The 69,569-nt window shown below is 35.1% G+C and overlaps 6 protein-coding genes across 6 annotated transcripts; 3 read left to right on the forward strand and 3 right to left on the reverse strand.

Annotated features, from left to right (window-relative positions):
- The first annotated feature begins 23,916 nt into the window (after window positions 1–23,916).
- Window positions 23,917–29,687, forward strand: LOC120262048 (cell division control protein 48 homolog C). The gene is made up of 9 exons (XM_039270099.1): window positions 23,917–24,871; window positions 25,368–25,981; window positions 27,014–27,166; window positions 27,796–27,912; window positions 28,048–28,152; window positions 28,923–28,988; window positions 29,127–29,191; window positions 29,272–29,473; window positions 29,603–29,687. The coding sequence occupies exons 1-9, from the start codon at window positions 23,968–23,970 to the stop codon at window positions 29,648–29,650; spliced, it is 2,274 nt and encodes a 757-aa protein (XP_039126033.1). The 5' UTR covers window positions 23,917–23,967; the 3' UTR covers window positions 29,651–29,687.
- A 2,654-nt stretch (window positions 29,688–32,341) lies between these two features.
- LOC120259870 (dormancy-associated protein homolog 3-like) lies at window positions 32,342–34,249 on the forward strand. The gene is made up of 3 exons (XM_039267322.1): window positions 32,342–32,525; window positions 32,616–32,747; window positions 33,768–34,249. Exons 1-3 carry the CDS (start codon window positions 32,411–32,413, stop codon window positions 33,875–33,877), a joined length of 357 nt encoding a protein of 118 aa, XP_039123256.1. The 5' UTR covers window positions 32,342–32,410; the 3' UTR covers window positions 33,878–34,249.
- A 2,555-nt stretch (window positions 34,250–36,804) lies between these two features.
- Window positions 36,805–41,674, reverse strand: LOC120260367 (U1 small nuclear ribonucleoprotein A-like). Its single transcript, XM_039267829.1, has 5 exons — window positions 41,483–41,674; window positions 39,011–39,183; window positions 38,386–38,479; window positions 37,411–37,502; window positions 36,805–37,276 (listed from the first exon to the last, which is right to left on the reverse strand). Exons 1-5 carry the CDS (start codon window positions 41,622–41,624, stop codon window positions 36,992–36,994), a joined length of 786 nt encoding a protein of 261 aa, XP_039123763.1. The 5' UTR covers window positions 41,625–41,674; the 3' UTR covers window positions 36,805–36,991.
- A 4,977-nt stretch (window positions 41,675–46,651) lies between these two features.
- LOC120260681 (late embryogenesis abundant protein Lea5-like) lies at window positions 46,652–47,431 on the forward strand. The gene is made up of 2 exons (XM_039268220.1): window positions 46,652–46,898; window positions 47,001–47,431. The coding sequence occupies exons 1-2, from the start codon at window positions 46,852–46,854 to the stop codon at window positions 47,236–47,238; spliced, it is 285 nt and encodes a 94-aa protein (XP_039124154.1). The 5' UTR covers window positions 46,652–46,851; the 3' UTR covers window positions 47,239–47,431.
- Window positions 47,432–53,103: 5,672 nt separating this feature from the next.
- Window positions 53,104–53,662, reverse strand: LOC120261772. The gene has a single exon (XM_039269756.1). It carries the CDS (start codon window positions 53,651–53,653, stop codon window positions 53,138–53,140), a length of 516 nt encoding a protein of 171 aa, XP_039125690.1. The 5' UTR covers window positions 53,654–53,662; the 3' UTR covers window positions 53,104–53,137.
- A 1,721-nt stretch (window positions 53,663–55,383) lies between these two features.
- On the reverse strand, window positions 55,384–58,049 carry LOC120261560 (exocyst complex component SEC15B). Its single transcript, XM_039269494.1, has one exon. It carries the CDS (start codon window positions 57,941–57,943, stop codon window positions 55,574–55,576), a length of 2,370 nt encoding a protein of 789 aa, XP_039125428.1. The 5' UTR covers window positions 57,944–58,049; the 3' UTR covers window positions 55,384–55,573.
- Window positions 58,050–69,569: the final 11,520 nt, after the last annotated feature.

Genomic DNA, 69,569 nt, shown 5'->3' on the forward strand with positions numbered 1-69,569 from the left:
AACGGGGAGGGAAGAGTGCTAATGTTCACGGCTCGCACTTCTTGGGAGTTGGTGTTAATGAGATATGTGAGCGATGGGGTCCTCAAGTTTCTCTTGTCGTGGTTAAGTTCATCACACCGGATGGATATAAAACGGTTTGCCCAATAGAAAACGATGTTGACTTCCGAAATGGATGTGTCACGCGACTCCATCTTCAAATGTGCTTTAGTAGTTGATCTTGTCGTCGAGACAGAAAATGTGCCATTGCCGGGTCCTAATGAAAAAGAGTTTTACTCGTTGTAAGTTCCTTCTCTTTTAATTGTTCCACTTGTCTGGGACCATTAGTGTTTAAATATGTCCGTCACTGGTTAACATATTGTACTAGTCATTTACGTTATTAGTTAACTGCTTAAGTATTTAATTTAACGTTTAAATATTGTCATTATCACTTAAACATTATATTCTCCGCTTAACATATTGATCTTTTCATTTGACTGAAGTGTTGGCAGGAATTCAGATTATGCGAGTGCTCCAGTTCATCCCCATGGTGACCCTGACGGCGTGGGATGTCTTCCTTCCTCGTCAGATCATTCTGAAGTGTTGTTGTTGGATATTGGACAACGTTTTGACGGTGTCGAACATTTCAGGGATGTACTTCAAAATCATGCAATCAAAAGGAATTTTGACTTCAAATTCATAAAGAACGAAAAACATCGGGTGACTGTGGAATGCGCTGTCGATGGTTGTCATTGGCGCTTTCATCCATCAAAAGAGTATAATAAAAAAACTTTCAGAATCAAGACAATCAACCCGTCACACACTTGCGGTGGTGGCATAGGTTCGGCGTCGCATCCGAAAGCGTCCAAAAAATGGGTTAGCGCACGAGTGATTCAGAAGCTCAAGAACCGTCCCTTGTACAAGGTCATCGACATTCGAAGGACATGTTGCGGGGAACATGGTGTCCACATACCATACAAGCGAGGCTTGGTTGGGAAAAAGAGCATGCCCGGGTGGTCCTCGACAGGCAGTGACATCTCCAGCTACGACTGTTTGCTTTGGTATGTGGATAAGGTGGCTGAGACAAATCCCGGCAGCGTATGCGATCGCTGGAAAGAGACGGTGATCGCTTTTAAACGTGTATTCTTTTCTTTCGGTAGCAGTGTATTGTGGGATTCAAGAGGGCTTGCAGGCACTGCTGTTTCTCGATGGTACACACCTCCTGGGAAAATATCGGGGTACACTCATCGGGTGCCACGAGGGAAAGATGGAAACAATGGTTTTTTCCACGTCACCTTCGGTATAGTCGACAACGAGACCGATGCCAATTGGACTTGGTTCATATCTAAGTTAGGCGATGCCTTATACGAGGATGGAGATTATCATGAGATAATTACCTTCGTGTCGGACAGGTCCAAGGGCCTTGTGAGCGCAATTGCGAGAGTCTTCCCTCTCGTCGCCACATGCATACCTGCCTTCGACATTTGGAGGCCAATTTTATGAAAGCCAATGTCAGACTTGGGAAGGCATTGCGGGAGGAGTGCTGGTCTATATGCTTCCGCATTGCGTGGGCATCCACGGCTAAAGATTTTGATGATACCGTGAATGAACTCGCAGCCACATCACCCGAAGCTCATCACCGGTTGATTAATAACCGGATATGGCACATTGGTCGAATTATCTATTCGGGAGGTGATCGCTGGGGTGAGATGTATTCAAACGTCGCGGAGTCGTTCAATGCTTGGATCAAGGAAGCACGTCATTTACCGGTGACGAAAATGGTCGACTCCATAAGGTCTGCGAATGTTGGTTTACACTTAACATTTTGTGTCACCCTTTAAACATTCTCAATCTTTGTTTAATTACACTTATATGACTTTAAATATTAATCCTTTCGTTTAAATATTTACAATAATGTTCAAACATGTTTACGAATTATTTAACCATCACTGTCTTTTGTTTAACCTTATTTGTCGGGGTTCAAGTTGATGCGCATGTTATGTAACCGGGCGTGAGCAAGCGAACAAATGGGAGACCTACTTATGCCCAGACATACATTCGAAGGTAGAGATCATTGTTGAGGACAGCCAAAATCTTTGTGTTGGTCGTTGTGTCGATGATCGTTACGAAGTGATCGACTAGTGCAGCAACTCTGTAGATCTCGCCATCAGAACTTGTTCATGTCGAAGGTAGCAAGTTTATGGTATCCCTTGCAAACACGCTTGCGCAAAGCAATAATGCGATGCAGACACCAACGTATATCGATTTATTAGCGGGTACTTCACCGTCGACAATTACAAACCGGGCGTAAGGAAGCTATATTCCCCATACCCGACGATGACAGGGCCTTCGAGCGGAAAAATCGTGAGCTTTCGCTTCATGACCGCCATGACGAGAAGCGACTGGGCGGCCTAGACGAAAGAGGATCGAGTCGCATAGCGCTTTGATGTCCGTGAGTTACATTGTAGCCGCTGCCATGGATCCGGTCACAATCGACGATCTTGCAATGAAACTGTCGCCGACTAGGCATTGTAAATAAGCCGACGATGACAGGGAAACATTGTGTATTGATGGGCAACTTTCCATATTTAAACTCTTACTCTTTAACCCGAATTGAATGTATTTAAACAGAGACATTGTTATTTTAAACGGATACACTGTAAGTTGAAATATTTCAATCTGATGTTTAAACGATATATAGTATATTTAAACAATGAAAGTGAAATGTACACAATTAGAACGTAAATTAAACAATGAAATGAAACTGAATGGAATTTAACCTGCTTTACAATTCAAAACAAACAAAATTTACATTTACATATACAAGTCATGTTCTTCGAAAACAAAAACAATGAATTGAATTTGTCCAGGTTTACACTCGAAAACAAAATTGATATTGAGATATACAGGACATGTTCTTCAAAAACAAAAATTTAACCAGCTAGTGATGACTCCCCTTTGTCATGGACACATGCTGCCTCCCTCCTTAAAGTATGCGGGTAACATACCTTAATCCGAGGTTAGGAACGTCCGTCTGCGGTAGCAGTAACTTCTCACCCCAAAGTAATTGCTCGATAAACCGCATGACGTGACGGCGCAATCGACGCTTCCTTGTTTTTGGGCGTGGGGTTTCCAAGTCGATGACGAGCGGGTACTTTGCTTGATCGCCGACTCGCTGAACTCCATATCGACACAATTGTCAAATAGATTCACTGTCGAGATATGCAAGTCGAGATTAGAATACCGATTAAATACCAAAGCAGATATTAATCGGACATAATTAAAGAACTTACCATGTCCAACGCGTCCTTATCGCATTCCCGGACATGAAGAATAATGCATGTATTCTTGTTTATCATTGTCCGTGAGCGAGCGACATGGAAGTGGTCATTCATGATTATCGGGAGGATGATAATTTGAACTTCATGCGAGTTGCGCATGAGCATCCCCGACCATAGCCATAATTGTTTCATGTGTCGTCCTCGCTTTTGATATAAACAGCGCAAGCTGGGTGCAGTGATGGAGGCGCTTCTTGTAAGGATATGGCTCTTTGCTCGACGACTTTTTGTATTATGCATACGAAAGCGTCCCATCACATCATCAATGACCATCTCCTTCCCTCAGCGCATGTATAATTTGTCGCGTGTGGTACTTACAGATCATTCTTCCACACGACAGTCTTTCGAGGTTAAAGCGATATGAGATATAATAAGACCATATTAGTAAATATTTAAATGATATTATATATAATTAAATGTTAAGTAGACAAAGTAAATGATAACATAAAGGGCATTAAACACTATTAGAAAATCGTTAAACACTATAACAAAAACCTTTAAACAATATCATAAAAAAACTTTAAACTTACCCGGGTCCCATAGAGCAGTTGAGGAAGATCCTCATCAACTCCCTCGTCAGATTTGTTAAAGACGCCGACTAGGCCAACCCATTTCTTCTTCTTCAGAATAAAAGCTTTCCGAGCCGTCTGGTCCCATTTTTGATTGGCCTTGATCATCTCTCTCGCTGCTCGGTCGGGGTCTTCAGCATCATTTTCCTTCGACGCGGGGACTGATGGCGACAAAGATCAACCGCAGACACATCCTTACATGGTTGTTCTTGTTGTAGGGATTGTGTCCGCTCGATGCGGGACGACGGCGACGACAGATCAATCGCGCACACATCCATACATGGTTCTTGTTGTGGTGGGATTGTGTCCTGCTTGGATGCGGTACTGTCGGCCACGGCCACGGCAATAGATTCAACGATCTTCTCAACCGTGGCCTTGACAACATCATCATTGGGAGACACACCCTTAACTTGTTCTTGATCTTCGTGGTTTGTGTCCATCTTTGATGCCGCATCTCGTGCAACTGGGTTCCACCGGGTCCATCGATTTCATTAAGAAGAGAGTTAACGACCTTCTCAATCACGGCAGAACGGCCACATCATCTACGATGTCCTCCACCGCTCATGGCTATGTCATCAACGGCATGCACTCTCAAGAATGAAAGATCGGTACCGTCGATGGTGTTGCTATTGTTTCATCGTCGACCGGCGGTGGAGACAGAGGCGATTGTTCTCCCTTTTTCGCAAGTCTCTTCGAATGTGGCCGCCTTTGAACGACCTTCCCGATGATGTCGTCGTCGTCAAATCTCGACGCCTCGTTCGTCCCGGGTGCTTCAGTCTTTGGAGGGATAGGCGCAACTCGATTTGCTAACGTCCTTCCAGTCCTCAACACGAGCGACAAGTCGAGGAAACTCGGTCATCAATATCTGGCATGCCTGCATAAGAGTTGCGGTGACATCTTCGCCTAATGTCGCCGGGTGGGCCTGCCACTACGGGAGGGGCTCGCCATGGTCGGGAGCTGCACAATCGGGGGACTGTCGTTGTCGTGGTAGGGGGTTGTTGCGATCGCGGGGTAGGGGAGGGCTTCTCGGGCGTCGAGGAATGCGCTGCGCGTGGTGGCTGGAAGTAGGAGAAGCAGGCCCGAGCAAGCACGATGAGGCTCGCCTCTCATCCCGCCTTCGAAAGCGAGTGGTTCCGAGCAATAGTATCCGCTCGGGCTGATCGACCCCAACAAATATTTCTTCTTCAAACGATTCGTCGGAACCAACTCAGAAACTAACATATGTAAACCAAACAATTTCAAATGAAATCATTCATTTTAAACTATAAAAAAACTATATTTAAACGTAGTGTTTATATATTTAAACGTTATAGAATATAATTAAACGGAGAACAAAATATTTAAACCAAGTATGTAATAATGAGTTAAACGGTAAATACTAAAGTTAAACGCTAAATAAAATGTTTAAACATTAAAGACTTATGTTAAACATTGTCCATGATTTATTACCTCTTTTCCATCGAGCGATGACAAGTTGGTTTCTACCGTCGCTTGCTTCCGTAGTACTTTCACCGTAGCACAAAGATCCTTGGGATCTTGCCGAAACGGACTTTCTTCCCCTGCTCCGGTCACCGTAGAAACCGGACGTTAAGCGCGACCGAGCAACCCTTAATGTACCTCGTGTTGGTCTTCTTCCCACGATCTATCTTGCACTCGGCGGTCGCCAGTGGAATATCCTCCATAAGCCACTAGGCGTCGCCGCGCCCACGCGTGATCGCCCCCATGGTCGGTAGATCATCGATATAATCAACGATCCAGCTTGGAACCAAGCATGACGTATTTTGGGGAAGAGGATCTGTACCCATGAGGTACACCATCGAGTTTGACAAAATTATCTTCTTCTCCCTCTCGTCGAACAAGTTGCACCGTGAGTGCTCTTGATGGAGTCTCTGCTGCTCGTGAGGTTTTTGATAGATATCTCCCTTCGAACGCCGACCGGGTTTTCTTCTTCGAAAGACCACTACGTCGCCATCGCAACGTGAGACCAAGAACGAGGGCCACATCTTGAGGTCCGAAACTCAGCGAGCTTTTCCCCGATCTCGAATTTATCAGTGCGACCATCGCATCTTTGCAAAAGAGAATCAAGAAGGGCCCTCTCTTGGTATATAGCTTCCACTCGTGAAACAGTCAGAAACGTGTCCGTCCGAATAATCTCCCTAGGTCAAGGGGTCATGTTATTTTTTTCAATTCGACTAAAAGTCTCCACTACTGCGTGTCAAATAGCATCGCCCATTAACTAGGGTCGACCGCCATAATCACCCGACCGCATGACAATCAACACATTCAACATGCAGATTCACAAAAAGTTTAGCCTAAATTTAAGGTTTTAAACGAGTAACCTCTCGCTTATTAAACGGAGATATCAAATGTTAAACGAGACCCAAACTTTATTAAGCAGAGCGAGAATACTTAAACAGATGACAACAAAAACTTAAGCAGTAACATCTCATTTCTTAAACGTCAACCCTCATTTGTAGAAATCGCAAACCATATCAAATGAAAAGTGGGAAATGTACATTATAAATATTACACAAATCATAACAATCGAAAAAAACTTTTTTTCGATAGTGTATCTGATCTAAAAATGCAAAACAAAAACAGAAAACCCCTAGCCGAGAAATCTCCCGGCAGACTAACAAAACCCCAGCCGTAGAAATCCCCCTGCAGACTTCAATATCTTCCAACAAAAACAGGAACACAAAACAAAACCGAAAAATCTTTCTTTGTAATAGAACAGTTAACATAAAACCATACTCAATACCTTAGATCAGAAATCGATGAAATGCCAACTAGTCTAGACGGGGACTTCTCCTTTGAGATACTCGTGGAAATGAAAAAGTGCTAAATACGGAGGCTTCGCGGTAGAGACAACCGGAGACGCCTTGAAAATGGAAGAGGCGAAAGGCACGAGTTGAGAGTAAATGCGACTCCGAATAGAATTAGTCTCATCGGGGTTACCCTACGGAAAACCACCCCACTTCCTCTCAATGCCGAGATGGGCTGCACCACGACTCCCCATGCTAAAGGGCATTTTCGTCCATAAATTTTTGAAACTCACTCCGTTCGCATCCGTTCTACGGGGTTTGGGGGTTTGAAAAACATCTTGTTTAAAAGGAGGGGGTTTTTAGGGATTGCAAAACTAACGGGGTGTTTTTGGCAATTTTACAAACTTAAAGGGTTTTTTTTGGCAATTTCCACTATAAATAATATAAATAATTCTAGATTATATATATAAGTAAATGTATTATCTACTCTTAGAGTGTTTTAACCTTTGAGTTTTGAAGGAAAAAATTCAAATTTTTTTTTACATTTAAGTTGTTGATTATATTAAATTTAATATTAATAATTAAAAAATTTAAGTGCACTTATTTGTTTGTTTGATGATATCTTTCAAAACCAAGTCAAGTATGTCACTTATTTCTATTTTAGGGAGTTATTTCATGATGGTATTAAAATTTTCATTGTATATCTATATATATATATATAATATTGCTATATATATATATATATATATATATATATAATATTGCATCAAAATCCCTAAAATTATTAACACCCCCAATACATAACAAGAGAATTTGCGTAATATATATATATATATATATATATATATATATATATATATATATATATATATATATATATATATATATATATATATATATATATATTGCCGTTCACTAGAACGTTGAGAGATACTATAATCATCATACAGAGAGATCCGTTATTCTCCCTCTAAGTTAGGTTTTTATTTTTGTTTATATATATAATCATCATCCAAAGAGATCCGTTATTTCAAGCTCTTAGAATCTTTATATATACGGATCTCTCCGGATGATTAGTGTATATATATATATATATAAAAGATTTCAAACACAAAACTCCTTTTTTAAGTAATCCAAACATTTATTAACTAGGCAACCCCATTATTAAATTAAAAATACTTTCATAATATAACTAAATAAAATTTAAAAACATAACAAGTTTTATTTAAAAATGTTAAAAACAAAAACCACTATTTGGTACATAAAAAGCTGTAAAACTTAATTACATCTCAACTTTAAAAAAAAACACTAAAACAAGGGTCAAGATCTTGAGAACATTGCTTAGTAATCTTAATCATCAAACCAACTATAATGATCTCCATACCAAAAAAGAAAGAAAAAAAATTGATATTTGGCATAACTTTTTGAAATAAGTTTCATAATAATAGTATGACTTTGACAACAATAACAAAGGAAAAGAATTTGAAGAGATTAATTTTTTTTTTATGAGGGCACTTAATTGTGTTTATGTTTTATTTTGGTTACCGAACTTCAATTTGCATTAAAAAGATACTTATCTTTAATTTTGTTTCATTGCTAGGTCACTCGGTTGATTAACAAGTTAATTAGATGATGTGGATACCGGAAATACTAGCCAGCTCCCCGGCAACACGTCAGCAACCATGTGTGGACACTCTACATCAGCATAAGCTATCAACTCAGCATTAGTGATGCCAAATAATCATCGTCTTCCTCGCTCATCTGAACATAGCCAGAATTGGAGATTGGAAGCTCAACACCCCTCCACGTCCACCTCAACTCCTTTCCTCATCTAGCTCCAAGCCTCCATGTTTGCCAACTTCTTCGAGCTCAACCCACTCCTCATCTCCCCTATCTCCCCACTCTCCACCCCAACCCTTCACCTACAACTGCTTCCTCTCTCTCCTTTTCATTGACAACCCCATCGCCACTGGAAAAAATATAATTAAGATGGATTATTATTTTTAGCAGGAAGATTAAAGCAAAATTCTAATATGGTTATATTTCTTATTATGTTTTTAGCATTTTTTTTAAGAATTTAAATAAAAAATTGATGACCAACATCTCATTCATTAAAGATATTAGACTTTGGATGGCGGTAATGGTTCCTCCTTGGGGGAATCATTGATTATACATCACCTTACCTATGTTTGGATGGGTTTTTGGAAGGTAATCATTACTCTAGGGGTTACTATTAACCCCCCAGCCCTCACCCAGATAATGGTTCATTCCCCCATATCCATTCCCCCATGAAAATGATCATTTTGCTTTTATAAAAAATAATAAAAAAAAGACTCATATAAAAAGCTATAATGAAACCCTAGCCCCCATCAGAACCTTGCAATCATCATCCGTGAGCTCTCCTCCCTGTGATCTTTCAACCTCCATGAGCTCTCTTTCTTGCGATCATCATCGTACCGCCATGTGTCCATCCAATGTTGGCATCACCGGGCCACCATCATCGGATTTTATCCGAGGTCACCATCCAAGCTGGCCGACGTTCCCCACTTCAATTGGTAAGTTATCTTCCATAGTTATTTGATCAGAGTGTTTGATTGATTTGTTGTTTTTGTTTTTTTTCTCATGGATTTCTTTTGGAGGTACATAGAGGAGTAAAAGTTAGTAATGTTTTCTTTAGATCACAATTGTGATAGTGGATTTGTTAATGAGGTTGTTACATAAACTCCTTGATGCTATGCTTTAGAACTATTTTATATTTTTCTCATGTGTTTCATTGGGAATGCAATTTGCTGGTTTATGGAGTTTTTTTTTTTAATTACATGTTCAATTAATTAACAATGTCATAAAGATTAAAAAAAAATTAAAAAGAAACTTTACTGAGTTACTGGCAATTTAATTACATGTTTATTTAATCATGGTAGTTAAAAGTTGTTATATATGGCTCATATACATGGTGAATGGGCAGATGCTGGAGCGGAGCGGAACCGAGCGAAGGAGCGAGATGTAGTATGGTACAAGGGTATTTTGGTAAATTATACCGGGTTGGGTATATATATGTATTCATATAATATGTAATCCTAATTAATTTTCTAATAAGAGAATCAATAGTCACTCCACTCTCGAGGACGTAGGCATACTCTGCCGAACCTCGTTAAATATATATCGTGTCTTTTGTGTGAATGCTTTTGATTTTCTCTTTAGATCGTTGTTCAATTTCTCAACAACTGGTATCAGAGAGATTTGTTGAAGATGATGAACCCCATTGCGAAGTTTGATGTGGGAAAGTTCAATGGAACTGGGAACTTTGGCTTATGGCAATTGACGATCAACGATCTGTTAGCGCAGCAAGGGATGTTGAAGGCTTTATGGGATACTAAACCTCACGACATGGATGATGCCAATTGTGAGGAATTGCAGGTAAGAGCGGCGGCAGTAATTGGCTTTGTTTGGCAGATGATGTGTTATATCACGTCATGCATCTCTCATCTCCAGTGGAAGTTTAGAAGAAATTGGAAGTCCGGTATATGTCGAAGTTTCTAACAAATAAACTTTATCTGAAGCTGAAGTTATATGGGTTGAATATACAAGAGGGTGGAGATATGGTGGCACACATCAACTACTTCAATCAAACCATTAGCTATTTGTAGAGAATCGAGGTTCGGATTGAAGATGAGGATAAACCGATGATACTATTGTGCTATTTACCGCCTTCATATGAGCACCTGGTGACGACACTCACATGGGGAAAGGATACGATGAAGGTAGATGAAATTACTACTATACTGTTGGCCCATAGCCAGCGCAAACAGAATAATTCTGAGGGTTCTGTGACGGAAGGTCTTTATGTGAAAGGAAATCAGGATCGTGGAAGAAGGCAAGGGAAGAAAAACTTTGGAAAAAGAAATTCTATGTCAAAATCCAGAGGTTGAAAACCTGTACAGTGCTACAGATGTCAGCAGTTTGGGTATATTAGTAAGGATTGTCCAATGAAGAAGAAGCAGTTTGAAGAGAAGATCGATGATTCATCAAAATTTGCAAATATAGTTCAAAATAATGATTCAGATTGCATTGATAGAGATCTTCTTTTTGTTTCCTCATGTCAGCCATCAGACTCATGGGTTCTGGATACAGGTTGTTCTTTCTATATGACTCTTAACAAGGACTGGTACAGTTCATACACATTAGGCAGTTTTGGTTTTGTCTACATGGGCAACAACAAGGCGTGTGATGTTGTTGGAAAGGGACAGATCGGAATTCAGATGCACGATGGTGTTATTCGTACCTTGTATGATGTCAGACACATTCTATAATTGAAAAAGAATCTTATCTCACTTGGCACATTGCATGTGAGGGTGAGCAAGGATGCACTGTTAGTGATGAAGGGAAAGAGGAGTGCTGGGAACATCTACAGATTAAATGGAAACACATTTGTATGCGAAGCAGCAGTTGCAGAATCATATCATGACAATACTTTTCTTTTGGCACATGAGATTAGGTCATCTCAATGAAACTGGGATGGTTGCTCTTTATAAACGAGGGTTGCTCAAGGGAGTTAATTGTTACAAATTAGACTTATGTAAGTATTGTTTGCTGGGGAAACAGTCCAGAGTGAAGTTTAAGGTTGGCAAACACAAAACCGAAGGAATTCTGGATTATGTACATTCTGATGTATGGGGGCCGACCAAAGAGCTGTCATTAGGAGGATCTCAATATTTCATGACCTTTATTAATGACTTCTCACGAAAGATTTGGGTATATTTTCTCAAACAGAAATCTGAAGTGTTCTTAAAGTTCAAGGCCTGGAAAGCAGAAGTTGAAAATCAGACTGGCAGAAAGGTTAAATATCTTAGATTAGATAATGGCACGGAGTACACAGATTCATAGTTTCTAAAATTTTGTGAAGAGCATGGCATTCAGAGGCACTTCACAGTTCGCAAAACACCTCAGCAGAATGGTGTTTCCAAAAGGATAAACAGGTCTATTGTTGAAATGGCAAGATGCTTGAGGTTGAATGCAGGACTTCTGAAAGAGTTTCTGGTTAGAAGCAGTCAACATGGCGTGTTACCTCATCAACAGATCACCACGGGCCTCTTTGGATGGGAAGATCGCAGAGGAAGTGTGGACAAGTAATGACATTGATTTGTCAAGATTGAAGATTTTTGGATGTCCGGCTTATGTGAATATTCCTGGTGATGAGAGGTCCAAGCTTGATCCGAAGTCTAAAAGATGTATCTTCTTAGGATATGTCAAAGGGGTCAAAGGTTATAAGTTCTGGGGTCCAATGGAGAAGAAGATGCTGATTAGCAGAGATGCAGTGTTCGATGAGCAGTCCATGTTGCAGGAAAGTGGTAGAAGTCATATACCGATTTTTGAGGGAAACAAAGAAAATACTTTGGAGGTGGAGATGGAACTTCAACAACCTGAAAAGGCTGAAAGTTCAAACTCAAGACATAAAATTTCAGTTTCAGATGGTGAAATTGAAGACCTAAACGCACAATGAAGCCACCAACCAGGTATGGTTTTGAAGATTTAGTTGCTTTTGCACTTACAGTCAGTGATGTAGATCCCACTTCTTTCAAATAAGCTATGAGTGATCAAAATAAAGATAAGTGGTTTGGTGCTATGGTTGAAGAGATAGAGTCTCTCCATAAAAACAAGACTTGGGAGCTAGTTGAACTTCCTCCAGGGAAGCAGGATATTTGGTGAAAGTGGGTCTATAAAAGAAAGCAGTTAGTATCAAAAAAAGAAGGGGAAAATTTCAAGGCTAGACTTGTGGCAAAGGGGTACTTACAGCAGAAGGGGATAGACTATGATGAGATATTTTCTCCTGTGGTCAGACATACTTCTATCCGAGTGGTGTTGGGCTTGGTAGCCAGATGGGATCTACACTTAGAGCAGATGGATGTGAAGATAGCTTTCCTTTATGATGATTTGGAGGAACAGATTTACATGGAGCAACCACAAGGTTTTGTTCAACCTGGGCATGAACAGTTGGTTTACAACATGAAAAGATCGCTCTATGGTTTGAAGCAATCTGCATGGCAATGGTACAAACGGTTTGATTTGTACATGATCCATATTGGCTATAAGCGTTGTGAGTATGATTGTTGTGTTTATGTTCGAAGCCTTGATGATGGTTATGTTTATTTTCTGCTACTGTATATGGATGATATATTAGTTGATACGAAGAATATGAGTGATGTGATAGAATTGAAAGCCTTATTGGGGAAAGAGTTTGATATGAAAGATATGGGAGCTGCAAAGAAGATTCTTGGTATGGAGATACGCAGGGATAGAAGCTCAAGGAAATTGTGGTTATCTCAACGAAAGTGCATTCTGATCTTGTATTTCTGATTTATAGTTGAAAGTGCATTCTTATCTTGTCTACATAATCCATGGTTATATAGTTGCATAACACTTTTCTTGAGCTTTAAAGTTTTGCTAGTGTACCCCCAAGACTTTTAGATTTTATGTGACCCTATCTCAATTACTTTGATTTGAATTTTTTTCCCCGTAATCTGACTCATTGTGTAGCAATTCTTTATTTGTTTATTGGAAAGTTCTTATTTTGAACTTATGCTTTTTTTCTTTTTTCTTTTTTTTTTAATTTTTTCAGTATATGTTGATGTATTACTTTTACATTCAGATGTTTGAAGGAACTTCTAGAATTGACAATAAATATACTACGGTTCAATTCACTGGAAGGTAAACAACTAGCAAAAAACTCTATAAAAATGAATGTGCATTATTATATAATTGCATGTATTTTGTCTATATTTTATTGTTCATCAAGAAAAACTTTTTAATTTTTGTATTTATGTAGAAGATATCAATGAATGTGCATTGTTATGGATCTATTTAATTCTTTTTCCATTTGTTTGTATGCATATTGATGTCCTTTTCTTAGTAGATTTATCCATTTGATAGGCAAGTGTTAGCATGAGAAGATGAGTATAGGAAAGAATTGCTTTTTGTTTGATGTTGTTACTAGTATAGTGCATCTTATTATTTTGAATAGAACTTTGTGGAAAACCCCAAAAGTTTTAGACCCATGGAGGTCTTTCGTTTGTGATTTTTTTTTTTCTTTTTGGAGGATCTTCAATTTAACAAATTCAGAGCAAAATTCGGATCAATTTTTGCGTCCTAAAATATAAAAATTAGTAATCATAACATAAAATTAATAAATAATTATAAAAATTAAAATGTTACTTAAAATTTGTATGCATGGGACCTAAGTATTTTATTTAGTTCAACTAGTAATCATAATATAAAAATTAAAATTTTATGTACAAAATGAAATTAATAGTTATTTAAAATTAATTTTTAATTAAACATTAATTATTTTTTAATTATTTTATAAATAATAATTATTTGAAATAAATATCATTTTTTATGCGAGGGGTAAAAGGGTAATTTTAGCATAACTTCACTTTTTACTTTTTTTTCATTCTTAATGAATTACATCTCCAATCAAACACTTTTTTTAATTACCATCCCCTATTTATTCATTTCCCCTCTTCATTACCTTATTACCCCTCATTCACATCACGGTAATCCAAACACATAGTAAGTACAACTAATTAATTTGTTTATACTAGAATTTTGAAAATAGATATAAATTTAGAAAGCAATGATTATTGTTTTCATTAGTTCAACAACCAAATTAAATAATTTTCCTTTTAAATATTTAAATAAATTATAAATGCATAACTTAGTCAGAATCCTAGCATGCAAGCCCAATTCAAAATTTTAATCATAGAAGCTTGATTTATATCATATAAAAACCAAAAAAATTATCTAATATCTTAAGAAAATGTCAACTTAAATTAGCATCCTGCAATAAAATCGTCTTGATTCATTATGATTTGCCAGCATTCTCATGCTCTGTCTCATTCTTCACAAACTCGAACGCCGCCCGATTATATAGATCATGAACGCTAACCCGACCATGATACAAGCTCCGAGGATGATCCCCGAATGAATGAATCATCTATTATTATTATTAGATTTTTTTAAACTGGCAATCTCTAACTCTGAATGTGTTCAGAGGAGTGAGGAAAACGATGGAGTGTCTGTTGGAAATTATGATTTAATGTTGGAGCATAAACAGGAACGGGGATGACAGAGGACTGAGGCGTGCAAGAGCACTGTCCTTAAAAACAATTTCGCCTCCGCGTAAGAGACCATAACCACTAAAGCAAGGTTAAAGGATAATGAATAGTACTATATATAAAGTGGATGAATTTCTTGTAGCTAGGCAATGTGGTACTAAACCTTTAGTAGGAATGTTTTGAAACAATATGGGCCTAAAGAATATGGGCCCTCTAACAGTGTCCACACAAGTCTTTTGAAGAATCACGGGTAGCTGACTAAGATTTTTCAGGCTCCATATCACCTAATTAACTCGTTAATCAATAAGAACAAAGTAAAATAACCTCCTAAAAAAATTAACCCTGAATTTAAAAATATGGCCAATTTATATTTATCACTTTCATTCTCACCTTGGTCTCAATTTCCTCCACCACCTCAAATGCATTTCTATTTTAATTTACAATACTCTAAAGGAAAAATTCAATATGTTTTTTTATTTAAAAAAATAGTTAAATAATTAATTATATATATGATTTAAAAAACAGAGTAGGAAATTATTGAATTCCACCCATCTTTGAACTTGTTTTATCAATGCAAACAATGAGCTATATATAATAATAATACATGAAAATATGTCAGCATTTTCTCGCCTAAGTTCATTCACGCCAACCTACCAATTTAATTCACGAATAAAACACCTCTTGGCAAGGTTTACGTTTGATCATTATTAATCAAATTAAACAATGCCTAATTACAAAAACTTTTTATTGACAAAAATAAAAAACCACAATATATACTCTTCTAATCTCTCAAGACTTTTTGTGTTTTACCATTAGATTAAATTAACATTGGCCACAAAACATATTATTTGTTTTGTTGTAAATAATTTAAATGCAATTTTTTTAAGTGCTTATTTTATCCATGATTTATGTTTATAAAATTACAAGATTCATATCAAAATAATTTTTACCATAATTTTTATTAATTAAAAATAAAAAAATATTTGTTTTATCATGAAAAGAAATAACATTGGAATCAACTCACTAAATCAAATTAGCAATACTTTTCCAAAACACATCCACAAATATTCTAACTAAGAATTTGGGCCATGCTTTTCACTGAAACCAACCAATAAAAGGGTTATCTGTTACAAAATATGACATATTCTAATATGAATATGAATTATAAGGAATATATTTATAAAAAAAATATAAGTAATATAGATTTAGAATGATAAATTCATAAATATTTCATTCTCTTGTTTGGTTTAAAAAAATATGTATAGGAATATATTACTAATGCTAAAAAATATTTTATTCTCTTGTTTAGTTTAGACACATGATTCATAAGAATTTAAATTATTTTTTAAAAATAAATTTTCAACACAAAATACTTAAAAAACATAAATTAACTCAAATTACTTTCTTTATCCAAAACGATCAAATACCACATAATTAATAAGCAATGATCTTATTACAAATAAAACTATAAGCTAAACACAATAATATGAACACTAAAGTTTAAACACAAAAATAACTAAAATATAAGATATAAAAGTTTAATACCGTGAAATTAAAAAACAACTATAATATTATAAAGAGGAATTAAAAAATCATAATGAATCTTCCTTGTCACATTGAGTGTATAAAAAGATCAAAGAAGTTTTTTAAAGTTTTATAGCAAAGAGAGGATGTGATGGAAGAAATATAAATCATATGAGTTTTTGGTCCTTTTATTTATACAAGTTTATTTCTATGGTATGTGAATAATTCATACCCAACTTCTCCATAGAAATATAAAAAATCATTAGCTATAATAATATATTCCTGAATAATTTATAAAAATAATTCCATGAATTTCATTGGAATCCAAAAATTTTAGATTAATTCCTGTATCAAACCATTCTTGGAATAAGCCAATAAATATATTATTATTATTATTGTTATAAAAATTAATAATCACACACACATATATATATTTTTTTTACATCCTTTGTGGATGAGCTTAGAAAAGACAAAAATAAATCTAAAAAATAATATATTTAGAAGGCAAAAAAAGAGATAGACAAACACAAGAGTGAAGAGAAAGGATGAACAACAATAAATCTAAAAAACGGCTGTTCATAGCACTGTTTACGGCATTCTTCATGATTGCTGTTAAACAGATTGTTCATCTATTCATTACGATTTGCAATCATTTGATTCAAATTCAACGGATATGAGACGGGCATCCATATAATGTTTATATAAGAACATTAGTATAAAACTCGTCCTCATATATATATATATATATAGACACATATATTTAAAGTAGATTATAATCTTCTTTGAGAGCATTTCAAAGAATAATTATAAATTTTTTAAAATATTATTGTACTTAAATATTTGTTTACATTAATTATGAAATTAATAATAAAAAGAATTAATTGTATTCATTAATTTTATATTATATATTCCATTAAACATTTCAAAGCCAATTATAATAATTGAAAAATATTTGTTTTATAAAAAATGTATGCCGAAATCTACGCAGTTAAATAAGTATAATTTTTGTAGGTCAATTTACAAGTAATAAATGAAAAGAAGTTTTTACTTTGTTTACATATAAACAATTTAGAAGAAATTAAAGACATCAAAACATAGAAAATGAAAAAAAAAATTCAAAAGATAGTGAAACTTTATAAACCGAATGTATTTAAAAAAAAATATGATTAATTTTAATTTTTTTTTAATGAATTCATTGAATTGTACAAGGAGTAATGCTATATGTTACTACTAGCTTTCCCGAATTCCTTAACCGAATGAGGTGGCGACCCACATGGCATCCAACTCACACTGACATTCTCTTTCCTAATTAGCTATTTAAAATAAAATAAAACAAAAAGGATGGAAAAAGACTCAGAGACTAAAGCCCTAAATCTCTTCATCTGACTCATGTCCCCATTTCGTCGTCCCCATCTCGCTGTCCTCATCCGGCTACCCTAAATCTCACCCCTCGACTCCCGTTCCCATTTTGCCATCCCAACTCTCATCTCATTGTCACCGCCTAAGAAAGGATCACAACGTCACCGTCCTCATCCTGGATAACAACGCCGCAGTCGCAGTCTCGTTCCGGCTACCCCAAATCTCGCCCCCGACTCCCGTCCCCATCTTGTCGTCCCGGCTCTCATCTCATCATCACCGCCGGAGAAAGGATCACAACGTCACCGTCCTCATCCCAGATAACGCCGCCGCAGTCGCAGTCCCGTTCCAGCTACCCTAAATCTCATCCCCCGACTCCCGTCCCCATCTCGCCATCCAGGCTCTCGTCTCATCATCACCGCTAGAGAAAGGATCACCACGTCACCGTCCTCAAAAAGGCTATGACCTTGGCTATTAGTGTTGCTTTCCTAATTTATGGTATTTACTGGTATGATCTGATGAAACAAAAGGTCTATGACCTTGGCTATGCTTAAGCATCATAGTGATTCTTGTAAGGAAACTATTGCATCAATACTCACCCGAATGGTCTACTGAATTATAAAAGAGACTGATGGTAATGATAATAATTCATAAAACATTTATCTAAACCTCCATGTTATACCCTGTGAAGCATTGCTTCTGAATGGTTGGTTAGCAAGCAAGATGATGAAATCCCATACACCAAATCATTCACTGCAATATCAATTATAGTAGATAAAGCAATTGGTTATGGTCTTTTACACAGAATTAGACAAAAAGAACTGTTTGAGAAATATTATATTATAACACCCACAAAAATAACAATGTAAAGTAGAAGTATGTTTCTCTATCAGAACAATTACAAGCTGCTTCAATTTGAGCACCTTATTACTGTTAGCAAAAACATGAAATAATACCCTCCCAACATTCACAAGTTTCTATACCCTATTCTTTGTTCTGCCATTGTATACTTCACTTCCAATTGCTTTGCAACACTTTAGACTCACATGAAACATTATTAGTTCCATAGCTTATACTTTGAAGGTTTGAAGCTGAAAAATCTGTCATCCAACTCTGAGGGCCTCCGTCTTTTCCGACTATGGTGTATGCATAAGAACAACAATATATGGCACATATTGGATTAATGAGCTAGATGTATGATCATGAGCAAAGTTTTCACTCCTTGCCTTAGTTCCTACCTATCTAATGTTCGATATAACTTTAACAGCCTCTTCTTCAATATCATCAGCAAATGACAAGGGTAAGTATCACTGGTGGCCACAAATGTTTTGTAAGTATAACGCTGTGGCCACATACGTTTTTTTTGTAACGATGTGGCCACGAAACTTGTCTCCGGTCACACTCATGGCCACAATTTCATGTTTGGGGGTTATTTCCGGCGAAAGTGCTGAGGTGGCTAATTATAGAGCCATCCACGTCGGACGCCAACTCAAAGACTTTTCACGAAAAACCGTCCCCCAAACATGAAATTGTGGCCATGAGTGTGATGGAGACAGTTTTGTGGCCACATCGTTACAAAACGATGTGATACAAATAGAGTACTACTTGAAACATTTGTGGCCACTCATGATATTTTACCCCTAAAATGACAAGCATTCAAAGATTTCGCATAGTCTGTAACATGCCAATGATCATGCCAAAGAAAGGGATTATTTCCAACAATTTGAATGAGTTAGCGGAACAGATTGGCGAGGGCGGAAGAGGAGCCAAGACCAGAACGATGATAGCCGGGAGGGGACGACAACGGTGAAAGCGTCAGCCGGAACAGGTTTGCGACTGCGACAGCGTTATCCGAAAGAGGACTGCGACTGCGGCAGCGTTATCCGGGATGAGGATGGTGATGTTGTGATCCTTTCTCCGACGGTGACGACGAGACGAGAGCCGGGACGACGAGATGGGGACGAGAGTCGGGGGGCGAGATTTAGGGTAGCCGGAATGAGGATGGCGAGATGGGGGTGATGGCGGCGGCGACGTTATCCGGGATGAGGACGGCGAGATGGGGAACATGAGTCAGATGGAGAGATTTAGGGCTTTAATCTCTGAGTTTTTTTTCCATCCTTTTTGTTTTTTTTAAATAGCTGATTATGATTCAGGAAAGAGAATGTCAGTGTGAGTTGGATGCCATGGGAGTCGCCACCTCATTCGGTTAAGGAATTCGGGAAAGCTAGTAGTAACATATAGCATTACGAGTAAAGCTATTCGTCCCGATGAATTTTCCCGAATTCATCTCCCGAACGACGTGGCTGCCCACGTGAATTCCTTCTCTCTTTCCTCATCAACTTAACTCTCTCACTTTAATATAAAAACATAAATAACAAAAAGAAGAAAGAACATTTGACCCTACCTCATCTCATCCCCCTTCTTCATCTCCCGTCTCCATCTTTCCCTTTTCTTCACTTTCTTTGTAAAATACTTTTATGCAGCTTGTTGAAGGGATTGAGAATGCCATTGGCATTGCTGAGGAGCCTAGTAAAGTTTATGCAACTATCGATCTCGATAAGGAGAGAGTTGGTCGCACTAGAAGGATTTCAAATGAACCGGAAAACCCACGTTGGCATGAAGCTTTCCAAATCTAGTGCGCTGATTTCTGCAGCCAATGTCATCTTCACTGTGAAGTTTGACATGGTTGTGGATGCATCACGGTTTGGACATGCTTATCTGCCTGTCAAACAGATCATTAATGGCACGGAAGTGGAAACATGGCTTGAGATCTGTGTTGAAAATCACAATCCAATTGGCAGTTCAAAAATTCATGTGAAAGTGCAGTACTTTGATGTTTCAAAAGACCGAAGTTGGAGTAGAGGAATTCAAAGTCCTAAATTCCCTGGTGTTCCTTACACATTTTTCCAACAGAGGCAGGGTTGCAAGGTTTATTTATATCAAGATGTGCACGTCTCTGACAACTTTATCCCCAAAATACCCCTTGCTAATGGCAAATATTATGAGCCATATAGATGTTGGGAGGACATATTTGATGCCATCACTAATGCACAGCATTTGATCTACATTGATGGATGGTCTGTCTATATAGAGATCACATTGATAAGGGCCTCTAAAAGGCCAAGACCTGGAGAAGATGCCACACTTGGTGAGTTACTTAAGAAGAAGGCTAGTGAAGGTGTTCAAGTTCTTATGCTTGTTTGGAATGATAAAACTTCTGGAGGTGTGTCTGGTAAAGAGGGTTACATGGAAACTCATGATGAAGATACTGAGATGGTGACTCTCTTTGAAGTCTTGATGCTCTGTGATCCCAAGCTCTCAATTTTTTCATGACATCCAAGTATCCAACCTCTCCACAACAATCCCGAACACGACATGCTTTAAATCAAGTCACGGCGTCACCGCCGTGCATATGAAGAATTGAGACCCATTCGTCCTTAGCCCAGCGTTCGCCATCGAGAGTACCCCAAGACCAGTGTGCTTCAGCTTGAAGTTCTCATCCTCGAACTTTTCCCAATAGATCGACTCCCCGCCGCTGTCATTTCTGGCTGTGAAGTCATCACACTGACACATAAATCCAGGGATCACACGATAGAAGATGGACCTTTTGAAGTGGAGCGGCTTCCTACTGCGCCCTTTGCCTTTCTCGCCGGTGAACAACGCTTGGAAGTTCTCCGAAGAGAGGGAAAGAAGGGAGATGGGAGATGAAGAAGGGGGATAAGATCAGGTAGGGCTCGATGTTTTTTTCTTCTTTTGTTTTTTTTTTTAATGTTTTTTACATTAAGCTTATGAAGAAAGATAGAAGGAATTCACATGGGAAAGAGAGAAGGAATTCACAATGGAAACCACGTTGTTCGGGAGATGAAACGTTCGGGAAAATTCATTTGGACGAATAGCTTTACTCTAGCATTACTCTTGTACAAGAGGTTGTGATTTTTATTATTGCCTAATTAATTTTTTTTTAACTATTTTTAAAATTTTGTTTCTTTATATATATATATAGGGTTAATTTTTGGATAGGTCACCAAACTTTGCTCACTTTTCAATTTGGTCACCATACTTCAATTTGTATCCAATCGATCACCCTAACTTTAATTTCATTTCATCAGCAAATCACGAGAAAAATTCCGACCCCTAATTGCTCGACGTGGCCACCGAAGAATCCCTACTCATCCTTGCATGCTCATGTCATATATCTCAAGTGGCATAGTGGCTCAGCAAACTTGTGCTTTGTCAGCAAACTAATGCCATGTCCGCCCAGGCAGTGTTTCTCTGCCTCCTCACCGACCTAGATAGCCTTGTGCTTCCTCGGAATCGTCTCTTCGGCCACATTCCTCCCACCATTCCTGCTCTTTGTTTCATCAATACTCTTGATCTCTCCCTGCAACTTCCTCACCCTACTGATTCCGAGTCAAGTCTCTTGTGTATCTCAACATCTCCTCCAACCGACTCAACTGAACCCTACCGTCATCCATCGCATCCCTTCCTCGCCTTGTCTAGATCTTGAATCTCTCCTCTAATCTCCTCTTAGGCGGGGATTCGATGGAGTATGGTGAGATACCACCAGCAATCGCCCCTCGACCTCCACCACAATAACCTCTCGGGTGAGATCCCTAAGTTCGGGCTCTTCTCAACCAACAATCTCTCAAGTAACAAGTGGCGAGTGTAGTCATTGTTGTGGTCACGCAATTGTTACATGCGAGAGATCAGAGGATGATGAGCACTCAAAGATGTGCTCAGCCATGGCTTCCACAACCTAGCTCTTAACATCACACTATATAGAGATTTCGAAGCGGGCCGGAGCCGAGTGTGAGAGAGTGGACTCTACTATTAGATCAATAGTGGATGTGAGAACCCCTAGGGATCTCATGACACTCATCATGCATCAAGCAGAACATGTGGATAATGAAACGATAGTGGATTGATAGATTGATAGATTAATAGAACTTTCTTATGATCTTTAAAAGAAAAAAATATTTTAGGATGAAAATGATGGTAAATGTCTAGTTTTGATGACAACATTGAAAGGAGCAGCAACATTGACTATGAGAATGCACAGAGAATCAAGGAACAATGCAGCAGTCATCCCTTCCGAGAAGAAGCTGCTAGGGAAGCCCGTGTATCCGTGCAAAGTAAGATTACAACTTTGTATATTAATTGGTACTCGATTTTTATACATGGTGCTTAGAATTATTTTTTTCCTTCCGTGTTCCCCCGCACTTGAAGAAAGCATCAATCTACATTAAAAAAAAAATCACAGGTAGAAAAACTAATTAAAATGCAAATTTTTTCTCAAAATACTATTAATGGTGGGGGATAAAAGAAGGCAAATATTTTTGTTTCAGGTCATTATGAAGCTCAAAAGCAAACATCTTGGAGGTGCCATGTCAAAGAGGAAAAAGAGTAAGTTCTAAATTGAATAGAGAACAATTAAAAAAAAAAAGAAGGCTTAAACTGAAGCTTTGAATTGGCTGTGTAATTTTGAGTTGATGTTGGCCATATATGATCAGCAATTGTTTATGGGACTTACGATGAGGTCTCAGAGATGGTGTAGCGCATCACCGCAACAACAATCGGGTGATACGAGAGGCATTGGTTTAGTTTGAGAACACTGAAAGCCTTGTTGAGTTTCGTGAAAAGAGAAAGTCGCGATGGTAGCGGCCGCTATTATGCATGGTTGTGGTGGTGCTCTAGTGCCAACTCCCAGGATAGGGAGAGGAGAGGAGGCGAGAAGGCGAGGTACGCCGCAATAGATGAAAGGTTCATGATGGAGTCGGAGAAGCTTCTCCCGAGCCCTCGGGCAGTATGTTGTGGGGAAGAGCTGTGGAGGAATTGTCTACAAGATGGCCGTGCGACGTGGAGGAATCTGGCGGGATCTCCAGTGATGAATGGCGGCAGCAAAGGACCTTTGAGGAGGAGGCCATGGTGCTTTGAAGGGTAAGAACCATGGAGTAGGCTGGGTTGAACAATGACAATTCAGCCTAAGCTTTTGGAGAAGAAGATGCCAACATGGCATCATTTGCTGACAAGGCATAAGTTTGCTGAGTCACTATGCCACTTGAGATAAATGACATGGCCATGTAATGATGACTGGGATTCTCCGGTGGCCACATCAGCAATTAGGGGTCGGAATTTTCTGGGTGACTGCATGATGAAATGAAATTAAAGTTGGATGACTGATTGGATACAAATTGAAGTATGGTGACCAAATTGAAAAATGTGCAAAGTTCGGTGGCCTATCCAAAAATTAACCCTATTTATTTATTTATAAACCTAGGGATTTCATTGGGGTTTAGGGCACCAAGACAACGGAGAAGAAGCAGCAGCGATGAGGAAAAGGGCGAGCAATGGCGGCCGCTCCTCAACCTTCTTCTCCGTCCTTCTCGCTCGCATCCGAACCTCCGACCTTCAAATCCTAGGCGCTGATGCCGTTGTCGACCATCTCCGTTCCCAATTCCCTGACTACGCCCGGCTCAAGCTCCAGCCCTTCTCGCACCATGTTCAACAAGCTCTCCAAGCCGTTCGTCGTCAATCCCCGAGATCCCCATCCTCTGATGCTTCCCCGGCATCCCTTGGTCGCCGGCGGCCGCGGCCTAAGGCTGATATCCTGGATTTAGAGGAGGCGCACCTCCGTCGCCGGCGCCGCCTCGATGAACAATCTTCATCATCGACGTCTTCCTCGGTTTCGCCGTCATCATCTTCATCCGATGATGATGATGATGATGATGATGATGATGATGATGCGTTCGGGGAAAAGCTGAGTCCGAAGTTTGATCTCACCAAGTCGATGCTCCGCGATAGTTATGTTAAGCAGGCGTCTGTGGGGAAGAAGAAGCCGCAAGCGAAGGAGGATGACAATGTGGAGATCGAGAGGCCTGCTGTTAGTAAGGAGGCTTGCAGCTTGGAGTTGAATGGGAGAGAGGGAGGAAGTACGGTGGAGACTGCGGTGGCGGAGAGGAGTGATGGGGGTGATGTGGTGAGCAGGGATGAAGGACCGAAATTTAGGGATCTTGGGGGGATGAAAGGGGTGCTGGAGGATCTCATGAATGAGGTGATTGTGCCATTTTGCCACCCCCAGCTGCCAAAGTTGCTTGGAGTTAGGCCGATTTCTGGGATTTTGCTTCATGGGCCGCCGGGATGTGGGAAGACTATGCTGGCACATGCTATTGCGAATGAGACTGGTGTCCCATTTTATAAGATTTCGGCAACTGAAGTAGTCTCTGGTGTCTCTGGTAAGCTCTTTTACTCGCCCTTAGCGCCTGCCATCACCTAATCTTAGGAAAATGTTGTTCTTTTGTCTGCTTAGTGTGATGAATCCTTGCTTTGTTTCAATAGCTTTTTGGATACGGAGTAAGTTGATCAGCAAGAAAGGCATGATTTTGTGGGTGATGACTGCATCGCCAGTTACTAATAATGTTTTTCAGTGTCTGGACTTCGCTTGATGAGAATGCTTATTGGATTTTTGAAGGCTAATGATGATAAAGATCCTGTGTTGATTGCAGTTATTGGAAAATAACGAACTAGCATACTTGTTGTTTAGGTTAGCTGAAGAAAGCATACTTGTATTGTAAATTTTTCTGTAGTGTTTTTTCAGAAAAACTGATTTTGTAGAATTGATTGGCGAGTAACATTAATGGAGATATAGTGTGTGGCTTGTTATAACTGAACGCTTGTTTCATATTTGGCCTTTAAAAATGTTTAGTCTTAAATTTTGAGTATTGCTTATAGGTGCCTCTGAAGAAAACATACGAGATCTTTTCAAAAAGGCATACAGGACGGCTCCTTCGATTGTATTTATTGATGAGATAGATGCAATTGCATCCAAGCGAGAAAATCTACAAAGGGAGATGGAACGTAGAATAGTGACACAGCTGATGACTTGCATGGATGAATCACACCAAACACTTGAGTCAATGGATGCTGATTCAGACTCAGAAACATCTGGGAAAAAGCCTGGCTATGTTCTTGTTATTGGAGCTACAAATACACCTGATGCAATAGACCAGGCTCTGAGGAGGCCTGGGAGATTTGACCGTGAGATATATTTAGGAGTTCCTGATGAAAGCACGCGGATGGAGATATTGAATGTTCTCACACGTAGACTTAAGCTTGAGGGAAAGTTTAATATCTCTAAAATTGCCAGATCTACACCAGGTTTTGTCGGTGCTGATTTGGCAGCATTGGCAAACAAGGCTGGAAACTTGGCAATGAAGCGAGTAATAGATACAAGAAAGTCTGAATTTTGTTGTGAAGCAAAAGAGCAGATTAATGAAGATTGGTGGAGGCAGCCATGGGCTCCTGAAGAAATGGAGAGCCTTAGTATTACCATGGAGGATTTTGAGGTAGTGTCTCCCTCTTATATGCATATCTATAATTAGTTTGTTGTGGAGTCAGTTATGTTATAGTTCTGTTTTTTATATTGCAGAATCTATCTCTAGTTTATATCTTTTCCTTATATTTCATGCATATTGGTTTTCTGGGTGTTGTTTTAATAGTTTATGGACTATGAGTGACGCTTGTAGTTAGTGTTTTACATGACCATAGAAGCTGCAGAGTTTCATCAATCTATTTTTCTGTATGTTGTTCAGATGTTTGATGTGGTATTATTATTGACTATGACAGATACCGAGCTTTTGTTTTCCTCATCTGTTTGATGTTTTAGGTAACTTTGTTATGGAAGCCATATGTCTGTAAAACTCATACGCCAAGGCAACTAGATCTATTAGGTTCAATCATCTTCACAATCTGTGTGGGTAACTCTGGGTGACGAATTAAGTTAATTGCTTTTCTACCTATCAATTAATTTGAGGTTTATACACTACTATCATATAATTTCAAAGTGATTTTTTTTTTGGATAATCTTATTCAACTTTTGAGATCCTAATAATATACAAATTTCTTAATTTTAGCTTTTTACACTCTCAATTTTTAAATTTAATGTGATTGAAAGTGATATTGTTTTGATATTAATATTAAGCCTTTGAGATACCAGAGACATGGCTATTTAATCCTTTATTTCTTCATTGTGACTGGGTTTTCTAATTTTTCACATTTTATGATTTTTTAAATTTAATTCAACTCAATGAGAAGCGAAGCCCTAAACCAAATGAGGCTAGTTATAGGGGTTTGATCGGACCAGAGAGTAATTTTGCCATGCTACTTTGTACAGTCCACGGTAGGATGTTCCTCAGTAATTTCTATTCTCTTTTCTTCATTTATTGATGTCTAAGTAGTTAAGCCAGGCTAGCCAGCAAATTTATAGCCTCCATTTGTCAAACGTAATGTTAAGTGAATGAATCCTCCATTTCTATTTTCAGTTAGTTGATTGATAGTTTGTCATTTTCAACTAAAGAAACCATTTATTTTGCCTGCAGGAAGCAGTTAAAATGGTTCAACCTTCTTCTAGAAGAGAAGGATTTTCCTCAATACCTAATGTTACTTGGGATGATGTTGGTGGTCTAGACTCGTTAAGGAAAGAATTTGATCGTTACATTGTTCGACCTATAAAACACCCTGAGCATTATGTGGTATGTCTGTCCTCATGTACATATATATATATATGTCTTACATAGGTGCTTTAAACTAACTGTCAATGCTCTTGTTTATTTGTTTATTTATTCTTTAAGATCTATTGTCCTTTGATTTTGACCTCTATTGTTATTCTAGATATATTGCAATGTTAATGCTACTTTTTACTTGTTGAGCAAGAAGGATGCAAACAAGAATTGCCATTCAGTCTTAGTCTGTATTGTTTGGTCAATTAACATGTCAAAATTTCCCTTGAAATTTGCATTAGTTTTTTATATGATGCATTTTCCCTTGTTTCAGCCGCTCTTCATCCAGTCAATATGCTGATTCTAATTTGCCCTTTTATTTATTAGAATATGATATCGACTTCTTTGGGGGCATCCAACTATTGGGCAATAGTTGGTAGAATATAGATTTTGTAGAATACATTGATTTAAGATGAATGGTGGATTGGCAAGATAAAGGTGGCAATTGCTGCGCCTTTTCCTTGTGTTTTTTAATTTTCATTACATTTGGGATAAGTAATGTACACCTTTATATTATAGTGGCCTTTTGCACTATACCCATTTCTGCAACTTAATCTGTATTTGAAATTTTCTTAAGTGCTGGTATTGTTCATCTTGATCAGGAATTTGGTGTGAACATGGAAGCTGGTTTCTTGCTTTATGGACCGCCAGGCTGTGGGAAAACTTTAATTGCTAAGGCTGTAGCAAATGAGGCTGGTACTAACTTTATACATATCAAGGTTTGTCATTATACACCTTCTATCTGTTGGCATTTTAACTTTTAAGCATATTCATTTTTGCTTTTCTTGGTAGTTATAATTTGATTGGTTTTAATTTTAAAAATATTCTTTGATTGCTCATATACTTTTATATAGGGTCCTGAACTTTTAAACAAGTATGTTGGGGAAAGTGAGCTGAAAGTTAGAACATTATTTAGCCGTGCAAGAACATGTGCGCCATGCATTCTTTTCTTTGATGAGGTAAAATCTACTTCCATTCTAATTATATATCATAACAGTAAATATCATGAAATATTCTCAGTTAATGACGACCTTGAGTTGCATAACTAAATTTCTTGACTAATCAATATTCCTCTTGTGGATGATCCACATAAGTTTATATTTGCCTTGTTTTGCTTACTCAGTTCTGTGACTTTAACAGTATACTATGTCAGATAACAGTGATAACAAATGCCATACAGTTGATTATTAAGCAAAAACTTTCAAGCATTAAGCCATGATATGCTTAGCGATCAGGCATTAAGTAATGGTGCTGAAACATATTTTACTCATCTAGGCTAAATTATCTGAATTAATCACAACTATGTACTTGCATGATATTTGTTAAGTTCTTCTATGCAATAGCTATCAATTTTGTTAAGTAAGGTAAACTGGTATGCTTTTTTTATAAAGTTGGTGGGTGGAAACTGTGTTAAGAATATCTAAAATCTGAGTCATACCTCATAAGCAGTTGTTGAACTCCTTAATGCATGGTCAAGTTGGTGGCTAAAAGTAGAAACTCTTTTAGGTAATTTTTCAAAAGTCACTTCTCAAGTTAAATTTTTTTTCCCCTACAGTAGTGGAGAATTCGGGTTGGTATGAGAATTTCAAACATTTGCTTGGAAATACAGAAATGATAGGACTCAAGTGTGCATAACGTCATATTATGATAAATATGCTATATTTTCGATGATGGCCCAGTCTGAATCTATTCTTTAATCTTGGCTTATGCTTTTTAAACATTGTTCCAGATTGATGCTTTGACTACCAAGAGAGGAAAGGAGGGGGGATGGGTTGTTGAGCGGCTACTAAACCAGGTTATATTTTATCTGTTAGTTATAGTAGCATCTTGAATTGACAATTTTCCATTTATTCCCCACCTTCAACCACTAAACCAATTTGTTTGCTGGTAATGTCATCCTTCATACCTTCTAACCTATCCTTTCTTGTTGCAGCTACTCATAGAGCTTGATGGTGCTGATCAACGACAAGGTGTTTATGTTATTGGAGCTACAAATAGGGTAAGCTGAGTTATTACATAATTTATTTAGCTGTAGATCCAGGTTTTGCCTTTGAGTCTGATCTAGTATCCTGTGGCAGAGTTGAAGTTATGGATCCTGCTGTTCTACGACCAGGAAGACTCGGGAAATTGCTTTATGTTCCTCTACCTACTGCAGATGAGCGTGCATTAATTTTGAAGGCACTTGCAAGAAAGAAACCTATTGCAGCTGATGTTGATTTTGTTGCCATTGCCCATAGAGAGGAGTGCAATAATCTGACTGGGGCTGATCTGTCTGCATTGGTATGAAAAAGAAAAGAAAAGTGAATAGTTACTATTGTACTAACATATATATATATATGTATATATATATTGGCTTGCTTTAGTATTTTACTGCATCATTTGTTGAATTTGGTTTTGCGTTTTAACCAGATGAATGTAGCTGCTACGGCTGCTGTTGAAGAAAAAGCTGTTATCTAGTGAGCTGGGGGACGCCAGATATTGGACCAAGTCGTATTAAGACATCACATTTTGAACCTGCTCTGAGGAAAAATCTCACCTTCAGTCTCAAAAACAGGTATTGTATTGTATGTTTTAAGTTGGTCAATCTAGATTACTATTTAATGCTGTTGCTTAAAGTAATCTATATTTTGGAATAAGGACATGTGGCTTTGCTATGCTGTTTAATGATTTACATTAAACTTTGCAACTTAGCACATTGTACCAGTAGCTTAATAAACGTGATGCATATTCCTTACTTCATAAGAGCTAAATAATCTTTATTATAAAAATGAAAATCAGAGAAATGCACTTTTCTTGCACTCACACATGTTGCGTGACCTGTCTCTGGTCACCCCAATCTTCTTGTATTGGTGGCCGATGCTAACTTTGGTGCTATCTTCTTTCACACATCTGCTTGTACAAATTTGCTGAAGTGCTTACAGTGTCTTCCTTCTTTTATTTAGAAAAATTTGCTGGTGAATTCTGAATTAGTGCTCTTGATTTAAAGTTACCCTACTGAGTTGAGAATGTTTGCTGACCATGTGTGTTTTCCTTTTTCTTTTTGGTGAAAGCAGCAAAGGAGCTACTATGAGACATCATTCTCTCAAAACTTCAATCGCTTGATGTGAGAACCATGGCTTCTAATTTTTCAATCTTTAGGAATGTCATGCAGGTAAAGATAAATTGTTTCTATATCACAGTTCCATGCCAGTGGCTTGATTTGACACCCTTCAGCAGTGTGATTTAAAGGATGTAAGCATATTAATTAACAAAGTAGTTGATTTTTACTACAATTTTTGTAGGGATCAGAAATGCACATAGAATAGGAATAGTTCAAGAGGAATCCATTTCTTTCTCAAAGTTTTATTTATATTCATACATAGTCTATACATATCCCTGAAAGGCATTCTTCAAAATAGAAATCATGTTGTGTGAATGATAAGTGAAATTCACAGTTTTGATGTATTCTCTTTAGATCGCCGCACATTGTATGTAATATGAATTTAGCAATTCATTTTTGAGATACCCTGTCGAAGGCACTCGAACAAACTCTTTTCTTTTCTTGCACTTTTTTTCTTGCTAGGTGTTGTTTTCTGCTGTACATGTCCTCAGTAGAATCACTTGTATGTCTGTTTACTGTTTTGTACCATCGTCTTCTGCTTCAATTTCTTTTCTGCCATTTGATAAGCTTGTCTGGATTAATCATGGATGGAAAATCCAGTGTTATCTAATTGAATTTGCAGTCTGTATGATAAATTCTCTTATTGTATCCATTTTTTCTTTCTGTTAACTGTCCGTCCTTTTATAAGGCCAGTACTTATTCAGGACTCAGGTGTCAGAGTTTGAGCAGAAGTTTCTCAAAAATTACTTGGGGATGGTAAAAACCAAACTGACCCGAGGTTTTCAAACTCCGAAAGGTGTTTTTGAAAAATTAGGGGCGGAAGTCGCAGGACGAGGAGAGACAGGGGATTTTTTTATAATGGGGGGCAGGGGCGGGGCGGGGCAGGTCTTGTTTTACCTTGGTCTGTCCCGCTCTAAAAATTTTTTTATATACATAAAATTTTTAAATACTTTATAAATGAAAGTAAATAAAAATTATATTCAGTTAATTATGATAGTTATGTATTTTAATTAAATTTATATATTAATAAATTAAAAATAGTAAATTTTTTTTATCTCATCTTTTGTAAAAATGGGGGCGAGTGTAAAAAGTTTGCGGGTGGTTATGATATTAAGAAATTAGCCGGAGATATATGAGTGTCAGGGTGGCTCGTTATATATTTTTGATTTAAATGAAAAGTATTAAAAACATGAATTATATGAATGAATATAATATAAGAATGCAATACATACAAAAGAAGATTAATGTAGATGTATTGATATCATTGACTCCAAAATATCCTTCATAACCTGACAAAGTTGCAGTCTGGATTCCTCACAGCCTTAATTTATTTTTTGTGAGGGTAAAACAAGACACATGAAAAGGACATTAGACTTAAATTGAAATATTAGTGCCTTTGTTATTCTATCTCATCACTTCCCCTTTCTCTTTATATTTTTATTTTAATTGGAGCTAGTAAAGGACTCAATATTCTTTACATTTATAATCCAGTCCCTTTATATATATATATTCTTTAATACCCAATTGAGATAAAAATATCCAAGAAAAATTTTATCTTATGACATCAACGATGTCAATTTATTCTTTAATAATTTAAAGTAAGATGCCTTTCCAAACATTGGGAGAAATTTTTATTAATCTTGGAACCAATTATTTGAAACTTGGACTAATTTGAAAATTTCTATTTACTTGGACTTTGAGCAAATTGCAACCATTTGATTATTTCCATACTTGGACTAATCTTTTTATTTAATTTTTTTCCAAAGTTTAGCTCTTTGAAATAAATAATTCTAAACTTTTCAAGGGTCTGATAAGCAAAATCACTAACGGGACCCAGTCCATCATCCAATAAGTTCACGCCATGTCATTAAACAACCCAATCTGGTGACTCGCTCCATCCCCATCATCTCCAGCCGCCACGTGGTCCCATCCCAACGATCTTATCTTCATCCATACATTGCTTTGCCACGTCACCATCCAGATTCAATCCAACGGTCATAATCCAATCTCAAACCCACTTCATCCCTTCTATAAATAGCTCTTCAGCGACTTCTTCTCGATTCCTCTCTTCTCGGCCGCCATTAGCGAGCTTCGTGGATTTCGCTCGAAGGTTCTCGATGGGCCTCTTGGATAAGCTTTGGGACGACACCGTCGCCGGTCCTCAGCCGGACACCGGTCTCAGCAAGCTCCGAAAGCCAGCATCCTTCTCGATCCGTTCGATCTCCGGCAAAGGTACTTCGATCTGGTGAATTTTCTCGGTTTTTCTTACCATTTTCTTGTGGTTTTTCCGATCTGAGCTGTTGAATTTGGGTTTGATTGCAGAAGAACAAGTGGATGAGCCAAGGGTGACGAGATCTATAATGATAAAGAAACCGGCGGGTTCGCCGTCGACGGGGAACGGAACCCCTCCAACGTCGCCCGCTGGAAGCACTCCTCCGGTATCCCCCTTCTCTGGTAAGTAGGATAAAGCTTCTTCTAGTTTTACCTAAACCCTCTTTGTTGCTTTTGGGAATCTGGGAATGATCTGGTGGTAGTTTGGCCTTTATGCATTATTATACTAACTGTTATCTTTCCGGATCTGGAAAGATTCAGAATGTAGAAAGAACAATCAATCAATTAATTAATTTGATGATAATTGTTTAATATATTAGCATTTGATTAAGGGGGTGATAGTTCTAAAGATTGATTGAAGAAATATAGATATATTTTTCTAGGTACAAATCACTATGGAATTTTTTTTTTTTTTTTCCATTTTACTGCCTCCGTTTCATTGTAAGTATTCATTCTAACCGTTCGAGTAAGAAAAGTAGTTAAAGTTCAAAATTTTATAAATATTTAGCTTAATTTTTCCCATATTATCCATTTTCTCTTTTCATACGCTTAGTTTTTTCGTCTCTCATTTTTATTATTTTACTCACTCCGTCCCATTGTAAGTGTTCATTCTATCCGTCTGGGCAAGAAAAGTAGTTAAAGTTCAAAATTTTATAAGGATTTAGCTTAATTTCCCCATATTATCCATTTCTCTTTTCACCCTAGTTGTTTTTCTCTCATTTTTTTTTTATCTCTAAGATGAGAATAATGCATTTAAAGAGGTTTGTAATGTTGAATTTGAAAAATTCGCTTTTGTATTAGGTATGTGGTATAATTTGTGACAAGAAAATCTTCTATTAATGAAAATTTATTTTGGGATGGAGGGAGTATTTTATTTTATATTTTGTTAGTTTTAATGTACATAAATGATCAATTATAAATTCTAATTCACTGTGTGGAATTCATGGATGATGGATGATGATGATGTCTTCTTCACTTATGCTCAAAGGATATAATTGATCTATTCTTGAGTTTAAGTACAGAATTAATTGATGAAAGGTACTTGGTTCAGAGGAAAAAAAATGTGTATATTTATGTTGATTGCATTGAAAGTTGATTTTTTTTTTAACACAAACGGAAAAAAAAAATGATTTTGATGATCAGGAGGAAAACAATGGAACCGTTTTAGGAGGAAGTCATCATCGGATGCATATGAACGAGGAGCAGTGGTGGATGTCGGACCTAGGAATCCCCCTCCTCCTTATGAGAATTGAGCTCATTTGAATTCCTCCTCACATTTTCTTCATAAGAGAACAACATCTAGAGGAAGAATATAAACTCAAGAAGTGAGACAGTGAGATAGTAAGATAGTGAGTCAGTGAGATTGTGAGGAGGGAGTTTTTCCTTTTGTGCATCAGTTTATGGTTTGTGTGATTGTTAGATATTGCAAGTTAGGATGTAATATAATGTTAATGGGGTGGGCAGTTGGAGGCTGAGAGGTTTGTGTTTGTTGTTATTGTACATATGGGTCTGCTCTTGGTTGTGTGTGTTAAGACTTAAGTAGTGTTTGTTGTGGGTGTTAGTTTGTCATGATGCTACTTTAATGTATATGCAAGTGAATGGAGTTGGTTTTTCCAGATTGTAAATGCTGTGTTTTAGTTTGTCAATCATCAAATTCTTGAGTTGTCATAGTGTTTATTTTATTTTTATTTTTTTGTGTGTGTGAATTATGGTAGCTGTTTTTCTTTTTAATCTCTAGTTAATTCCATTTTGTTCTTTGTTGTGTATCTCACTGCTTGTGTATATTATAATCTATCTTGTTTGTCTAATTTTAGGCACCATTCACATTATAATCTATCTTCTTGTTTCTCTAATTTATTATGGATAGTATATGTTTAATTTTTTTTAAATTTGTGAAGGGGCAGTTCTCATCTTATAATCCATCCATACATATCTAGTAATTCTTATTACAACTATATATATTTATATGAATTTCATCTCTGATAAACATGGTAATTCCTTTATACTAAATATCATATGTTAAATTTTATTATTATTAGTTTATTATCAGTTTCATAACTTTTGGTGTTAAATGCATACTGTATTTGTGACAACCATGCCCAATTTCTAAAATTTTAAAAACAACCAAATTAACTATTAATCCTCCAATAATATATATATATATATATATATATATATAATATGGTCAAGTTACTTGTCAAGAGTATATATATATTATTTCAATATAATCAATATTGTATTACAAAGGCTCAAAGCTGTAGTAAAATAGTTTGTTTGCTATAAAAACCAAACAAAGAAATACTTGGAGCTGATACCAAACAAAGAAATACAGACCCAAGCCTCTTCAAACATATCACAATCCTCTATCTTCTCATTGTTCTCCTTCTCATGCTTCTTTTTCACATCATCAACAAAGGAGCTTCCATTTTGTACACCATATATACACTCCCACATTGACGTATGTCTCAATCTCAAGCATCAAAAGTCCGGAGCTAAATGAGAAGGAATCTCTCATTGACTATAGCTTCTGCAATTTGGGGATATATAGTTTTTCATCCAAAGATCAAATATGAATTCAAGTTTACGAGGACCAATTGTGAAAGTTTCCGAGAACTTTTTTTTTTTTTGACAAAAGGAACAGATAGCCTGAAGGCCCTGCTAAATTGTCAGGTGTGCACAAGTCTCGGTGGAGCAAGTGGGGGCAGGGCTGCCAGCACATGGTATGCTAGGGACCATCCAGACACAACCACCACTCACATCTCTTGAAATGCTGCTCAATCGAGTAATCGAATCTCACCACTCTGGGTGAAAGTCTCATCGATTGCACGTTCTGCAATGTAATATATTTGGTCGTTGGCTTAATGGTTTATGAGAACTTCTTTGGTTGAATGAACATATTTGAAGCGTTCTACATTGCATCTCAAAGTAAACTCCTTTGTAGTTTGTTTTTCACGGTCGAGAACTGCTTCATAACTAATAAGTAGCCTTTTGTGATGTAGAAGCAGATGGGGATGATTGGGCTAGTGTCGGTATCTCACCAGTGATTTTTTCAAACTCTTTCGATTGTACCTTGAAGCAGCTAGGTCGTTAATAAAGGCAGGAGCGTGCATAAGTTTTGACGGAGCAAGTGGGGATGAGTCTATGCACATGGACACTGGAACCATTCATACATAACCACTACTCATAATCCTAAAAATGTGCCCTCATCTATAATTCAAATTCTCACTCCTTGCGAAGGGTTCTAATAAAGAACCAGTTGCTAATAAATCACTTTGACACTCTTGTGAACTCAATGTAATAGTCTAGGGGAAACAGAGAACCAAGTTCATCAACCTTGATTGTTATTTATTCTTCTTGATCTCGATGTGTGTATACACACGAAGGTCTGCGGTCTGCGGTTGACATATTGTGAATATAAATACATTATGGGCTTTATAGGGGGACTGTCATTTTTTTAACAATTATCTTTGGATTTTGTTGGATTGGAATCAAGTTTTCATTTTGATTAGAATTTATATAAAACACAATGGGTTTTATATCCCTAATTATTTAGTTTTTATTTATTAAAAGTAATTATATGACTTATATACTTCTTATTCATTATTAATTATATAAAAAATAATAATTTTGAGCTGCTAGGGTTAAACTTTAAGGATTGAAACTGATCGAAATTGATTGAATTTCACTCGTTTTACAACCATACTCATCAGCAAAGAAATAACATCTTTTCATAGACCAATATAACCAGCAAACCCTAATAAAATAATTTTCTTTGAATTTTTTCCCCATATATTTCAAAAAAACAAATCACATAATTGTTACTTGTCAGAGAATCATCATCACCATTTTCTTATTCTCTCCATTGTGTTTACCTCTCCATTTAAAATTTATTTTATAAAACAAAATTCAATTCAAAACCACTTCTAGTGTTTGAAAAAACACCTACAACACTATTGTTCTGGCACCTTATTATGCTGTATTGACAAACCAATAAGACAAAAGCAGCTAATTAATAAGTACCAGTTATCACCACCGACCAAAATATCTATTGGTATTTGCTCATAAGAACTCTTCACAAATGATGAAAGTTCGATTCACTGGTGGTTCCTGCATGCTGCTCCGTCAAAGCTTATGCACATCTAACATTACCATGTTGAGCGAAAATAAGTAAATAAATAAATAAAAATAAAAATGCAGCTTTGGTGTTCAAGGGTGAACATTTCAGGCATCAGTAGCAAGAGTTTGTTGATTGAAATCAGGAGGGAGGTTAAAATAATAATATAACAGGAGCTGAAGAGCTACAAAACCAGAATAACTCAAGTAGTATATCCTGTCAATGGTTGATACAATTCCAGGAAGACAATATTCTACTTCTTTGCATATGTAACATGCATTGGGTTTTGCGGGGTGATCTTGAAACCATGGAGGCCCTGCATAGCAACTGTGGACTGCATCTCATCCCCGTACTCGACAAAGGCAATGCCAGGTTTCGTTTCAACCATCCTGACTTCTTTAAATCCGGGGTACTGGCAAAACAACATCTGTAACATCATTGGAGTAGTTTCCGTCGGGAGATTCTGGACAAACAAAATGCTGTTTGGTGGAGCTGGTGCTTCGGGGAGCTTGGCCACGCCTAAGGGCAGCTGCGATAACTGTTTTGTTGTAACCAGTAGAATATGGGGGAAAAATAGTGAGAGGTCAGAGATGTGATAATTTTGGAATAATCAACGAAGTTTTTACATTTGTTTTGCTTTTCATCTACTGAAATGAAGAAATACAGCCGTACCGGTGGAGTGGCACCATAAGCACCATGAGTCGCACTCAAACCTCCGCCAGAGTAATTATTGTCATGATGGTGCTCTCGTTTCTTTCTATCAGCTGCACCAAAATCACCCGAAGAAAATTAAGTTATTATCGTGCAAATAAAACTGCTCATAGGTACAAAGTAGCATGACATATTTGTTGTTGTAAGAGGCAAGAGAATGAGCAAACCAAGTGTTTGGCATTGATGTGCACAAGCAACAACTTGATCTCATAATGTCAAGAAAAACCTCATAAGAAAACAGATGTTTTGAAAAGAATAAACAATGATTATCCAGATAATGAGCAGATGATAAGCATTCCTGCATGCATGCATTAATAGTTCAGCTAATGAAATCAAACTAACACCAAGTAATGAGTAGAGTCTTTTCATGTGCTAGGTCACATTAGTTATGATCACTATTTGAAGTAGAGAAAATTAACTAAAGCCACTAGCAACCCCATAGTTTTTGAGAGATCTATACAAGTGAAGAACTGAAAAAAGGCTGTCGCAACACAGCGCCATTCAAAATCATGGGAATGTCAATCCAAAGGATTCAACCTCATATCCTACAGATAAAAAACAGATAAAAATGCCCAAAACCATAGTTTAGATCAAAGTATGACCATGCAGATACTGGTGTATACATAGAGCCATAACTCGATAAATGTGAAAGTGTATAGGAATATAAAGTGTATTGACAGCTTCTTGAAAACTGAAAACAGGTGAAATATTTAATTGTCAATATTTGACAAATGTGCCTAAACATCATCAAACACCAGGAAGCACAATAATCAATTAAAACATTCAGAGTTCTAAAATAAGTTTAGAATATGAATAAGGTAGATATAAGATGCCAAAAAGAACATGGGAAGAGCAATTTCCAAATATCAGGCAATGAATTTTAAAGAGAAATGGGTGCAATAAGATGTTTACATAATAATTAAAGCACAAACCAACCTCTTTCATCATGCTTTTTTCGTCTTTCTCTAGGCACAAAAGTGCCATCAGCTTTTGCTATTAAATCTGATTTGGTCTTTGCGTACTGAATCCTCTGCAATATGACAAAAAAAATGACCATAAGACTCTTAAGAGAAATAACAAGATTAAGCAATAAAAGTTCACGCAATAACAAATTTAGAACCTAAAAAGGGTTTTCTCAAAAATGGAATCAGTGGATCAAAGAAGTAAGACCAGTGGATCAAAGAAGTAAGACTATAGGGCTTATGTTATCTTTCATGAGTTTAGGGTATGTACAAACTATTAGTAAATGCTCTGGATGAAGGAAATTATGAAAAAAATAAAAATTCTATCATCCAGATAAAGGCTTTCTTTTCTGCAGAAGATTCCCAAGTAGGGTTTCTTGAGAATATGATGTCTAAATATTAAAAAAATTGTAATTTGAGAAAATACTAAAGTTTCAAATTGGCGCAAACCTACAATGTGATTGGACTATAGATGGTTAAAATAAAAAATAAATAAATAACTTATGAAAACATGCTATACATGGTAGAATAATAGACCAAATGGATAGTAGCTGTCAAAGCCTTAAACATGGGAACATGGAACTCTAGCGTAAACATACCATAGGTTTCTCATAGAAAGGAAAACCTTGCATACGCTTGAGTGCTTCAGACGCTGATGACACATCCTCAAAGATAACCCATGCTTGACCTTTATGTTTAAAAGTCTTGAAAGCAAGTACGTCCAATATCTTCCCGAATTGTGAGAAAACGGCATTCAGAGATTTCTTAAGTTCTTGAAGAAAGCAAGCCAACCAATAAGTCAATAAATGAAAGGGAAAATGATGTGACATAGAAGTTATTGAAAAAAAAAAGATACTGATTAAGAAAAAGATGGAAGTACCAACAACTCTCAGAACAGGAAAAAAACATAAGCCACTATCAAAATCTGTCTGAAAATGAGCATCTATAGCAACTTTAAAACAGCATAGATGACAATAAACCACAAAAATGGATCTTGGAATATGTGAATCTTTGACCACCATCTTATTAAAAATAAAAAATAAAAAAATCAATTGTACTGGTCTGCAATCTGCAAAATCCATGTTTATTATAAGGGTTTCCTTCTAAATGTACAGTTATAATTTCAATTAAAACATTGAGAACAAATCAAAAGAGTTTCCTCTTCAAGAACACCTTGTTAAGCCCAATCCTAATTTGCCTTTTTGCCAACAGTTAATGATGGAAATTCAAACTCTTCAACAATTGTCAGTGTCTAAGTGCTAGGTCAAATACCCATCCTATTAAGTTAGTTTAAATGTAGGCATTTTATCTGAAAGTTTTGATTCCAAACTTAAGGCAATATGAAAATCCTTATGACACTATAACCTTTCTACTGGAAAATAAGAAGCCAAGCTCCCTTTCTGCATGTTTTTACCCTCTCTTTCTACTCAAAATCTTCTACACACCAGAGTGCAAAAAGAAAGAATAAGTTCAATTACTCAAACACAGTACTTTGCTACCTCATCTTAGAACAATTCTCAAAAAGGTAGAAAATTGGTTAGGAAGAAAAAAGTCTGTGATGCTCTTTCTCTCCACATATGGGAAACTCCTAGTAAGATTTAAATAGACATATACACTATGTGATTTAATACTTCCATATCACCTATAAAAATCTTATCTACAGCATGGATTTTGATTAATAGCGAGTAGAATCAAATTGCCCATATGAAAACTCCTTGTTGATCCTTTTGAGCTTCCATAATAAGTTTATAGAGACAACTGAAAGCAGGCAGACTCAATCGAGTGTTATATGTGTTGGATGACAGATGGATTTATTCCAGTCTCTAAGCACCTGGGGTACTTGCTGCTACTTCAATAGAAAATTGGAATGTTGCACGAAGGACTTCCCTATGTGAACTAAAATAAGGTGCCTTTACCACCCAAGTTAAGATAGACAACAATTAACATTAGACTTCTAGCTACTAACAATTAAGTATTAACTCAATCAAAAATATAAAGCCATTGAATGAACAAACATACATAAATTGATCTATGCATTGCCTCACTCAAAAATCACACAATCCTCAGCATTACTATTAGACATCTGTATGCAAATGGTCTCAAGAGATAATTAAAGCTTTAAATCTGAGATGCACATACGTGACCGTCTCATAAGATAGCTATAGGGATCATCTAATTTTCCATTTGTAATATGCCAATATGGATGCATACAATTATGAGGTCAATAAGTAATGAAATTACATGACATGATTTGCTCCATCATTTCTTTAAGAAAAGTATCCAACAATATATACATCAGTCTAGCTCAAAAGGTTAGTTACCGAACACAACAAATTTTAGAACATGCATTGTTCTTAATTTGGAAACATCGGAAAACCAAATGGTTACTTCATGGTTCAGAGACCTAATATGTCATCTCCATAACAAAGTCTTCATTAGACAAATAGTTCATGCCATCAGCTGAAATACTGATTGAGCACTAATCATTGCAAGATTTCAGAGAGAGCAACAGTCTAATTATACTCCTATTTTCAGTGTATCCCTATAAACAAATGCATCACTAAATGAAACTTAAACATTTGCCTTTCCTCTATACCTAAATTCTCCAAGTCTTTCTAAAAAAACAAAATTTCATTCAAAATCAAATACAAAATAGACACTAGTACTTCAAATCCTCCACTAATGATATGAATAACAGAGCCACAATGCAGGTTCTTAACACCATTTAGCTATATGGTACAAAATCTATTCTCTTACTACCTTAAAACACCCCCAAAAAAAAAATTTAATTAATTAAAAAATCAAAAAAAAAAATTGCCAAAAGAGCAAAACTAACAATATTAATAACAAGAAAGTTTTGCCAAAAAAATTTAATAACAAACCCAATAAAACTTGTTCATTTACCTTCAATCCTCTAAAGTCTTCAAACAATTCACTTAAAAAAATCCAAAGAGAAAAAAAAAATCACAAAAACAAGACGAACAAGCAGCAAGAATCACTCCAGTAGCTTGAAAACGAAGAGAAAAATAACTAGGGTTTCTCTAGGGTTTAGAAGAGGAAGCGGGGCGTACCATCGATCTTGATCTTCTCGTTGAGGTTGTTGATGTAGATTGTCATGTTGGGAGGAAGGGAAGGAGCATCAGCAGCGGTTGTGGTGACTGCGCCGCCTCCGACTCCAGCTCCGGCGCCGGCGACGCCCATCGCGTTCTCCATCGCCGCCGTCAAAAGAGGACCAAATAGAATGCAAGCTAAGAAAGACCTCTCGAATAATTCCAAGTTGTGCGTGGGCTCTTATTTTTTCTAAGCATGAGCCCAAGTTTGGCCCATAAACGGCCCATTAAACTTTCAATTGGGTCACTGAATTATTTAAATAGTCACCTCAATTATTCGTTCACTCTTATTTGAGTGACTGAACTATAAGACTACAACTTTATATTTTTGCGTTCAATTGAGTCACCTCGATAACTCCGTTAACTCAGCAGACCGATCTAGTATGCCACTTCACACTCTTGTCATATCAACATGCCACGTTAGATAAAAGAAAAAAAAAAAAAATTAATTCGATAAGGGACATTAGTATTATAACCCATCTGACTAAAAAAATTCAAAAATTAAATTATTTTTTGTTTATTTGACATGATCGACCAACTATATGGGTTAACTATTTTTAAAGTAAAAAAAGTTTTTATTTACATTATATTGATATGACCAAGGGGCATAACATGGATTGCCACATTAGCACATTGTTAATGGAGTTAGTCTCGACTGATCCAATTGAGACATATCTAAAGTTAGGGTAGCTTGAAATTTTTTATAATTCTGTAACTCAAATACTTAAGTCTATTATTTATTCAGTTTGCATATGGGCAAGCATTCTAAGCAGGCCTTCTTGCTCTAGTCAAATTGTGGGCCCATACTAGGCCCATAAGCTGTATATAATAATATTATTATTTTTTTTTTGTTTTTTTAACTCTAGAAATGTATTAAAAATACATTATTTCATTTTTAATTATTAACTATTTATTTGTTTTATTTTTAAAAGAAATGTACATTTTTCATATTTAAAAAAGATGTTTTTCATAAAGGGCTTTATTTGTGTATATATATTCTTTTATGAAGAATTGGTTTTTTTGTAGTTATTAAAAATTATTTTTAAATTTTAAAATAATTAGTTGGTGAAAACGTTAAAAAAGAGTTTTAATATTTTTTTCAAAAATTGAAATTATAAAATTTATTTAGAACTAGAATAAAAAACTATGCTTTTGGTGAAATGAAAAAAAAAATAAAACGAAAATTATCATCAATCTATACTTTCATAAACTTCTAAATTGATTTTAACTATAACAATATATTGGTAAATAATAATAGTTTGTAAAAGTATCAAGTAAAAACGATTGTAATAAAATATATTTATATTTGAAGGAGTATGAATGCATTGGAGTATACCTTTATTTAATTCTAGACTAAGATATCCCTAGTACTTAAGAATGCAAAAATGAAATAAATACTTTACTAAAAGGTCATAGAAACTTGACACAAGTTCCAAAATAACCTTTATAAACATATTTAATACTTTATTTATGAGAAAACCATTACTTATTTTTTACCTTTCTAAAAAGAAGTTAAAGAATTATTATTATTATTATTATTATTATTATTATTATTATTATTATCATCATCAATCATTTTAAAAAGTGTAAACTCAACATGCAATGGTGCACGCAAACATTGGATATTATATAATATGTTTATAATATACTATATTGTATTTATATAGTATATAGTTATACTTAAATACAAGTGAGATGTTTTTAGGCATTATTATTTTGCATCAAGTAAAAATATTTATATATTATATGATTGATATATATATATTTTTTATTTTTTATAAATAATATAAAAACAAAGACAAATATAAAAATATATCAATTATAATAGATTCTATACTAGTAGGCAATATGGTACTTAAGCACAAATTTCTATCTCATGAGAGTTCATACGGTGGCAAGTAAGTGTTGGTTAATTTTTTTCTTTTATATATATATATATATGTTTGATTTTTATTATTAATTTTTTTAATCCATAGTGGCTAGATATTGTTATTTTTTTAATTAAATTAAAAATTTATATGTTTTGCCAAATAAGAGCATGACATGTGGATACTATGATAGTGACACGTGTCACCAAAAAAGTTAATTGAATTGAGTTGGCGTTTGGTGTCCGTCGTAGTTTGCTGACGAAATGAACACGTGTAACAGTGCTTGCCAATGAAATATCTATTAAAAAGGCGCACTTTGATATGCAAAATAATAATAATAAATAAATAAATAATGTAAAAAATCATTACCAAATTTTCACATATTAATAAAATTCTATTTTTTAGAATTTAGAAATTATAGTGGCCGCATGTCATGGCCTCCTTTCGGTGGTGGAAGATGGGAAGATATTTTAGGAATTTTCATTTTAAATCCAAATCTAAATCTAAAAATAAAAATAAGAGCAGTGACTATTATAAACAGTATTTTTAAAATTTTCAATATATATATTATTAAAGGTGATAATGAAAATATCCAAGAATATGTAAGCCTTTATTTCTTATTAATAAAAAAAATGAATTTTTGATATTTTAATATAAGAAATAACTAAAATTTACACACTAGTTATAGTAAATAAAATCCAAATCTAAAGATTAAAAAAAATGAAAAGCAATGAAAAAATATATTAATAAGTTGTGATAATAAAAATTTAGCTAATGACGATTTGATCTATAAATACGGAATTTTATACATAAGATGTTTTAAACTATGAAAACAGTTTTTGAATTTCAACTGACGTCCTTAATATGTGATTTATTTAAATTTATCTAAAAACAAATTAAAAATTTAATATCTTGAAATTTTATTTTGTTATAACAAAAATCTCCGATTACTGATGAATAATTTAACTTATTCATCATTTCTACCATCTTAATAATTTTTTTATTAGAAAATAAAGAAAAGAAATCTTCTAAAAATATTTTTGCTTGATTTAATGTTGAAATTTTTGAGAATTTTCTCCCCTTTTTAATGTACACAATATTATCATTATATATTTATATCTAATAATATTTAATTGCAACAGCTGTACTTACAAGTGATTTTAATATAATATATATATATATATATATATATATTAAAATGAATGGTTGAGAAAGGTCAAAAGGAAGAGTCCAAACGTAAAGAGAGCCAAATTCCAAGAACCAGCTATCTATCTCTTTCCTTATTTTTTAATAATTATTTATAATATAAATATATAGATTTTAAATTTTATGTGCCGTTAATTAAAATTATTTCATGATTAAATATTAAATAGTAAATTTGCATCACATTCAAGTTGTCTCTTCTTTCTATATTTGACTCTTTAAGAAACCCAATAATTATTGATCATAATAATTTTGACATTAAGTATATTAGTTTAATATTTGTTGTTTTTATCGTCTTGGTTATTTTATTCATATTTATTCAAGTTTTGTTTTAAATGATGACATAAAAAAACACATAAAGTTTTTCTAGGCATGATAATTATCAGAGTTATATATATATGCACCAATGTAAGGTTTTTTTAATAAAAATATTTATCGGTTTAAAAGATATAGCAAGATTGGGATTAGTGAAAGTAAAATTTGCATTAAAATCACATAATTTGATAATTTAGTTAAAAAAAATATAGTGAATAATAATTAAATTTACAATTAATTAGATTATTTTATTTGTTTTGGTTATGCCGAACTAATTTATTTGACGAAGGATAATATATATATATATATATATATAGTTAAGTATCCACGTGAAATTAATGAAAATTGTTTTCAACTAAAGTTAAGAGGACACAAACAAAATGATTTTTTTATAAATAAAAACAACATTGATTCTAATAACCAATAAAATTTACAAAAAAGAAAAAATCTTTCAAATAAAAATTATTAGTTAAAATTTGATTCAAGAGGATAATCAAAGTGATTCAAGTTTCTTTTATATTTCACTTTCAACTAGTTTAAACTTTGTGGTGGATAAGTATAAAATAATTATGTATAATTAAATTTTTTAAAAAACTTAATATTCCGTCCAACTTAAAATGGATGTCCTATTTTAACCACTAAATTATAAAGATAATTATTAAAAACAACAAAAATCCATACATAACAACTTTATCTACGTCCATAAATATTTATACAGTGCAACGCACAAATATTAAATATAATGAAGATACCAACATATAAATGCATTCTCGGCCATTTATTCAACATCTAAACAATACTTACACAATTTTAACTATTAAATCCAATTTACATCCCTTTTCCTAAAAAAAAATTAATAAATAAAAAACACAAATACATTTTAAATATTATTAGAAAAATCATTCATATCATCTCTCTAATTTTCATTACTTTATCAAAAACTCAGATTATTTCATATATCTCCAAAAATCTTTGCTAAGACACCATAATAAAACTTTTATTTTTCAGATCGCTTTTATCGAAATACCTCCCCACGATTTTTAAATAAAACACAAAATAATATACAACAACCAAGATATTAAATACAACAACAACAAATATTAAATAAAAACTTACATTTTAAAATAAAAATTTCAGTAGCTACATAAATACATCATATTAAATAAAATAATATAATTAATAAACGAGGAAAGACAACAAAATTAGATTTTTAAATAAAAATAAATCGACGCAGTAAAGAAACTACAGAGATAAATCAGTAATATAAGAGAGACTATTGTAGATATTTGAAAAATTATAAAAACTAATAAATAAAATTATTATTATTATATTATTGTTTATCTCCCATTTCTTCGGCGTTTTGTTTATCACTCCTCTTATATTCTATCACTAAAAATTTTTCCTACCAATGTTCTACATGAACGTCCTTAATTGATTTTTAATTCAGCATGATAATATTAACAACTTCATAAATGACAGACTATTTCCATTAAATTTTCTTATATATATAAATATTTAAATTCAAAATCATTATTTATTTAATATATATATATATATATATAAAAGAATCTAGAAAAGTACAAAGGTGGATTAGAACCCAGAAAAGACTGAGCCGGCCAACAGCTTTTATCATCCAGCAACAACACGTGTTTCTTTTTGACGCGTTCATTCAACCAAAAACGCACCCTCTTTTCTCTGTCTCTCTCTCTCTCTCTCCTTCTCTTTCCTTCTTCTTTCCCACCTCCTCCTCCTCTTTCATTCCCCCACATCTCTCTTTATATATATACGCATTCTACCTTTGTACTCACATCACCCTTAAAATTAAGAAGAAGAAGAAGAAGAAGAGCAACCCAAACTCTCTTCTTGTTCTTCTTCTGCATCTTAATCATCTCACACCTTTACTTTTTCTTTTCCTTTCTTTCATAACTATCAAAACTTAATCTCATGGCTCGCTCTCTTCTCCTCAAGAACCTCTTCACCACCTTCTCCAGGTATTCCATATATTTCTCTCTCTATTATTTTTGTGATTAATAAGTTAATATTAAGTGTATAATAATAATAATAATAATTAATTAATTAATTAATGTTTGTAGGAGAGGATACTCAGGGATGGCAAGTGAAGTAGAGAGGAAAGGGAAGGTGATGGAGGAGAAGGTGGTGATGATGAATAGAGAAGGAAGTGGTGGAGTTGGAGGTGGAGGGGCGGTGGAGGAGAGTTGGGTGCCGGATCCGGTGACTGGGTTTTACCGGCCGGCGAATAGGTTGGTGGAGATGGATGCTGCTGAGCTCCGTCAGATGCTTCTTTCTCATAAGTACTCTTCTCGTGTCTAAATTTAATTAGTACTAATACTAATATTATTATTATTATTAAATAATTAGAGTGATTTATTAGAGGGGGTGTGTGTGAGAGAGAGAGAGAGAGAGAGAGAGAGAGATCTATGTTATCAGTTAATCCAGTGTCTTGTTTGGATTAATTAATTATGATTTTAAGTATGTTTTACTTTGTTTGTCTTTTACTAATGAAGTTATCTATGAATTTCTTCTTCTTTTTATTTATTTATTAATTTTTGGGTAGCTTTGTAAGCGCTGGATTTTTAAGGCCTAAGGCTAAACAAAACTTGATGGAGATTCACAAATTAATTGATTAATTAATTAAAATTACCATTCTAAATTACATCAGTCATGTAAAGGTTTTTAGAGAAACTAATAGGATTTGATGAGTAGTGAATTTTTTTTTCTTATATGAATTTTGTTACTTTATCAAAGAGAATTTAGGGATCAGAGACCCAAAAAAACCCAAAAGTAAAGAATTATTCATAATAAATACAGAAGCTTGTATGGCGTTATATGTGAAGAAAAATTATAGTTTATACAGAAATGGTGGGCTATGTAATTGAGAGGTGTCAAGATCAAATTTTTTATATTTATGTGAAGATTAATTCTTGTTCTACTCTTCAAAATTATATATTTATATATTTATATAAAAAATAATTCTTGTTCTACTCGTCAAAATTATATAATAAGAGGTTTATTTTTAAAATAAAAGTTCTGTGTGCGAAATAACTTTCGATGATCATCAGACGCACATTTTTACATTTTTACGGACGCTTATATATTAGTTGTTCGTTCATACACCAGTCCTTATATCGATTCGTATATCAAGTGGTGGGAACAATAACTCAACAATGATTTTTCTATCATCTGATTTTTATGATTTTAACCCCTATCCCCTGAAAAAAATTGTTTATTATTTTTTATTATTTTTACACGCTCTGCGAACATTCGGCAACGGCAAGACGTTGAATGTTTAACATGTCAAAATGGTACTGTTGACATAAATGATCATCTTTTTAAAAAAATAATTTGAATTGTCCTATACCTAAACAGCAAAACACTGTGTACAGGCTTGAAATATCTTTGCTAAGTTTGATTTATAGTTCTTTTTATTAGAATGAAATCAAGGCAAAAGAAATTATATATATATATTAACGGTTTTTGAGTCAATTAGTATCGGGTCGTGTTCGTTTTAAAGAAAATCAAAAAATCCACGATCGAGCGTTGGCGCTTCTACTCCATGTCATTACTTTATCCCGGATTTTGCATCCTTCTAAAAAAAAAAACTCAATGAAAAATCTTCAAGTTTTCATCCAAGTACCAAACAATTTGTTGAAATGACTGAAGAAAAAGTACTAGAGAAGATGCCTCAACAACTCAATAATAACAATCAATCAATCAATCAGTGAAATTATCCCAACAATTAGATTTGAGATAGACCTTGTTGTTTCATATCTAAAATCAAATTTCAGTTAAGAGATTCCTGCTGCTGGAGATCACTAAAAGATTGTGATATGTCACAAAAATAACAAACATCAACTAAATGCAGGCCCTCAGAAAATATAAGTAATGGGACAATTAATATAGAAAAGAGAATGCCATAAACTGCAACCTTGAATCAATAATAACTCAGAAAAAGACAATAAATCAATAATTGTGAGCTCTTTCATGACTGATACAAAAATCTTTTAAGAAAGAAGCAAGAAAAGATTAATCAGAAATATACACCCAACAAAAGTAGTGGTTGTATGTATTGAGAAATTATCAATCCTTCATGAAAAGCATAATACAGGTGCCAATTAAGCAAGTGGATAACATTATATAAATGATTCACATTAATATAGTTTAGCAGATTTTAAGCATGTAGAATTTTAAAGTCAAATAAATTCTTCAATTTGACTAAATGGTAATTAGCTTTGATACATGGCAATTGCATTCATTAGCTTCTTCCTAAACTTGCATTTAGAACTAACAACAAAAGATAAACATGAGATCAGTTATTGATGGAAACTACTGCAAGTTGTTGATTCACATATGGAATTAACATGACTGAAAATATTTAATTGTGCAAGTCAGGTACATCTATAAGAAAATATATATATACGGAAAGATTAATGCCCATGTGACATTACAGGAAGTCAGATGTGGTTGTATGTCTTGAAAAATTATCAGTCCTTCATTTGATCTCAATAAAGGTACCAAGTGGGCAAGAGGATAACATTGTACATATGATTGTTGAACTAATATTCATGACCACATAAATTTTAGCCTATTTTGAGTACAACTTCATCCCTACTATGAGTACAACTTCATGTAATTTGGAAGACTTTGTAGAAATATATAGTCAAGTTTTGATAATGTAACTAAAAAAAAAATAACATGTTTAATACCTGAATTCTTAGATCTTCTCCACTGGAGGTACCTGCATAAATCCTTGCAATTATACTTACAATTGAAGATGATTGACAGGCAAGACACTATATTTTTACAAACGTACATATATTAAATGAAGCCAAATGAGTTATACTTTGAGATTATGAAGACAAACAGCAGAATAATAATAATAATAATAACAACAACAACAACAACAACAACAACAACAACAACAACAACAACAATGGCTAATAGGATTGTCAAGGAACCACACCTATCATTTACTTGAGACATCATGAGAGGAAGCAGGGAGGATTTGCAGAAAAGAAAGCAAAAGAAAGAAAGGACATGCATAAAGCTGTAAAAAGTTCCAATTGAAAAATAGAAGCATAAAAAGAAGTTACACATTAAGAAATCAGAAATAGGAAATGTTCATAGCTTATAATTAGAGCACAGACACCTACTTTAAAGCGGTGTCAGTTGATGGATTTAAAGTCAGTCCCATCCTCTGAAACATCAAGAGAACGAGTCTGAAGTGAATAAAAATAATGCTCAACAACTACAACAACAAAAATGAAAGAAGTAAAGAGCATACTTCCAAGCAATTTTAGCAAAGCTTAATTGTAGATTTGAACTTACTTGATAACCATATTTGATTCTGAAAAACATATAAATCATAAATACAAAATATGAAAACTAACAAACTCCAGACAAGGATGAAGTTGAAGAAAGAATGTGTGATTACCCCCACAAAATTGGCAACGTACCCAAAACGAAGTCCCATGTGAAGCAAGTTCAATGAAATCAGAATGAATGCATCTATAATGACAGTTTCAGGCCCCTGCAATGCCACTATCTTACAAGTCCAATAAATAAAGCATCTGCAGTAATAATTAGAAGCTGATGGTCATAAAAAAATTATAATGGCTAGCATCAAAGAGGGGCGTGCTAATATATGAGCCAGCTAACCATATTACTCATACACTCAAGCAAACATAAGCCACAATTGATGCACATGTCCCATAACCATTAATGCAGCATTAGCAATGAGATATCACCAAGATGGCAAGCATCAATTACAATGCATATGCAGATACCACAAAAGCAAACCAATGACGGGATTCAGTTCTTCACCGAGATGAGACAACAAAGGGTCACAAATAAAGATGCTGCAGAAAAAACATTGAGGAAAAGTCAAACACTAGATAGCCCGTGCCATGCATTATACAAAAGTCTTATTAGTGTTGAGCACCATCTTCCTTTTGAAATCATGACAATGACAACAAAAGTGAGTGCCAAAAATTTCATCCTCATATACCATTTCAGTAGTCTCCACCTGCTGTTAAACTATTAGACAAAACTTTGTAGACATATACCACCAAGTTCGCACTATATATAATAACCATGACTTTATTAAAACAGCCACCTTCTTTTAATTTGTAGACCAACATCCTCAATCCTTTAATTTCTTTTCATACACTGCAGTAAATTAAGTACGGATATCTTTATCCAATCCTTCGGCTTTATAACATCACTGAACAAACTTTATCCAGGATACAATGAGAAGTAATACAAAGAGACCAAGATGAAGACAAGTCAAGAAGATCCTTAGGCAAACATCAACTGTTAACTGAAGAGGAACAAATAGCAAGAAGGGCAAATCACATCAAATATGCTAAAGAAAATGAAGATACCCAAAGACAAGCACTTGGAACATACAAGCTAAGATCCACATTCAAGGATTGGATGTCAAAGGATATAACCTTTCTCATAGATTTCCAGTCAAATATCCAACTTGTGTGTCCCGTTGAAAACATGTAGAAGACTGTTCAACAAGACAAGGTTTTAGAAAAAGGGAATGAGTTATTCTGTTATAGCTAATTCCGCAGAATTGAAAATTCTCAGAATTAGCTTGCCAAAATCTCCGGTTCAAGAGACAGCTTTTTGAACTTGAGAATACAAACAGATCCACGACAAGATCCAGATAACATCTCATTATCAATCTTCACTAACATTGATTATTAGTCTTTGACTGACAAAAATTGCCGTAGAAGGGAAAGCAACTACTTCTGAAACTTCATTCAATAATTCTAGTTTTTTTCTAAAAAATGTGAACAGAACACGGTAATAGACCTTTAGCCAAGACCCCTAAATCAACCAAAATACTTTATTTTCATATCAAAGGATATATTTATTCTATCTATCAAAAAGATTAACTTATCCTTTGAAATTCTAGAAGAACAATTTAATCCAATTCAAAAATATAATGTTCTAATTAATTTTATAATGCTGACTCAATACATCTAATGAAAAGCATTATGAAGCTAACACAACCCAACACCAAAATCCAAATGAGACAACAAACAAATGGCCGAGGGCAAAGAATTACAGCATTAATTAACGTCAGCTCTGATTTGAGCAAATTTATACACTTAACCAAATACAGGAAAACAGGACCAGGATGAATTAGTCATCGACAGAATAAAATGTTGGATTTTACAGTGGTCAGAGTTGGAAACTACATAAGAAATGTGTCCTAACAGAAGTAATAGGTTTATAACCAATACCCCCACAAGAAAATTAATATTTAAAATGATCTGTAGGCAACTAAAACTAATTGTGATTGAGCAAATAAATTCCTGTACCTCTTGCAATTTTAAGCAAGTTTCACAAGAAAATAATAATGAACAAGGCACATGAAACAGAGAGCGTTGTCGATGGTCTATGCTCTTAACCTCACCCAAAGATCAATTTTCAGAATTGAGCTATCTTTCTTGCCTAGAAGGAAGTATTTCACTCTCCGGAACATAGTGAGTAGACAACAGAGATTCACAGTTCACTTCATTTCTCCCCTACACTCTAATAGATGCAGAGGAAAAGATATGAATGGATCAAGACAGGAAAGAATAACAAAAAGTGGAAAATATTGAATAAAAAAGGAGTAGATTTTTCATAATCCAAGCAACATATCTATATACTCAGTTAAACAAAAGCATCACTGAGAGAGAATCGATCTCACCAAACTATGCAAAAAGACTTCAAATTGAAACAAACAAAAGAAACCAAAGAAAGTACTGAAGCACAAAACATCACATTCTAATTTCAAGCTCCCTATCCAATCCCTAACATCAAAATCAAATAATTCAACTTCCACCAAGATCCAAACTTCACCTACATCACAAATTGATCCCATACAAGCTCAATCCATAGCAGTAAACATTTTTCATTAAAAAAAAAACAAGACTTTTTCTCAAATTTATCACCCACAAAAAAAAAAAAAGTGATGCTCTTCATTCAAAGCAAAAAAACTCAGCAAAAACTAAAAATAAGATAAAATTAGCAACTAAGGGTAACCACGTACTATAGAAACAAATCACAAAAAGTCCAGCAAAAATTATAATATACCATAGTACCGAAGGTCCCAAGTAGAAGTTTTCACTGATTAGTAATAACTGAAACCCTAAAAACATCCATTTATTGATTTCAAAAGAAGATTACCATCCCCACATGAAGAAGAAACTCATCAAGCGGGCACCCTCAGCTTGATCCTCGCACCATCGCCAGCACCACCAACACAATCAAACCCACACCCGCATTGCGGGCTCTCAAAGAAGTTATCCTCGGTGAAGTCAGCAGACGCGATCCCAACAGAGAACTCAAGAACGCCGTCTCTGTGCACGACCTCAATGATGTTGATCCAAAGGAACAAGATCTTCACGCTGACGCCCTTGAGATTGTAAAGGCGGTTAGTGGAGATGGTGCCGGAGATGGTGGCCTGGTAGCGGAGCTGGTAAGAGTTTTTAATGGAGAAGCTACATTCGCCGCCGAGGTACGCCGAGAACTCGCCGGAGGAGGAGTCAAGGTCGTAGCCGGTGGCGCCCTTGGGGAGGAGGCCGACGGGGAAGCCGTAGGACTGGAGAACATCGTAGGCCGATGGTTTGGAGACGTCGGCGAGCGGTGAGCTCACCGCGGAGGAGGAGAAGCACACGAGAAGAAGAAGAAGAAGAAGAAGAAGAAGAAGAAGGAGAGATGAAGCCATGAGTTTTTGGTTTTCACTCTAAGCTTGGTCTTCGTTTCGTCTTATAAACGGAACGCACACGTGGCGAGATATTATTGGATGAGGAGAATGTGAGTGGTGATCTCGAGGGGAAGGAGCGGTGGAGAGAGTGCCACGTGGAAAGAGAAGATGTGATGGAAATGAGTTTGAGAGGTTGTTGTAGAGTAGTGGTGAGATTTTGTTATTTTCTTGTATGAAAAGTCATGTCAAATAAAAAATAAATAAATATTTATTGTGGTACAATAATTAATGAAGGTTGTCCATGTTAATTATTTAAATATTAAATGGTTTGGTTTCCAATGACCAAATACTTTTATAAACTTAATTATAAAAATATTTAACTTGATCACTAAGAATGAATTATCAAACACAAAATTTCTATATAAATTTGTATGAAATCATATACTACTCTAAATTTTTTTTTTTTTAGCTCTCCTCCGATTTTTTTTTTATTTGTCACTTAAAATTTTTATATAATATTAAATAATTTTTTCTAAATTTATTTTTTAATATAATATATTTATATAATTTTTAGTAAATCACAAGTAAATATTAAATTATACATTACACTAATGAAGTTTTAAATAGAAAAAAATTAAAAAATAACAAAAAATTTTATAAAATATAGATGATCAAATAATTTTAACTAACTTTTCCTTAATCGATATGAATTAAATAAATATGACAAGTAAAAAAGAATGAAAAGAGTATTAAACAAATATCAGACAAACAACACAAAACTTTCGGAAATGGCATAAATTTACTGAGTTTAGAGATCTTCCTATCAGAAATACACACAAGTACCTTCTCTACATATTCTTGTAATCAAGAATATGATCAAGAATAATTAAATAAATTTGGTTATTGTTCAGAGATTAATTGTGAACTTTCAAGATATATGTTCTAATCCTAAGAAGTAAAATGAAACATTAATGTATAATTTATCAGATCTAAATGAAACTTCATCCTAATACTCCAGCATATTTACGAGATGAGTCTCTTGAACATAGATTACAACAGAGCTAGCTGAAAATAGAATTCATACAGTGATTCCGAGTCAAAAAGCTGGTGATTCACAAACTTCATCCTAATTGTGTTTCTCAATAATCCACTTTAAAAGAACAAATCAATTTAATCAAACTCAAACAGAGGAATTAATAAAAGGTATCTGCTTAATAAGTATTAACAGACATACCTTTAAGTGAATCAAAACTGGTTTCTTCAATCTATTCAAGTTATAACTATAGCATTAATATCCTTCTGGCTTTGATATGATTGATCTTCAGTTTACTTAACAAACAGTTACTACTGGTTATACTTCTGAAAATTATTCATAGAAGACAGTTATATTTCCTAACTTTCTACAATTTATCCATTTGAATGATACATTGATATCCCCTAACTCAAGCCTAATTTCAGGTCAACCACGGTAACTCGCGTTGTCGAGTTATATAATTTACAATATTCAAAAGAATGCTAATAGAAGCCAAAATAGATATAAAAGAATATGAAAAAAAATGAAGAACAAAGCATGCTGTTTTAAGAACTAAAATGAAGGTAACCATTAATCAAAGAGAATGACCAGAAACAATGTGAACAAATGCATAACATTTTTAATGGAACTATGAAAAAGTTTTACAATTTTGCTATGAACAACAGAAAATACAGAACTGGATTGAATTTAATAAACAAGTAACTAAAAAACACATGCATACAGAACACAAAATATATGATCAATAGAATATAACCCACAACAAAGGAATGAATGGAAGTGAGGAAGTATTGTTACCACTCTAACTAAAAAATAAATTAAAACACAATGTAAACAACAAGAACATCACAACAAACAAAAAAGAAAAGGGATATGATATCTCTTACATAAATTGAAGCAACCAGCTCAGCTCAGCTCACATCCCTGAGTCTCTTTATCAATGCATCCAATGATTTCTTCTTTGGGTTTTGCCTCGCACCTCTAGTGCCAAAAGTCCCAAAGAGCCGATCTGAAGAGTCCCTAAATTTCTCTGATATTGTCACTACTTTCTTATAATCCAACTTGTTATAATTCTTCTCACGAATAACCGGATTCATGAAATTCTCCGGGTTATTGCTCATTAACAAATTCACCAACTGCCTTGCTTCTGTCAAAGCCTGCTTCAAGTCATTCCCTCCCATATCTTCAGAATCAGCAAACAAATAAGCTTGGCTTTCGGCAAAGGACTCAAACAATCTAAGATCAGCATCCATGCCAGTAACAGCATTGCCATTGAATCTCTTAACTGAATCACTAAGCAAAAGCCCCACAATCTTCTCAGAGATGTGAGCAAGGACTCCCTGCAAAACCCTTCTAAGCACCTGCACAGGCAGAATTTGCTGCGCAGTTGAAACCAATGTCTCTAAGTATATGATCAGCTCATTGGCATACTCATTTCCACTGAGTGGCGGCTCATCAGCCATCCAGGCAATAGTATCCGAATTAAGCATAAATTCGTCAATCTTGCCTCGAAGAAGAGTCAGCAAGAGCCCTTCCACAGCATCACGAGACTTCTTGAGTGGAAACTCCCTCCTGCCCCTCTCGGCAATCCTCAAAGGGATGCCCGAGAGCTGAGCAGCATGCCGGAAAAAGAAGTCACAAGCACGCTCCATAACGGCCATATTTGCAGCCACCTGCATTGCCTGTGAGACGCCGAGTGAAGACGACACAACAAGCTTCAACAATGCACCATCCAAGACATCCCCGAGAAGACGGTCAAGATACTTCTTCACAAGAGCATAGAAATCCAGCTGCCCACCGTGAGACATGAAGCTCACTGAGTCCTCGATGAAAGACCTCACGATGCGGCAGCAATCAGGCACGGTGGAGGAGAATGGAGCGACGTAAGGGAACGCCGGGACAATGTCTGAAGTTTGGATCTGGAAAGATAGGACATTCATGGAATACTCGTACTCCTTCTTCATGAGCATAGGCTCGAATTTATCTGCGGCTATGGCTTCAGCGATGAGCTTGCGGCAGTCTGAGAGAAGGAGTTCGTGGTACTTGTCGCGGTGTTTGGCGAGGACCTCGAGAAGGGGGTCGACGATGTAGTGGTATCGCCGGAGAGTGACACCGAGAAGACTGACATAGTCCTTGATGAGAAGCAAATGATTGGCGGTTTGCATTCGAGAGAACTGGTCCTCGAGAACGGAGACCATCTTGGCGACGGCGGTCTCCCAGAGAGCATCGACGTCGGCGCGGGAGACTAGGCCTCCGCTGGTGCGGAGGATCTTGTCTTCAACGATGAAGAAGCCCGCGATCTGGGCGAAGAACGTCTGGTGGGATTCGAGGAAGGGAGTCATCGACGAGACCTGGAAGTCCGAGGTGAGCTGGAGCTTGCGGTTCTCGAAGTAATACTTCTTGAATCGATCGCCGAGGCGGAGGGTTTGGTGGATGTGGAAAGCGCGGTAGAGAGGCGTGAGATCGACGACGACCTCGGATGACGAGGAGAGATCGTCGTCGTCATCGGGGAGGAGAGTGTAGGAGCAGGAGGAACGAACCAAAGCGGAGCGGGATTGCTCCTCAGCAAGGCGTTGCTTGGCGCGGAGATCCTCGTCGCGTTGGCGCGCGGCAGAGGCGCGACCGATGGCGAGCTGGCCGAGACCGCGAGCGGCGACGCGGATCTGGACCATCCAATCAGAGAAGGCACGAGTGGCGGCACGCTCAGCGTAGGCACGGATCGCCGGGATCCGGCGATGCAGCATGCGTTGGAGCGTCGAGGAGGGGATCAGATGGAGAAGATCGCGCTCGAGCTCGTCGATGGCGCGGAGAGCAGGGTAGAGGTTGCCAGAGGAGAGATGGGAGTTGGCTTTAGAGCAAAGAGAGAGAGCGCGGATGCAGAGACGAGTAGAAGAAAGGGCGGCGGAGAGGTTCGACGAGATGCGGCGAGCTTCGATGTATGCATCAAGAGAGGAAAGCAAAGGACCAGCAACGGATTGAAGGACGTGATCGGAGTCAGAGATGGAGGTCTTGAGGGAGTCGACGGCGGAGAGAAGGGAGCGGAGATTGTCGACGGCGGCGATGAAGTCGTGGAAGTGAGAGCGGCAAAGGTCCTGGATCTCGGAGTCTTTGGAGCGGGAGAAGGTGCGGAGGGAGTGGAGGAGGGTGTCAGGGCGGCCGGCGGCGAAGGCGCGGCGGACGAAGGGGGCGAGATCGTCGCCATTAGAGATGGCGGTGGAGAGGAGGATGAGGTCTTGCTTCTCGGGATCCGGCGAGAGGTCAGGGACGAGCTTTTGCCGCATCGCCGCTGGTAACGGGACGTAACGGAACGGGACGGGAAGTAAACGGAACGGAAAGGAAGGAAACGGAGATATAGGGGGAGAAGTGGGAGCGAGAGAAGAGGAGAGGACTTGATAGATAGAGGACTATGGGTTATCGGGTTTGGGGTATTTGGATCCGATATTGCGGATTCGGGTCGGAGATTGAGGATCCGGATCCGGAATAGAGGTAAGTGGAGTATGGATTTTCGGGTTTGGAGTGTTTGGATCCGATATTGCGGATTCGGGTGGGAGATTGAGGATCCGAATCCGGATTTGGATTTAGACATGTGTGGTCTGGAAGTCAGGAATCCGGGTTGGAAGTTGGGAAGTTGGTGGGAAGTGGGGAGAAGGAAGTGGGGGGTTGTTAATGGTGGGTTAATAACTAATTAGTGTTTTTTTATGAATTAATATTATTTAAATTAAAATTTTGGTAACTCGGATAAAAATCTCATTATAATAAAATAATAAAATTTTAAAAAAAATTATTCTGAATTTTTATTTATAATCAAACGTCTCTTAAAAATTGGAAAAAGGAGAAAATGCGGGAAATGAAGGAAGTGGAGGAAGTGGGAAGAGTTTATTATTTTTGTTGAATGTTAAACAAAATAAAATGATAATAAGAATAATAATAATAATAATAATAATAATAATAATAATAATAATAATAATAATAACTTTTGTATCTTGTTAACAAAATTATTCATAATTTTTGTCTTATTAAATCCATGCAAAAGATAAGCATATTTTACTTTTAATTACTTTTATTTTTTTTTATGTATGGTATAATTTTTTATAATCAAATATGGACTCCGCCACTATTTTCATAAAGTTTTGAACTATAAACCTTTCATATTTTCCATAAATTAAGTACTAAACAAATATATGATATGATAAAGCTATTATTGCTTTTGTTCTGTTCCAATAAAAAAAAACCCAAATATCAAAAAATATGAAAATATAAAATAAATTTAACAAAAAAACAAAATAAATATATATAACTATTTTTACATATATATTTGAATATAACAAAAAACTTCATAAATCTATTCTTGAAATGATATTTTAAAATCTCAAACATAAGAAAATTATTATTATTATTATTATTATTATTATTTCTTCTACAAATATCTATTATTCTTCAAATATCAAAAAAAAAAAAAAAAAAATCAAACCACAATTCAAATAGACATTGATACATAGCATATTAATTAATTAATTAATTAATTAATTAAAATAAAATAAAGATTTAAGCCTTATTGATCAAACAATCATATTGAGACTTGTCTTGAGCTAGTCCTCCATGTTTTGCAAACTTTGAATTCATGTAGATCATGTAGATAATTAGTTGAGTACTCCCCAAAATAAAGCCCATCCCATTTGGAATCTGAATTGAGTTTCAACAACATTCATTTATCACATATAGTGATATATTATAATAATATTTCATTATATTATATATTAAAAATAAAACGCAAAATTTATTTATTTACTTTATTACATATATCATATCATAAATTAATTTAAAATAACTCAAATAAATACTTATGCCTTTAAATTAGCATAGCTTGATTAAGCCTACCCAGTTGAGCTCAGCTTAAAATTGAGTAGATTGAGTTTAAATTTAATTAAGTCTTAATTTATTTAACCTTAAAATTAAAACCAAATAGATTCGTCTTTCAAAATTTGAATCGGTTTTTATTTAGCTCAAAGTTAAAACCTCTATAACAGTTTGGTTTTTATTATTAATCGAAGAAATCAAATCAAAGAAGAAAAATATTTTTGGAGAAAAAAATAGAATTTATTTTCATACATTTTTAAAGAAACAACCTATAGTATTTAACATGCCAGTGTAGACTAATTACCCTAAAAAGTAGAAACTGATTGCTAACAAAATAAGGAACCCAAAAAGAAATATAGTATAAATGCTACAGTTATGAAAATATTACAAATATTACAAATGTGAATATATATATATATATGATTTGAGCAATTTTCTTTTCGTTAACCAAAAGCAATATAATTTATACAATATACTATATTTATATGTTTTGAAACCATAATATTGATTTTGATTGAGCTTGAGTTGGCTAAAATTAATTCCAATCTCAAAAATCAAACTTGGGTTTGGTTCATAAGCTCATATATTGAGCCAATTCCAAGTTTTTACCCAACCAAACTGGACCACTTGCAAATAAAAATTTAAATTTTACAAAATAAAATAAAAAATTATATGTTTATATATATATATATATATATATATATAGATGGAATTATGATAATTTAGATGAATGATAAAACTTGACACATACCCCAATGAAGATGTACAAGCAATGCATAGAACACAAACATGAAAAACAATAAAAGACAAGGCATATATTCCACACTCCTCTTTTTTTTTATCACTTCCCTCTGCAATGAAAAAAAAACATTATAAAAAATACAACCAAAATTAGGGTTGTAATTGAGTTGAGTAAAGTCCTATATTTGAGCTTAACTCGACACTATTTTGACAAAGCATGAGTTCAAGTTTAGCCTATTCTAAGTTTTATTTGCGAGGCTCAAGTTTGACTGAGTAAGAAATACAAAGCTAAACTCAACTCATTTTAGCTATAGTAATTTAAGCATCTTATATACAGCTAAAATGGAGACGATATATGTAAATAGTTATAAGAATTAATATGTTACGATAACAAGTTGTTTATGAGCCTTAATGAGCCAAGTTTAAGGGTGTTTATGTTCTGTCCATTTGTCTTACGAGCCCAGAAATTATTCATTTAAATTAATATACAAGCCGAACTCTTGTTGAGCGACACCTCTAAGCTCTTTAACATATGCATCGGATCATTTAAAACTTTAACCAAAATTAAAACATCTAAATTCTTTTAAAATGTATTATCTTTTTTATTTTTAAAAATAACAAAAAAAAAATTAATTAGATAAAATTTGGAAGAGTTTGCTCACCATTGAAGCAAGAGGAGAAGCGTATAAGAAGAGCATGTCAAAAACACCGGAAATTAGTCCAATGACCGAAATGCCCTCATCGCCGTTGATTATCAAGCTTGTTACCAAAACCACTACTCCGAAGAGAAGGACATCAAAGATAAAAGGCCATCACTGGTATCTTTATCTACATTTAATAACAATATCAAGCTTCATTTATAGATAAATAAACAACAATAATATAATGTAAATCAATTTTGTTTTTCCTAAGTTTTTCTTTTGTTTAAATGTAACGAGAAAATAGTAAATAATCATATATATATATATATACACACACACACGCAACACACAAGAGGGTGTGTCCTTCAAAGACGTTTTACAATAACTTCAACTTATATATAACTACTGTTATCAAATTATACACAGTACTAAATAATGTTAAATATTATTGAATAATGATCAGTAACAATAAGTAACAATAATTTGTAAGATTCTCTCGTATAAATAATAAATCAAACATCTTTAAATAATAGTAACTTTATAAATATCCATATATAAATGAAATTTTCTCTATAAAAAAGAAAAAAAACACTACTTTAATGTATATTAATATACTATAAGTTTCTTGTTTCACTCCTCCAAACTAATTATAATAACAAGAATATGAAACGCATACAAAATAAAGGCAATAATAGACTGACTTTTTTGGAAGATGGAACAAAAGTGATGAAGAGAAAAACATAGATGAACTCTAAGACAACACTAGTTGCATTTACAGTGGCCACAAGCAAAGCTCCAGGTTTTGTCTTTATATTAATAAAATCAGCTCTATGAGCTCTTTTCTAAAAAATTAAAAAAAAAAAAAAACTCCAGGCTTTCTTATCCCATAATAAGTCCACAGTGATGAACTTAAGAGCACCATAATGTAGGGTATACCTTCAAACTCCTCTGTACTTTTCTCTCTCTCTATCCTCGCAAAATGTCTTTCTACACTCACACACATACATACAAATAATTCATTTTATGAAAGATAGTAATTTTTTTAGTAGAGATCTAAACTATAGTCATCTATATTATGGGATCTAAACTTGATTTGAATCGAAAATGGTTATTCAACTTCAATTTTATTTTTTACTGTGGTTACTTTGAAAAAATTCCAGCTATTTTTGATGATATAGATGCTAAAAATTCTCACAGCATACGACATATACATTTATTCAGCAATTGATCAATTCCCCATCTCACGTTTTGATGAAATTTCTAACATTAAATTATCAAAAATAGATCAAAATCTCTTGGGTGATAACCCTAATGAAACAAAAATTAAAATTAAAGTAATTATTTTTGATTTAAATTGAAATTTAGACTCAAAATAGAGTATAATTTGGTAGTCTATAAAACAAATTTACCTTTTATATAAACAAATAAGTGACTAACGAACTTAAATTGGCATATGATAGGAAGAGAGAAGCATATGAAACGAAAAAGGCAATGTTTGCTGATAAACAAATCAAAGAAATATAATTAGGAAAATATTAATATATATACACACATTTAGAAAAATGAGTTGTTGAAAAGGCATACCTAGAATACCTATGAAGAAGACGAAGGACTCCATGAGAAGGATGATGAAAGGAAGGATACATATATATAATATATACAAATATTGTTTTTAATTGTGTTTGTTTGGTGTGAAGTTGTTGAAAGATTTGCATGTGATGTTGTGTTAGATGGGAAAAGGTGGATAAAACCATATTAATTAAAAATAAAAACAATACAAAAACCTCTACCAAAAAATAGAGCAGGGAAACAACAAGTCTACGAGACACAACAAGCACAACAAGACCACTTGAAGTGGTTACAAAAAATCTCCCGCGAAAACACAACAAAAGAAAACAAAGAGCGGAGCGCATCCTCCAAACACGCCACCAAAACCTCTACCCCACGCTCGGATCTTGTGCCTCCCCGGATGCGAGGTTCTCTAAGGGCTCCTCGGCGTGAGTTCCCAGAAACTCCAGACTACGACGGATGCTAGTCAAGGAATCTTCCAACTTCGCTTGTGATCTTTCTGTGTTTGAAGAGCACCAGAATAAAAATCATGCAGTCAATTCTCAAAATCACATCATGAGCATGCAAAACATTTGGCATTAAAAATACATTCATTTCTAGCAAGCCAAACATTCCACACTAGTGCTTTCACCACTAAGTCACCTATGTCCCTTAGAGAATGTCGCACCGACATCCTCCACAAGTCCCATAGGTTGGCCATCGAGGCAGGGAAGGTCGGGGTAGGCGCAATCAATCGATGAAAAAAACTCCCGATTTGACAAACAAAAGGACAGATGAATGAAAAATGATCTCTGATCTCCACCCCGAGTGGCATAACACACAGGTTGTCGTTGGTAACTTGTTACACTTACGTTTCTTGAGATTTTCCAGTGAGAGAATTTTGTTCTTCCACACCAGCCAGTTAAAAATATTTATCTTTCTCGGGCATCAGTTTCGCTAGAAGAACCTTGACATGGAGGCAGTAGTGACCCCACCATCTATCAGATAGCTATTAAAAGACTTCACTGAGAAAGAGCCATTCCTAGTAAGTTTCTAAGATTTTTTATCCCCCGCCTCACCAACATAATCCCTTATACGCTCCTTGCATAACTGAGCTTCAGGATACTCAGAGTAATGGGCCACCTCCAAAAGGTAGATGAGATCCCGCACTATACCATTTTGCTGATGAGAGATCCTGAAATTCTCCGCCCATAAGTACATAGGAGCAATTCCATTTAGCCAGGGATCTTTCCAACAGAGTGTTTTATGACCCCGAGCGAATATCATGTAAAACACAGCCTCGTAAAGCGGCACACAACTGAGTACCTCTTTTCCAGAAGAAGGAGATTCGACCCAACTGCCTGGGAAACAGATTCTAACGCGACATCAAGTAATTAAATTGAATCACCTTAGAGACACACCAATTTGCGTCCGACATAAATTTCCACCACCACTTTCCTAGTAACGCCTGATTGAAAGTGTACAGGTCCAAAATACCCCATCCTCCTTGTTCACAAGGTAGGTAAAGGTTCCTCGATGACACTAGGGTGACAAGTCGGTTTTATCAATGTCCGCCAGAGACCACGAAACAATCTCTCCTAATTTGGTCAATTTTTAATCACCCAAGCCGGAAGGCGAAGATAGACATCCAATAAGTTGACAGTACAGATAAAAACCGAATTCACCAAAGTTAGCCGCCCACCCTAACGATAGGAATCTTCCCTTCCAGGGGACGCAAGACGTTTCCTCACTTTAAGGATAACCCTTTCCCAGTCTTGACGACGGGGACGTCTACCCGAGATTGGAATTCCCAAATAAGTGATCGGCAAGAGACCAACTTGACAGTTCAGTGTCGTAGCAGCTTCCTCCGCAGGAAGCTCTCCCCATTTACATGAGAAGAGACATGTTTTTGAGAAGTTAGTTTCTAGTCCTAACAAACATTCAAAAATAAGGATGAGCAATTTAACAATTCTCAGGTCCTCCAACCCTCCCGTAGGTCAAGATCAAAAGATTGTTCGCATAGTGAAGGTTACACCGACTCCCAAAATTACATAGCGGAATGCCAACCAAGCCTTTGAACTTAAAGCATGTGCAAACATAACACTTAATACGTCCAGTGACGGGGACTGAACAACAAAAGGTGACAATGGATCACCTTGTCAAGTCCTCTCTTGTAATGAATGTAGCCATTTGGTGACCATTGATCATGATATTCACCTGCAAGAAAACAAAATACACATTATCCGGCCCGATCCAACGTTCACCAAATCCCTCACCTTTAGCAAGTCGAACAAGAAGTCCCGATCCAGCGTGGTCAAAAGTCTTAGCAAAATCAACTTTAGAAATGTGCCATGGCAGCCGCTGTTTATGAATACTAAATATCAGTTCCTCCGCCATGGCAACATTGCGCAAAGGATATATCAGTCCTTTTAAAAAGCCGATTGTTCGTACATCCACCGGGGAGTTCATCACCTTGCTAAGCCTTGTTGCCAGTAACTTTGGCAGAATTTTAAGCATGGAATTGATAAGACTGATGGGTCCGTAGTCCCCCCACTACTCGAGGGAGTAATCTTGGCTTGTCTTAAAATCATAGAGCAATATTTAATAAGTGTTTTTCGACATCTTAACTTTTTAAATATAAAAATATTTAATAATTGTCGTTAAACCATGATTAAATAGTTGCTATGTGTAAAGAGTGATTGTGTAGAGTTATTGTTAGTTCTTGTACTTTAAAATTGTTAAATATTATGCATAAATGAATAGTGCCACTAGATATAAAATCTAATGGTAATTATAAGATGTCTCTAGCTTATATTTTTAAATCTAACAACGTCCTTAAAGAATACGTTCTCATATATATAATGGTTATTATAAGACGTCTCTAAATTATATTTTAAAATCTAATAACGTCCTTAGAAAATATGCCCTCATATATATATATATATATATATATATGGGCCATATGGCATAAAAGTTTTAGTTTGACATTTTAATCCTTGGTCATTTTGGGATGACACAACATCCTATTTGTTTTGGTGTATTTCGATTCACAAGTAATTGGAGTTACCTTATTTTAGTTTAAAAAAAATCTTTTATTTGTATAAATAAATTTAAAAATTCTAATTTGAATTTCTAAAAAAACACATTTGTTGGTGTATTTGAGCTTATAGTCCAATATTCAGCGTAAAACTAAATCTTATATTTATATCTACAATATAACATGTTATACACTGTATTTAACCAAGCACCACATTAAACCCTCATTAAATGGTTAAATGGCATATTTTGTCACATTTCTATTTTTATAAAATCAAAAAATTATTTATGAATGTTTTTTTAAATGGACCTGATGCAATAAAATATATCACATTATTTTTAAGATTTTTTTTATGTTTTCCAAAATGTAAACTCATGGATGATAATTTAAATTCTTTAATTTATTATAAAAAAATTAAAATAAATTTAGCTGTAATATATTAATGTCATGACTAGTGATGGTTCACTCTCGTCATTTGGCCCTAACACTTTCTGAACCGGCTCAAGCTTGACCCAAGCCCAATTCAAACCCTATCCAAAGTAAATGTTTCTCTTTTGGATTGGATAAAAATATATATTAATCATTGCTTTGTTAAGTTTTATTAATTAAAAAAAACAAAACAACTAATTAATAATCTATAGATATATTTAAACATATATTTAAAATAGATTTTTATCTGAGAATATTTCAAGGAACTATTATGAATCCTTTTAAAAATATTATTGCATTTAAATATTTAACAACATTATAGCATTAGTAATAAAAGGTTTAATTAATTGCATTTTTTTATACATATATTTGAAATTTTAAAATAGATGTATAATCTCCATAAAAACATTTCAAGGAAAAATTATAAATTCTTTTAAAAATATTAATTATTGCACTTAATTATTCGTCTGCATTAATGATGGCATTAGTAATAGAAAAGTTTAATTGCATTTTGTCTATACATATACATATATTCAAAGTAGATGTATAACAACCCTATGAACATTTCAAGAAACAATTATAAATCTTTTTAAAAATATTATCACATTGAAATATTTGTTTGCATTAATTATGGCATTAGTAATAAAAAAATTTAATTACATTTTTTTAATAAAATAAGTTCTATACATGATGCTATAATTTTATTAATTAAAATAATTTATTTATATTTCGAATTATGTCTATATGAAATATTACCTTATAACCATTAAAATTGTAAAAAAAACCTATATGAAGGGAGAGAATTTGCCTAGTGTATATTAGAATCAGATCATTACTTTATAAAGCTGTATCACATGAGAAAACACCAATTCCGTCTATAATTTCAATTATTCATCATTAATTAAAATTTCTCATGTATTTTTTGATTAATAATAATAATAATAATTATTAGAATATATTTGATATTTATACATTTTTGTATCTATGTATAATAAATTATAATTTAAGATGTTTCGTAGGTAAGTAATTAATATTATTATAAAATAATATACAAGTTTATATAATCAAGAGTATGGTGTATATATGAGTACAATCAACGTATTGTAATATGGTTTAATCCCTTGAATATATTGCATCCTTATCTTATTGCCTTGCTTTATATTTCCCTTTAGATACTTCCATATGCATCTTTACTTATAGATCATGATTGTCTTCTTCTTCTTTTTTTAAAAAAAAAATTATTTTTCAATAACTATAATGTTTTAGAATAATCAAAATATTTTCACAAACATCTTCTTCTTCTCTAAAAATTAAAAAGTGGATAAACCAGATTTCATCCAAACAAATAGAGAAGGTACAAAAGCGGAGTATAAGCCCCGAGGCGAGCAAACAGCCACAGAAACAAAACCCAGGGAGTGAAAAAGACAAAGGAGATGGCCTAAAAAAGGAAAGGACAAGGAGGCACTCCTTTAAAAGGCCGCAACCGGAAAAAGAAGAGACTATCACTCGCCCGAGGGATGAAGGACCACTATTGGGACCAAAAATGTTCCCTTATGCGGTAGAGAGGAACACTGAAGCCCGCTTGATATTGGACATTGGCTCTTCTAATTTGGCCTTTTTGGCCTCAAGCTCTGTAGATAACCACAGAAGAATCAAATGATCAATCTTTTGAATAATAGAGGCAGTTGACATACAAGTAGAAGTGAAAAATCGGCATTACTTTCTGGCCAAATGTTCATGATGGCCTTCACTAGAAGATCCCGAAAGTATAAAAAGATGATTTACAACATTCCTTCTCCAAATGCCCCAAAGATCTTTAAGACTCAGGGAATCTCGACCTCACGAAAAAGATTGCCAGTAGCTCCAAATGTAACAAGCCACGGGGTAATGGAGAGAAGGTGATCGCTAGTCTCAACATTTGCATGACACATCACTGCAGTGCGTTGATTGTAGCAGGTTACATCTTCTCAAAAGCTAAAGTTGTTTAGAGTTAAAAATCTTATTATCCGAGCAAGCCGATTAAAGAGGCTTATGGACCTCTACCTTTCGGGGATAATTTGGGGTCAAGTGACCTTTGGGATACCCCATCATTTAGAAAGTTGTAGAAAGATTTGACAGTAAACTGTCCATTCGACGTTAGTTTCCATCTCCTTTCATCATTGGTGAGTGAGGAATGTGAATTGAAAAAATTCGCCAACAGGGTAAAAGTAGAAAAATCCTCCATGGTAGATGTCGTAAGTCTGTTTGCAATTTCCATGATTGACTCCTCCTTGTTTTTGAACTAAATGGAAAAGCATAGGTCATTTTCTGTCGGGAGCCAACCCTCCACCCAATTATCCAACCAAAAGGTCGTGAGCCCCATTATGAACGATGGAGCAAAGACTATTTCTGTAAGTTGGAAAGGTTTGAAGAATGATGTTCCAGTAGTAGAAGCGTCTCCTACACTGTTTGTGATAAAAGTTCCACGTGGGGATCCCCTTGAAATAATTCTCTACAATTATAGCATCACCACACCAACGAGATCCAGAGGAAATCTTCCACCACCATTTTCCCAAAAGGGCACTATTGAAAGTTTGCAAATTTAAGATACCCCACCTGCCTTGCTCTCTTGATCTGCAAATTCTTGCCCAACTAACCAATCTAATTTTGCATTGGTGGGGATCATGTCCCGACCAAAGAAAATCTCTTCTGATCTTGTTAATAGTTTTGACGACCCAACTCGGTAATTTGAATATCGACATCTAATAAGTTGGAATAGAAGTCAACACCGAGTTGATCAAGGGTAGAGTCTACCACCTAATGAAAAGCAACTGAGACTTCGGAGACAAGCCTAGATCGGATTTTTGCTCAGAGAGATCCCAATCACTGCTTTTAGGTCGTTCACCATGATGAGGGATACCTAAATAAGTAATTGGGAGAGATTCGAGCAATGCAATGTAACTTTTACAACATCTTTCGTAAAAAGTAACTTTTTACAACATGGAGATATATATATATATAGTAAGTTTCATCCTTGTTCTTGATCACGTTCAAATTGATTCATTGATCCAAATTAATAAACTCTAGTAGTTTGTTGCCATCTTTCTTCACCACTTTGTTTATCCACCTTTGCCTTTGGGTTCATGTAATCGCATATACAGCATAAGTTGAAGTGTTCCTAAGATGAATCCATCCCATTTGGTATCTACACAAAGAAAAATAAATAAATAAGTTTTATTATTATTATTATTATTATTATTATTATTATTATTATTATTTAATTAGGAATATATATATATATATATATATATATATAGTTTTCTTTTCATGTTTGTTTTTTTTATGTTATAAAACATCATAATTCTTCCTATCAAATTCTACAAGGTAATAAAAAGGTTAAGATAAAATATGATTTAATAATTGTTTGGGAAAAAAATTCATTATTAGTTGTATGGTAAAAGCAAGAGATTAAATGAGTGAATAAAAATATAAAAACAAAATTAGAACTTACGGTAAGATAGACATCATGATCAGTATTGCATCGAGCCAGACTCCGCCGTTGAGGAAGAAAAATAATAAAAGAAAGGCATGTATTCACGCTTTGTGTTTATCAACGTTTTATATAATAATATTAAAAATAGTTATAAAAATATAAATATATGAAACAAATACTAT

This window comes from Dioscorea cayenensis, chromosome 5 (assembly GCF_009730915.1).
Source record: "Dioscorea cayenensis subsp. rotundata cultivar TDr96_F1 chromosome 5, TDr96_F1_v2_PseudoChromosome.rev07_lg8_w22 25.fasta, whole genome shotgun sequence".
Classification (NCBI taxonomy): Eukaryota; Viridiplantae; Streptophyta; class Magnoliopsida; order Dioscoreales; family Dioscoreaceae; genus Dioscorea; species Dioscorea cayenensis.

What these genes read in the sequence shown, in the direction of transcription:
- LOC120260367 (XM_039267829.1), bottom strand. Translation starts at nt 41,624, where the DNA reads ATGGAGAACGCGATGGGCGTCGCCGGCGCCGGAGCTGGAGTCGGAGGC. An exon ending in CTTTCTATGAGAAACCTATG is followed by an intron (nt 38,480 to 39,010) that starts GTATGTTTACGC and finishes GTCATATTGCAG; the next exon opens with AGGATTCAGTACGCAAAGAC. An exon ending in CTTATGGTGCCACTCCACCG is followed by an intron (nt 37,277 to 37,410) that starts GTACGGCTGTAT and finishes ACAACAAAACAG; the next exon opens with TTATCGCAGCTGCCCTTAGG.
- LOC120259870 (XM_039267322.1), top strand. Translation starts at nt 32,411, where the DNA reads ATGGGCCTCTTGGATAAGCTTTGGGACGACACCGTCGCCGGTCCTCAG. An exon ending in CCGTTCGATCTCCGGCAAAG is followed by an intron (nt 32,526 to 32,615) that starts GTACTTCGATCT and finishes GTTTGATTGCAG; the next exon opens with AAGAACAAGTGGATGAGCCA. An exon ending in TCCGGTATCCCCCTTCTCTG is followed by an intron (nt 32,748 to 33,767) that starts GTAAGTAGGATA and finishes TTTGATGATCAG; the next exon opens with GAGGAAAACAATGGAACCGT.
- LOC120260681 (XM_039268220.1), top strand. Translation starts at nt 46,852, where the DNA reads ATGGCTCGCTCTCTTCTCCTCAAGAACCTCTTCACCACCTTCTCCAG. An exon ending in CTCTTCACCACCTTCTCCAG is followed by an intron (nt 46,899 to 47,000) that starts GTATTCCATATA and finishes TAATGTTTGTAG; the next exon opens with GAGAGGATACTCAGGGATGG.
- LOC120261772 (XM_039269756.1), bottom strand. Translation starts at nt 53,653, where the DNA reads ATGGCTTCATCTCTCCTTCTTCTTCTTCTTCTTCTTCTTCTTCTTCTT.
- LOC120262048 (XM_039270099.1), top strand. Translation starts at nt 23,968, where the DNA reads ATGAGGAAAAGGGCGAGCAATGGCGGCCGCTCCTCAACCTTCTTCTCC. An exon ending in GTTATTGGAGCTACAAATAG is followed by an intron (nt 29,192 to 29,271) that starts GGTAAGCTGAGT and finishes ATCCTGTGGCAG; the next exon opens with AGTTGAAGTTATGGATCCTG. An exon ending in GGGCTGATCTGTCTGCATTG is followed by an intron (nt 29,474 to 29,602) that starts GTATGAAAAAGA and finishes CGTTTTAACCAG; the next exon opens with ATGAATGTAGCTGCTACGGC.
- LOC120261560 (XM_039269494.1), bottom strand. Translation starts at nt 57,943, where the DNA reads ATGCGGCAAAAGCTCGTCCCTGACCTCTCGCCGGATCCCGAGAAGCAA.